The following is a 72,089-nucleotide window of genomic DNA, read 5'->3' as shown; positions in this document are numbered from 1 at the left end:
TCCACAATAATTACTTTATCAGCATCTTATTACTTTAGTAAGTACTAGGTTTTAACTATTGGTACAGAGGCGATGATGTTCAACTAAAGCTTTATTGAAGCAAGCAGTGAAAAGGTAGATCGACCAATTTCATCTACCCTTTCCATTTAATTGATTTTTGGGTTTTTACTTTTTAATAAAACCCTTACTTATAAATAGTCTGTTGACCGAAATATGGAACATCGATATTGACTATTAACGCGTTGAAATAGAATACTCATAATTTTTTAGTCGGCACACAATTTAGCAGAATAAGAAGTTAGATTTCTGGTGCGATAATTACCCAAATTAATCAGAAAAATAGTTTCTGTCTAAAGCCGGTATTTTTTTCTAGGTTCACAAGATAACTCATTTGCAGTCAATTTTAAGGGGTACGATACAATACAATAGATTTTTCGAGTTACCACGCTGGAAAATGGCAAATTCCTTTTTTAGTCCTTTTAAATGGTAAACATATGTAGGTCTATTTTGATGATTTTTACCATTAACTGCAATTAACAAAATCTAGGTCTCAAAAAATTTCTTTGGCCCAAGTAATCGCCGGCTACCGACGAGATTCGCCGAGGTACGAAGTTCCACGCAGATCGGGCTGCCACCCTTGAAAATGTCCAACCCTTTTGCATGGTCGACATGGGTGAAATGCGATCATTTTTACTTACCCTTAGCAATTAAAGTAAATTCTAGATCTTGATGTCTGAACGTCACGGTTCAGAATGGTTCACTGTTCTTTCAACTCTCTTATTTGATTGGTGCAGATTATACAAGCAAAGTTGGCACCAAACAAACGTAGTGCTCTTGCTGTTATCCAGTAACATTTCTCGGCAATTTTGCTAAAGGTAGACATGAATATTCTTGTTTGAAACACATTTTACCAGCATTACTTTTACAGGTACATCTAAAGAATAATCGAAGATTCAGTCCAGAGCGAAGAATAGTATCTTATTCAGGTACTCGGTTTACACTTTTAGACCCCATTTTGTTGGCATACAAGATTAAAAATTAATTTATATTTTATATTATATTAATTAATACCGAAATCCGTGGTTTATATTTTTCCTTCGCCCGAAGAATTAGTTCCGAATTGCAACTTTGACAAATGTTCACGACTAAAAAATTGTTGTTGCCAGGCAGCTGGATTAACATGACACATAATTACATATTCTTTCCTTTTAGTTTTACTTATCTGATTTTGTTATGTTATATACTGATAATTTGGACCACCCTGTATAATACATGATTGATGATGATTGATGATATTGTAAATTCTATTCCACAATGACAACACATACAAACTCATATTTTGAGTCAATAAAGAACATTTGTAGATATGCGAATATAATTTTATAGTTGATCACCTTGTATAAAAACATTTTTGGGCTTGATAACTACTAAATATGTACGTCTCAGAAAACATAATGCCACAACACTAACTCGTGGACCTCTCAAAAACTCAGAATGTTACCTAGCGTATGGACTAAACGCCAACTCGAGCAAATAGTTCAGGCAAATTGGATTTTTTGCAACAGAAAATTATTAATGGAGCTTTACCAATTGTATATGATATAATCTTATATGTAAGTACAACGAAGTGCGTCTGAAAAATGATTAAATACATTATATAGTAAGTGTAATAATGTATTTTAGACTGGTTCACTTTTCGAAGATTCTCTGTCCTAGGGGCATTTCAGACAACATTTGGCCAAATAGGCTTTTTTTACTAATTAGTACCTGCTGAACACGAATATCGATGTTGGCACCTCGAAATCTGAACCGGAAGTCCAGAATTCAAGATGGCGGCCAATTTCCGAACATGTTTATCTTTTCACTCATGCGACTGATTTTTTCGATCTAAAAACGGATTATAATGTTATTCCTGACGGAGGTACGGCATGATAATAATCGTGACCAAATGTTTAAAGAATGATTTCATAGTTTTTCTAACCTGAAAGTGCGTAAAAGTGGAAACCTTTTTTTCATAGTACTATGGCTACTGTTTAAATTTCTTCACATCGTGTAAGTATTAAATTATTTCTGTTTTGGCAGGCATTTTAGTTACTGTGCGTCGTGTGATTGCTGGAGGGCGGAGGCGAGGTACTTCACGATAATAATAGTTAACTATTGTTTTAACAATAATGGAATAGGAGGATGCAGGATGCGTATAAAATCATAGATTTAAGTATATTTAAATCTGTGGTAAAATTAAGAATTACGAAATTCCCAGTTCCCCTTGCTAAAAGGAGGACTTGCAAAACGATTGTTTCCAGTAATCCTGACACATATAAGTATTCCCGACATGCGTTTATATTGCATAATTCTCCTTATAAAGTTTTGATAACTACAATCTTTCGTTGTTGTGGGGGATGGACACGAGGCAAAGTGGGCTAGGAACCAAACTGGACAAAATAGGTGTAAATATGAAAGGAGCTCACAATCGTAGGCAAATGCGGCTGCAAGTCAACTTGTGAGACCATGAGGTGCTCATGCTTACGAAACAGCCTTCCCTGCACCCTGCAGAGTTCTAACTGCCTAGAACACTGCAAAAATCGCAGCCGAGTATATGTACGTACATGCTTATTATAAACATGACTGTCCGCGTTTTATTTTTAATGATTTTAACTAAATATTTTTTATAGCTCGACTGCAACAGGAGATCTGAGCGATGATGAGGCATTTCCCTTTGATGACTGATGACTTTTTACTTGTGAATACTTTTCAATAACCAACAATTTTTAGTTAAAAACAGGATTCAATGAATAAGTTTCAGTTTTGCACTTAGTTATAACCTCAATCGGTTTATTCAAAATATATAAAAATTCATAATAAAAGGCCTTTAATGGGTCTTTTGGTAATCTTCACCCAAAAGAATCTCAGAAACGCCACCTCAACTACGAAAATCGGTCAAAACCTTTGAATCTTGTCGGACGTTAAAGATATCATATACAATTGGCCTATATATGATAAATGAAATATGCTTCCCACACAGAAATTAGCTTTGGATATTATTTTTGTCATATTCACCGTCGGAAACCTCGTAAACGTCACCCCAAACGTAAAAATCGCTCTAAAATCATATATTTCCTGAAATTTTAAAAATTGGCGCCATTTTCAATCCTAAGGGACGGAACTTCCGGCTCTGCGACTCAAATCACTCCAATAGGTCTAGGGAACATGTGTTCCAAGTGGCACAATTTTAATACGAAATGCCGAATAATACCAATATTTATCACGAGCCGCTCCCACTATAGGTAGTACAAATCAATTGAGCTTTACGATATTTTTACAAAGTTTTGACGAGCAATTCTATTTACAACGACAAAGGACGATATCTAGAGCAGCCTTCGGAATTAATCTAACGTTGGGAGAATGGGAATGTAGCTATTTTCAATTCAGGATAGATAAGGTAGTCTGAGCGACATTTCATAGTTTATAAGATAAAAAAAGTACATCTTGAGATTTACTCCTGATATGCCATAATGATGGAAATGGATGAAATACTAGAGAAGATTAGATGGAATCGCAAGAGAATGGAGTTCAGAATTGTTAGATCTAAAGCTTCGCAGCTCCTGAAACCTCGAAGTGATGAAGAAGCAACAGGAATGCATCTGTATCTGTAGCGTTTTTCTAGTATCCGCTTCCTTGATGTGAAAAGCTTCTAAGGAGGAAATCTGTGTCGTCTGACGGTTACAGAAAACTTTTCTTTCATCATTGAAGCCTCTCGCAATCACCAGTACGCCGTCAAATGAGGCCTCTTCAAGGTGATGCGACAAGATTTCTTTTATTTTCCTCTAATAAAAGGAAATTCTTCCATATGAGGTCGTGGACCATCGCGGATATCTTTCGCACGACGCACAGGAACCAAAATTCTTGCCAAAACAGAAATAATTTAATAATTACACGATGTGAAGAAATTTAAACAGTAGCCGTACCTACTATGAAAAAAAGGAATCCACTTTTACGCACTTTGACGTTAAGCCTAATTTACATTTGGCAAGTTTACTGGCGGAAAGTACTGTCGGTCAGTAAACTTGTCACGTGTAAATGCGCGGAAAGTGCCAGTTAAATAGAAATAGGGTAGCAAGTTTACTATGAAATCATTGTTTAAACATTTGTTCACTATTATTATCGTGCCATACCTCCGTCAGGAATAACATTATAATCCGTTTTTAGATCGAAAAAATCGGTCGCATGAGTGAAAATATCAACATTTTCGGAAATTGGCCGCCATCTTGAATTCTGGACTTCCTATTCAGATTTCGAGGTGCCAACATCGATATTCGTGTTCAGCAGGTCCAAATTAGTAAAAAACGCCTATTTGACCAAATGTTGTCTGAAATGCCCCTAGAACCTGTTAAAACGCTGTTTTTTATAAAAGTGAACCAGTCTATTTAATCAAATTACAGACGCACTTCGTTGTACTTGTTATAACCCTGGTTATAACAATTAACAAATGTAAAAATATCCATCTTCTCATCCCAATTTTATTATATGACGGTAATTATAAATCAGTTGAAATTTACATTATACAATTAGAAATATTTTAGCTACGCCTGATGATGGCCATTTAGGCCGAAATCGATCGCGCATAACAGAAAAATAAATTTCATTGAATATCATCCAACCTACTGGTTCTTTTATCCTATATTTTATTATATTTTCGAAATCTACATGAAAATCTACGTGTCTGATACCACATTTCCCTATACCCAGCATCAAAGTTTTTCAAGTCATTCAAGATTTTTCAAAATTTTTGACTTTTGATTGCTTGTCTTTAATGCTCTGTATCTATGGCTCCGTTGATCTGAATTTCAAAAAGTCTTCCAAACAATATTAGACGGAGAGCTGGCTACGGAAAAAAATGACTTATCGCTACATGGCTGATTTTTTGTGTAAAGTATGCTGATACATAGTGAAGTAGAAAAAGTAATGTCTGCCAGCGAGATTCCGTGGCTTAAGGTTGGGAGGGGTGGTCAAATAAGTCAAATTTTAATAAAACTGCCTTTATTTTGAATCCGACGCAAAAAATGAATGAAACTTTTTTGTACAGCTTATCAAGGTACATCTTTTTTGTATTTAACATTTTTCGCAATGGTGCTTACTTTTCGAGAAAAGTGCAAATTAAAAAAAATTATAAAATAAAAAGTTTAACTTTTCAATTTAGAACTTTTCAAAAACCAAAAAACTCACAAAAAATTGTAATTGACTTTTTTGTAGAGTTTTGTATGCCACATTGGCTAGTGTGTGTAAAAATGATTACAACATTTTTTTTGTTACGGCCCTTTCTAACTGAATGCATGTGGTTCGTTTCTTGTGAACACGATAACTAAAAAACGCCTAAACGGATTTTGATGAAATTTGGAACGTTTATAGGATTGCATAGGGAATCGCAAACGACCTATTTTGGTTTCGGTCCGTTACCGTCTTCAGGGTTTTTGAGGGTGTTAAAAGTTTAAAAAGGCCATAACAGCTTAAAGAAAATGTTTGTAATTTTTTTTCGCATATACTGGCTAATATGGCACAAGAAACTCTACAAAAAAGTTCAAACAATTTTTTTGTGAGTTTCTTAGTTTTTGAGAAATTTTAAATTGAGCAGTCAAACTCGAGATCAAACTATTCATTTTATAATTTTTCTAAATTTGCACTTTTCTCAGAAAGTAAGCCTCATAGACAAAAATGTTAAATATAAAAAAATGTGCCTTGATGAGCCGTATAAAAAAGTCTCATCAACTTTTTGCGTCAGATTCGAAATAAAAGGCGCCAGAGATAAATATAGTCGGAAGATCGGCAGTTTTATCAAAATTTGACCTATTTGACCGCCCCTCTCAATCTTAAGTCACCGGGATCTCGCTGGCAGACATGACTTTTTCTGCTTCACTATGTATCAGGATGATTTACACAAAAAAAAACAGTCACGTGCTACATGAGAATGATTTAAATTTTGATCGCCCTTCTACAGGGTATTTTAAAACTAACAGTCAATTTTAATAACTTTAACAATTAGTATTGTTGTTATAATTTTGTTTGTTCTTACATTTGTAATATTTTTATTTTGCTCTTGTATTGACTTATGTATGTAGGCTGTTCTACAAAACATTAAATAAGCTTTATTATTATTATTAACTTCATACCTTAAAATAGTTATTTATATAACAAGAGCGCGAAGTTCAATTTCGCGCATTGAGACTGAAGGTATTTTTGACGAGGCGAAGCCGAGTTAAAATACCAGCCAAATGCGCGAAATAACTTCGCGCTAGCGTTATATACAATATTTTTTCTACAACTGAACCGATTGTTAATTAAAATTGCTGTTTAAGTTCAACTTTGTCACGTGCGCGAAATACTTTTTTTCACTGTTGACGATTTCGCGCACGTTGTCAAGAGCAACCTTACTTATTAATTAACCGTTTAAAAATCTAGTACTTCGCGTTTCGAAATTCGTCAGAAAATGGCAGGTTTTTTTGACAGTTGTAGAAAAAGTTGGTTTTAGTGCATTTTTGCAAATTTATCATAAAAAATAAAATAAATAAATTAGTATATTGTTTACCAAGGACGAGAATTGAGTTTTCGCTAACAAGTCGGAAGTTTTACACGAGGCGCATTTAGGCGCCGAGTACGAATATTCTGACATGTCATCAGCGGATCTCACTCGTCCGTGGTAAACACTAATTTTTTTTATTAGTATGCAAGAATTGCTTGTATATAAACGGCTAGTCAACACAGATATGGAAATCAAAAGAGGCAGAGAAGTGGAAAGGAGCTTCTCTGCTCCTACCAATAAAACGATACTTCCCTGTTTGAATATGATCAGTGAAATGTCTTTTGACGTACGTATAAAAAAAGGTACCTTTTAATCTCACTTTGGCTGGCTGGCTGGCAGTAAATGGGAGCCCGTAGAAGAACGCTTGTAAAAAGACGAGGAGTGTACATCTACCTATCGCGGCCATGTAATTAACAACTTTAAGGACGGGGCTACAAGATGTGAGGTCGGCGACATCTGGGCGCCATCCCCGAGTGTGTTATACTAACTAACCTGCAGATTTTTCAGTTTTTTCTATCTTCTTCCACAGTTTTTCTCCGATTGTTTTCAAATTGGTGTCGTCGCAAAGATCTTGTCAACGCGTGCGTGGTGGAATTTTGTTTTTTTCCTAGGGGTCGAAATGAACCACCTTTTGCACGGCGCGCTTCGAGTGATAGTCGACTTTGGGCGCCAAAAAGTTTTTTAGAGCGGATCGCGGTCTCTCTTTCTCGTGTCGTGTCTCGAGCTACGAGAAGTACCCAAAAATTAAGTACTATTTTGTGCCGGGTTTTTAACGAAATCCACTAAAATGCGAATTGCGAGTGAACATGACGTCGTTCGGAACTGTATACCGACAAAGAGAATGTGATAGCACCCGATAAGATCTTACTGATGTTGGAGTCAAACTCGAATTGCGGGTGAACGGGACGCAAATTTCCGTTCCCTATACAAGATGGTGATCGGTGGCACAAACTCGTATAGGATATGGAAGTAGTGAATGATTAACATATCCTATCCGATTTCGTGATCAATTATGTGTAATGTGAACATTGCACTATCCTCATTTGCATTTTCAAAACATTGGAACCAAGTAATAAAGGGCATTTTGGATACAGACAAAAAATTATGAAAAGTATGAAATATTTTAGGATTTTTTTGGATCTTGGTAATTCCGTTGGACAATCCAGTTTGATTTTGTAACTTTTGAATAATCTTTGTTCCAGTTAACTGCATCTGCTTCGCAAAATTCGGGTCTAAATTTTGTTCGTAGTTCTACATTTTTCTTTGCGTCTTTTTCACTTCACTTCTTTTATAACTTGACACTGTTTATCAAATATGCTATATTCCGCTAGCAAATCACGAAATCGGGTAGGATATGTAAAAACATTCACTGCTTCCATATCCTATACGAGTTCGTGCAACCGATCACCATCTTGCATAGGGAACGGAAATTTGCGAACGGGACATCGGAAGTGGGTACCGACAAAGGGAATATGATAGCCCCCGACAAGATTTTACTGATGGTGGCGTCAAAATTTCAAACGCGAATTGTGGGTACACGGGAAGTGGGAAGTGGGTACCGACAGAGTGAATGTGGTAGCCTTCGACAAGATCTTATTGATGGTGGAGTCAACACTGGCTAACAAAACACTGATCTGCGACACAAAAAGATGCGCTGAAGCGCTGAAGTCCCTTCGATCTCACACGAGGACTTTGGTAATTTTTTCAAATGAAACCTGCTTTATTTTTTTGCACTTTCAAATGTCGAAAAAAATTCTACGTCGATCATTTATTACATTTCTCTGTTATGCTTTTCGTTTTATTTAAGATTTTTTAAAATTGTGACCGTTATATGCATAATTTTTTTAGGAGGACTTGAAATAAACCCGATCACCGTAGGCCGTAGGTTTTATAGTCATTTCATAATTAAATACCCAAGTTAAAAAAACGATGTTGTATCTTTCAAACTGGGTGACTCTCAGGCGTTCTCAATTTTTATACAGATAGTGGAACCTTAAAACAATCTTTTCCAACAATTGTCCCGATGATTCTTGTAAATTTACGGACTGAGGGATGTTTTTAGTTAACTAACATACTTCCGAAATATAACAAGCACGGTAACTCTTTAAAAGGGCCTTGGCACTCGGATTAATAAAAATTACTCATTTTGGTCAAATCAAACCGTAAAATGAATTTTGGTTGTCTCGAAAACAAACTCCAAAGTCAAAACCTGATTCCTCGCGAACTATTAATCGAATTTGGACGTATTTGTTTAACTCGTTGTTTAATGTACGTTTTTCCAAGAACTTCCATTCGCCTATTATACAGTTATATTTCGGAAATTATTCCATTTGTTAACTAAGAAAATTCTTTGGATTTTACAAAAAAAATTCCATAGTCCATCGAATTGCAAGAATCATCCGGACACTTGTTGGAAAAGATTGTTTTAGGTTTAAGGTTTCACTATCTGTATAAAAATTGAAAACGCTCTGGGAGTCACCCAGACTGAAAGATAAAGCATCGTTTTTTACCACCCGCACGTCAGTAAGGGAGGTGTTGAATTGGGCTAAAAATGACCCCCCCCCCACTTTTTTTTGACGGAAATACACATTTTGAGGCACCAGGAATCCGAATCAACAAAATCTCGATGATGTCGGTCTATCGATCCGTCTGTACCTCGGTCTGTACTCTCATTTCCGGCTAAACGGCTAAACCGATTGGAACTAAATTTGGTACGCTTATTTTTAGACAAAAAAGAAAGGGCTGAAAAGCTTTTGGGTAGAACGTGCAGGTGTGCGGGTGGTGTGCTAGTCACAGCAAATTTTTCTTTATTTAATTAATCAATGTCTATGACACGTACGGTGATCGGGTGTGGCATATTGATTTGTTATTAAAAGAAGTCGCCAAATACGGATTTTCAAAAAGATCGGATGAATTTTACTTAGTAATAGCCAATTGATAATCTTCGGGATTGCTTTTTTATATTTTTCCATAAAAAAACAATAATATTTGAAAATGACCGTTCCGGGCCAACTGTATCTTATAGACAATTCGCTTGTAAACAAATTTTTTCCAATGCCGACACGTTTTTATTGAATTTAATCCCTAATTTTTGTGCATTAATAGGTAATTTTAATCCCTAGGGATTAAAAAAACTTTAATCCCTCATTTTTGATTTCTTGTAAAACATTCAGAAAGTACCTATTCATTTTCTTTATTTTCAGAACAGGTAATATGAAAAGCACAATTTATAAAGGTCCTTAGTACACATCCAGCTCTTCCTATATAATGCCAAATAACTGAGTTCTTCTCCCCCTCAACAATGGTAAAAACTCGTTGACTTTTAGTTGTTGTATCTGGAATTCTAACTACCAGCATCGATTCTCCATCTTCTATGACCTATGTTAATCCTAAAAAGCCTACCTTACTTTTTCATAGTTTCTATAGCATATTAATTTTCAAATGGATTCAGATCGGTCGGTATTGGAAACAGTAGTATACGTAACACTGGATTAAACCATTCTTTCAGGAACAAAAACTCTTTTTAATCCCCCTTGTTACTTAATATAGTATATTTCCGAGGGGTAAACCGCGATGGGAAATCAGTGTACACGTTTGAGGAAATCTATGGGAAATCATAGGAATTCCGGAGGAACTCCTAGGAAAGCTAAGAATTCCAAGGAATTCCATGTGTATTCAGGAGGAATTCCAAGGAAATCACAGGAACTCCGAGGAAATCAAGGGAACTCTAAAGAAATCAAATCAAAGGAACTCGTGCTGCATTTTATTATTTAATTTGATCTTAACTAATTTTTTAGCGCATTTCCACAAAAATAAAAATAAAAAGCGCTATTGTGGCCACTTTGTCCGTCCGTCCGTCCGTCCGCTCGTTTTGCGACGCTACTAGTTCTTTATCTTAAGAGCTATTGTTCTACTTTTTTTCGCTATTTGGTTCGTTATGGTGTCGAGTCTTGTACCAAGGAAGGAATTTTTTCTGTACCGCTTACAAAAAAAGTTATTGTAAAAAAAACAAAAAACCGTTTTTTACATGTTCCACAATTTTACACTTTTGCCGTTTATTAACGATCCTAGAGATCGTTTATAATTTTGCATTGCTATCTGTCGCCTGCCGGTTGGTCTTTCCGTCTGTTCCTTTGTCTGTCTGTCCATCTATCTGTCCGTGTGAACGATAACTTTGTTTAGAAATGTTCGATCGCTTTTACATCTCCGTTAGTTATGAACTGAATTGGATGAAATTCAATATGGGCATAGCTTTAGCCATATAATACGCAATGCCAAAAGTTGAATCGAATCGATTCAAAATTCACAGTGCCCTTTTCGCATCTTGACCATTTATAAACCGAATTGCAAACTTTTTTACTTATAAAAGTATTTGAATGAAATTTGATACATAGGCACTTGGAATAAAGGAAAATCAAACGCCATTTTCAAAATTTGGTTTTGCGCATGCGCAGTGCCAACTTTTTTATTTATGGAAGAATTTAAACGAAATTTGATACATAGGCACTTGGGATAAAGGAAAATCAAACGCCAATTTCAAAATTTCGTTTTGCGCATGCATGGAAGAATTTAAATGAAATGTGATACATAGGCACTTGGAATAAAGGAAAATCTAGCGCCAGTTTCAAAATTTTATTTTGCGCATGCGCAGTGCCAACTTTTTTATCTACGGAACTATGGAAAAAATCAGAGGAACTCCAAAAGAAAATCGAGGGAACTCCAAGGAAATCAGAGGTATTTCGTGGAAGTCGGAGGAACTCGGAGGAAATCAGGGAAACTCCGAAGAAATCAAATGAACTCTGAAGAACTCGAAGGAACTCAGAGGAAATCTAATATTTATAGGAAATCAGTGTACAAAATTTGGGTTGCGTTTTACCCCTCGTATATTTCTATTCATTTTTTCCCTAGCAATAGTTATAACGATATATTCAAAATTAAATGCGAAAAAAAGGCACTTTTGGACAGGGGGACTATGATTTTCGGATTCAGCCGATTTTTTTTACATAGAATACACTCGGTTTCGTTGAATGAAGTGACAACATCCAGTTTAGGCTACTTTTGCAGATAACTTAACTGGACTGCGGAGAAAGTTTGTCCTTACGTAGTATCTGAAAGTTGCTCTACAGTTTTTATTGCAAACCTTAAAAATTTCAAGTTGATTAATATCGTATAATATGATAAAATGATTTATAGGTAGAGTGACCATAATTTTTCAACAAGAAAAAAGTACATTTATAATTTATAAGCGAATGCACTGCTAATACTCTAGGAAATTTTTCTGGTCACAATATTACGAATCTAATCAAACAGTAAGAAAAAAAAGTTTTTTTTTGTCAAACATAGGTACATAAATTACTTGTCTTTATATGTATATATAAATTTTAAAAGTTAATTTTCCTCTGGCGTTCCTGCCTGAACATTTTGATCATCATTTTGGTACCAGTCGTACTTTTTGGAACCATGAATTTCCTTCAAAAGTTGTGGTTTACTCTTTAAGAATTGAAACATTTCATCGATAGGTTTCTGCACAACGGATCAAAATCCAACTAAGCAATACGCCAAAGCATTTATGACCAAAGACATGCAAGAATTATATTTCGTTTGGACAAAAGGTATGACTTTTATTTTGTGTAATTAAGAAAAAGAGTACATTTAGGTGTACTTGATAAATCGTAAAGGACAATAGGACAGCGTTTGAAAAGAAAGTACTGTCCTACTAAAAAAAGTACATATAGTCACCATATTTATAGGTCGTGGCCGTGGCGGTGCCACAAAAATAAACACGTTGCATGTATCCACTACTATATTTATTCTATACATATTCAAACTTTTACAAATTAAAAATATACGAGGAGAACAAGAAGTGAATGACCATTGCACTTTTTGTCTAGACTGTATAGGTATTACATTATATACATTCACCAAATTTCATGACTTTTGAACAATAAATGGCTTACAAGCAGGTATGAGCAGGTAAATCGATTAACTGTATACCTGTATAAGTAACACTAGTTGCAAAGTACCTACGTCTATACTACAACGCGCATTCACAGCAAAAACTCAAAGCTCTTTCTTCCCAAATCCACATCTCACGTAAATCGAGAGGTAAGCCTTCAAGACCAATACTCGTACCAACTTTGGCCACCATACACCTATCCGTTTTACGTCGAAGAACTTTTATGGCGAAGGACTTTCGTTTGCATTTATACCGACCAAACCAACACACTTTAGACTCACATTCGACAGATTTCAAATACCGAGGATAGTAGTCCATCCCCAAATCCAACCACCGGACTCTTGTTTCGCACTGCCACATTTGCGTTGATCTCTTTTTCCTTTTGAGCACATCCCACGGCCATCTAGGTTCTTCGTCGAGAGGTTTCGCAAAATTTTCATCAACGTAAAAAGATTCAGGACCAGATCCCTCCCTTTTGCCTTGCTCTGCGTCGGTCTGATTGGAACTTGGTACCGGTTTGTGCATGCTCATATACCTTGGATTGAATGCCGTCCCTAACACCGTCGACAGTACCATTTCGGGCACCGGACTACATATTGTTTGATCCGTTTTTTTAATGGAAGCGCTGGATACACACGTTATTACCACAAACAGTAAAAATCGACGATTGATAACACATTCCGCAACCATTACACCAGTCCATTCACATATGTAGGTAAAAAATTGATTAATTAAAAACAGAAGTACCGCGCCAGTTATTTTTAAAAATTACGCCAGGTCATGATTTTGATGTTAATGTTAGAAGTTCCAGAATTAACAAAAATGCTAAAACGGTTACCCGAACAATTTTCTTTATAGTCAAAACAACTGGGTGGGAGAATTTATTTACTACACTTCATGGTCAATGGTATTGCAAAACGCATTCAAGAGTATTATCAGTAGTTCTCTTGTTACTTGTGTGATACCTATGCGCAATAACTTCAAACGTTTTGTGGTACTTTGCACAGATTCGTGAAACAGTGCTAAAATTTCCGTTATCGCTGAAGTTAACTTAGCTAAGTGTACCTATACCTACGGTATATTCCTTATGGGATTCGTGAGTTGATAATCAGTAATCACATGAAAGTGGTGTAATCGAGGGTGTAATTATGGTGTCATTAGTAAGTTTTGGAATTTCTAGTTTTGTAATGTTAATTAATTTTTGTTATTGTAACGATGTAACTCCACATTCCATGTTTGGAATAGCAATCGCTAGATACGAACACTACAAATTTCTAAATTGGTACCTACAGAATGTGTGTACGGTACGGTACGGTATCTATAAAAATTGGGCTGCAGTAATTCCGTTTTATTAAGTGTACATTTTAGCACTGATCCTATTATGAGGTTTTAGTAAAGTCAGGTTTCACAACAAATTACGAGTATGGAGTGCATTTCACTGCAAATCTTGGTGTATAAAAGATGCCGATACGGATTGAACTAAAGGTCATAAAGGTATCCATAATTGCTAACCGGCATGTGTGTATGTGTATTAAGAGTCTTCTTTACCTAAGCGCAACTTTTTTACATTATGGTGCATAGATGATTATAGTTGCAAGAAACAAGATGATATTCTTGCTTAGTCAACTCCTATTTTGGTCCTTAGTTAGTTCCCGTCGACACTGTGCAGCGGTGCTACTTGTTACCCTCAAATTGTTGATTTACCGCCCGCCAAGATACAGACTTTATTTACAAAAAATATGATTTAATATTTTGGGGTAATTTTTAGAAGTAACTTATCTAGAAAACTGTCGGTTTACTTTTTCCATAAACAGTTTTGTTCCAGAGTAAAAAAATAAAACAGATTAGAGCAATAATCGATGCAAAACATCTAATCTTTAAACAATCGGTATTCAATTGCTATAAACTTTTTTAAAAAAATAGCCCAAACATTTTGTAGATAAAGGTCTAAATTTATAAAATAGTTCTTTAAAAAAATGTTTTTTTTTAAAAACAACTTGAGTTTTTATGGCGGGCGCTCTTATGGAAATTTACATTGGGTGCAGTGGGTACAGAAGACTCTTAAGGATTTACACGTCTCATAGATTCCCAGGTTATTTATAGTATTGTATACGGATTTGCGCCCGTCCGTCCGTCAAATCGGTTTTTAGAATTGGCCGATTTAAACATTTGATGTACTGGTTACTGTATGAAAAGTACTGTATTGAATTACGTTTTGAACCATAATGGGCATATAAAGAAACTTAGAAACCGAGAAAGAAACCAAAAAAATTTGTATCCCATTCACCCGATGTTGTTGCAAAGTTGGCAATCATTATAACTACCTCGTCCATAGACAAAAAAATTGCACAAATGACCTCAGGACCGTATCTACATATGTTGCGTCTCGTTTTGCGCCTATGGGCCCCTCAAAATCGTCGCTCCCCCCTCCACTAACCAATTAAGAGCATTTTATACTGAAAAAGTGTTAAGTAATAGGATTTTCTTTCTCTTAATTTGCTCAGATTGATTTTTATTATTTAGAAGTAAAAACATTTTTTATATTAAGTAATTATAATATTTATAAGGTGTTATTGAAACAAAGTATAATACTAGGTATAATATCTGTAGTTGGAAATACAAACAAATAACTCAACGGCCCGTGTGGTGTAGTTGAGTTGAAACTTGACTGGGGTACGTACTAAGGGTCCCTTGTTCGAATCCGGGTTCGGGCATGGTAAACGTACAGTGGGGTTGGCTTGGTCGAGCCTTGACTGAAACTCCGTCCACTCAAAAATAAAGGCTTCAAGAAACTGTTTAATTTTTCATTTTTTGAGAAATATACTCCTTTTTAGCGCATTTCCATAAAAGTAAAAAAAAATGCGCTATTGTCCGTCCGTCCGGTCGTTACTATATCTTGATCTTAACACCTATTGTTCTATTTTTGTCGCTATTCGGTTCGTTAGGTCATCCAGGCTTGCACCAAAGAAGGAATTTTTGCGTTTATTACTAAAAAAGTTATAGTTAAAAAATCAATTTATAATATATATATATATGTATATATATATATATATATATATATATATAATTTTACACCTTAACGATCATCGAGATAGTTTATAATTTTGTATTCTCTGTCTGTCTGTTGTCTGTCTGTCCGTCTGTCTGCTTGTTCGTCTGTCTGTCTATCTGTGTGCACGATACCTTTGTTTAGAAACGTCGGATCGCTTTGAAAATTGGTAGGCATGTTCAGTCCTCCTAACAACGGGTGGGCTCCGCGCGGACCCCAAGGCCCCTAATGCTGTTATTCTTATTACATGTGTTTAATTTTTTTCAAATTTTATGAGACTCAGTTACATTTGTTTTTGTAGTTTTATGCGAGGTTTTATGTATCAGGTATATAACTAAATACAAAAATGTTGAGTATATAGCCGAATATTTTAGAATGTCTGCCCAAAAACATGCTTGGGGTCCGATCGGACCCCACCCGGTATAGGTGTCTATAATATTTTAATATTGAATATTTTTGAAATTATTCAATACGTTTTCATTAAGGTTTCCTTCATATTATCTTCTGATAACCTCATGGTAACGACATATTAACAAAAAATTCAAATTATAAGCGATCTTTCCAATTGCACTTCTCTTTTGTAATTTCCTATGAGATAAAGGTTACTCAAAGACACATAAAGACACTCTAAATGACCAAAAGTAACATCTCCGCCGTACTGAAAACAGTTGGAAATAAAGTAGGTACCCGAAAACCAGGAGAACGAAACGCAGGAGAAGTCGGATCAACCGAAAACCGAAGATGTCATTTGTGCCCGCGGAGCAAAGATCAAATAGTTAAAGCACAATTTTCCCAGTGTAAGAATAATATAAGAATATGTGCCAATGACATAGAAAGACAGTTACTATGAATTACAATGACTCAGAATAGTATATTGAAAGACAAGTGTTGCAATGCGACCTATTGTAATACGACTATCTTGTGGCACGAGTGGCGACGCGAAGCGTAGCCACGAGTGTCCGCAAGATAGGAGTATTACAATAAAGCATTGTAACACGCGTTTTTCATACTATTTTTTCTATTTCGGTGCTTTAATTTAATTAAAAAAATCATTATCAGAAACTATAGGGAACATTAGAACTAACATGTTTTATGTTGGGAACACTTTTTATGCCGTTAAGTTTTAGGTTGGCAGCGTAGTAAGACTGACATTTTGAAGTTCAAACATGGAAGTACCCAACGAAGTACCTACTTGTACCAACTAGTAACTGCCAACTTAAGAGATGAGTTACCAAAAAAAACGACTATAATCACTGTCTTTGTACAACTGTTTTCGGCCGAGAACAGTTGTACAAAATCATCATTGTGACACCGAAATAGAAAAAATTATATGTAATATGTATGACCCTATTTCTTTACCTTTTCAAAGAAAAATATGGTTATCAAACACCTTTTTTTTCATTCAAAAACAAAATATCAATTCTTCTGAATAACAGAACACGCACTGAGATAAAATTTGCAAGATAATGTCAGTTTTCTATTGAAAAAGAGACTGGGGTCCGATCACCCGGTGTTAGGAAGGTTTAAGGATATAAGAAAGGTCGCTATTGTTGACTAATGAGCCAAAAAGGTACAGCCCAAAACTTACCAAACCTTCAAAAAATAGGGTTCGTCTCGGGGTTCTTTTATCACTCCTGTTACTGTCTGTAAAAGGAGTTCCCAAAACAAACTGGGTTTTTGTGTGTTTATAATATTTTGGATGCCATTTACTTCTGTGTCTTTTTTAAATCTTGTACAAGAAATTGTGTTAACGAAATTGCGAGAGGAATTTTGCTACACCATTAATTAGAGTGTTAAAAACATACGTAAAATTCTGTACTGGTGAATGTGAGTGCCAGCTTTTATTTGTGGACACAAACCGCAACAAGAAATAATTACCGACGGGGAGATATTCAAAAAGTCACAATACAACCCTTCCATAACGAATTGCCGGAATTGAGGCCACCTCCGAGTCAGAATTATCCCGGGAAACAGACATTGCAGTTCTAAAGTTATAGGTACCGCTGTTATATCAAGATCATCATCATTACCAATCGAAAATTGTATAATAAGTCAGTTAAGGAGATATTGCTATAGATTTAGGAACTACGCCTTTATAATCTTTGTAGTAAAGATTCAAATCATTTTAATATAAAGAGAGTCAAAAAACCAGATTATAAAGCGGTGGTGCACCAATTTCATTTTGTACTTGTATATATCAAATGTCAGTCTGCTGCTCACGCAGCTGTTATCTCAGTTACCTAGTATAAACGAATGGCCATTCCCCAGAAAAGTAGAAAAACTAAAATTTGTATAAATTAGATAGTCATTTTGTATTTTGCAGCAATTTCATTCATATTGTAATTTAGAATTAGAATTACAGATCTCTGTCCAAGTTGTGTCCCTGTATTTGAACTTTCAATATAGCAAACAAAAAGCCCTTCTGTGATTGTTATTGTGTTGGTTAGTTCCAATCAATCATCAGTCAATTTTGAAGAAAGATTACAGGTGTGGAAGGTAACTAGAGCAATTTGATAACACAGTTGCAATCAGCCGGAGCACCCACATTAAAATTTTTTGTTATACTCAGGTTTAGTTGGACCTCTCAATTACGTTTGTAGGAGTCAAAAGAAGTAGCCCGTTCCAAATGTACATATAAAAGTACCTACTTTATTTATAGTAATAATACCTTCCAAATTTTATGATTAAGTGTTGAAATTGCCCGCTGACGTGAAGAAAGTAACATCATTACATCAATATCACTTTGCATTTTCTGATCCTTATTCCTTCCACTTTTTGGAGAGGCGAGATGTTTAAATATTGCACATAAGTAATTTTGTTTGAGAAGTTTTATGAAGCAATTGTTTAATATTATTTTGTTCTCAAATGTATAGATTTATAAAGGGTGTTGTGAACATAATTTCACACACTTTTTCCACATCCTACACTGAATACAATACAATTCGAATCATTCTAAGTATTTTATTTACTAAATGGCTGAAAGAAGAATCTCCTGTCGTAATGAACATATACCGACTTGATACACAGCAGTCAGTATCCGCAGATGAAGGACTACACTCTCTAAATATCTGGCGAGATATCTGGCGAATCCACCAGATAGATGCACTATTACAAACATTATGTTAACGAAATCCTATTCCTAAGAAGAGAATCTGAAATAAAACTAGACAGAGATTTTAATTAAACACTTTATTTTACAAATATAGCATGGCGTACTTTACACAATAATTTTGTTATTTAACTGGTCGTATGAAAATAGAATTTTTATTATAACTTTTTTATTTACAATAATAGACAAATATGATAGAATGATTATTTTACTTCGCATAATAAATAATAGATTGGCAGTGAACGTGATGGCAGCATAAAAATAATAAAATGCATTTATAACAGACACCTTTAAATTAACAATAACAAGTTTCTATTAGATTTACAATTTGATTCTAATGTTTATAAATGTTTAGATGTATTAAACTTTAATATAAACAAATCAAAACATTACATTCTAAAATCACATATCAGCGAAAACTACGGCTGAAATTTAATTAAAATCGTCTTAATGTAAATATAAATACATTTTGTAGGCAGTACCATTAAGCATAACATATTGCAGTCCCATATATTAACATTTGCAGCTCACTTTGTAAGGCAGTAACAATGAGAAAATACAAAGATAAAAATTATTAAATTACTTAATTTAATTACAATTACTAACTAAATACTATTAACGCTATTCCAAGACGTTTAATTTTAATCGTAACGTTAGCGGTTTTTCGAATATCGAATTTTCGTACTCTTCTGTGCTTGTAGGTTTGCCGTGTATTGTAAGGTCAAAGTTTCCTGTATGTTTTAGTCTTCTCTTGAAATGCAATGCCCATACGCCGTATTTCTTGACTAATTGGAACTTGTTTCTGTCATTTCCCTTCGCTATGGAATATTCTACGTCGCTCTAGAATAGAAATATTCATTAAAAAACTTGAGAAAAAATTAAAGGGCACGCACCTTCACGGCAGGTTGAAGTTTTAAAATCCGCATCTTATGTTTAGTTTGCTGTAGGTGAATATTCAGCAACAGTTCTTCACCATGATGATGCCTCCTTGCTCTAACGTGGCCCGTAGATCTCTTCAAAATCCTACGCAGTACTTCCTCGCCACTAGTTGAATTGCTCCTCTGTGTCGAATGCCGGCGATGCCTACCGTTTATCTAACAAGGAAGAGTGTTCTAAAAACCCCAAGAGAATCTACCTATACAGCTACATACCTTGCATGAGAAACATCCTTCACCAGTTATAATTTTGTCGTCAGATGTCCTATCACCGCCTATAGCATAGGTTGGTACATTTCCGAAATCGGGAGCGTAATTGGAGGAAGATGGCGATATTGTTGATAAGCAATGGCCTTGTCCAATACGTTGATAGCCTTGTGGACAGTCGCACGAATACATACCTCCATACGATGTGCATCCGAAAGCACAAGGAGCTCCAACGCACCCAGAACTGACCTAAAAAAAATTAAATTACCCTAATTCCTTAAAGTGTGTGTAGAAATTACTTGAAGGCATATATTGAGTTTGGAATCAAATTGATACCCATCTGGACAACCACATCTGTAGCTTCCAGGAGTATTAAAGCAATTGCCTCCATCGCCGCACGGAGTATTCAGACATTCGTTGTCATCAACACATTGATTATAGTAATTATGCAAGGAATATCCATCAGGGCAACCACAGCGGTATCCTCCAATAAGATTTTGGCAGCCTAAAATTACGGTAGTGATAAATTATGATAGTAAGTACACTCTACGTACCCTCTGGGCATTTTGTATCATCCAAACATTCATCGGAGTCGACACAATAAGTTCCAGTAGGATCCAGTTGGAAACCTCTCGGACACACACATCTAAAGCTACCTAAAGTATTTACACAACGGCCCGGTTTTGGACAAACTCCTAACTCTTCGCATTCGTTTATATCTGGATATTGCGATTATTAGTGAAATTGGTTATATGGTTGGTTGGTTACCTTCGCAATCATCCCCAACTTGGTTGTATCCCTTTGGACACGAGCACGTGTAACTGCCATGCGTGTTAATACAGATATGCTGACACATATGCTGCCCAGTGCTACATTCATCAAGGTCGCGACAAGACACACCATCGGGATTTAGTAGGAATCCTGGCGGACAAGCGCAGACGTAACTACCCTCGGTATTGTGACAAATATGTTTACAAGGAGAAGGAATCAATTGACATTCGTTGACGTCTGAAATTTATAGTTTCGTGTAAGTTATATAATGGATACTAGGCCACTATTGCCAATAACGAACCTCTACAATAAATTCCACTGGGATCAACCTTGAAGCCCTTGTGACACATGCATCTATACGATCCAAGCGTATTAATACAGCGACCATTTCTGCATAGGTCCGGAATTGTTGTACACTCATCCACATCTGCAGAAGAGAATAGTACATTGTTTCTCGTGGGTAATAATTACCTGAGCCATCAACAGTAAATCCACTATCTAAGCAAAGCTCTTGATACTGAGGTGAATATTTCGGCGGGCACATTTCACATCGCGGACCCCACGCTTCTCCCATTGAACAACAGCAATCAGCTTTCGTTACGCGATTCATTTCCAAATTCTGCGCGGTGCAGCGACCTTGAATTAATTGTCTAAAGCAGAAACCTTGCCTTTTGTCTGTAATGGTAGCGTAAGTATAAGGATAACATTTAATAACCGATACAAACCGATGCAGGATTTTCGATCTTGTGATGCCTCGTATCCTTCGAAGCAATCGCACCTGTACGATCCCAACAGGTTGAAGCAGTGTCCGTTCTGGCATATTCCCGGATTTACTGCGCACTCGTTGATGTCTTGGCAATCATCTGTTAAACCTACTTGCGTGTATCCTTCCGGACAGATGCACATGAAAGATCCAATTAAGTTCTTGCATTCGAATTTGCAGTTATTGGCCGGTGTCAAACATTCGTTAACATCTATAAAAAAATTAATAAAAATGTTTTTTTTCGGATTGATGACATCAGGGGATGCAATTATCGCTATGATGCATAATTAAGTATGAAGGGTATATAACAGAAATCTTCACCAAAGGCGTTCAACAGTACCACAATCCCAAATGCGATAGCTTATAATTTGGAAGTACCGACAACCATAGCTTCAACAGTGCGTTTTGTACATTCTGACTCCCATGCAGAAAGGCGATCGGGCCGCAATGCCTGCGGTTAGAAACGGGTGTTTCTCGACTTCTGTATCTCAACCTTACTCTCGAGTCCCTCGTCACATAATTAAGTTCGTTTCATAACTTGTTCGCTTATTGTAGTTATCTATAGTACCTAATGATAATACTAACCTTGACAATGACGACCATCTGGAGCTAAAGCATAACCGTATGGACAAATGCACCTGAACGATCCAAGAACGTTATGACATCTAAACGCACACTGGTTGCCCAGTTCGAGGCACTCATTAACATCTTCACATACCTGTAAATCAATAACGGTTATCAAGTGAGGTGACGAAATTAAACGCAGAAATAGACCTGCATAGGACCCGGTGCAAATCCGTCATCGCAGGAACACTCAAAACCTCCAATTACGTTGTTACATGTACCATTGCCACAAACATTTTGTGTCGTGACACACTCGTTATCATCGACACACTTTCTACCGGTCGAATCTAAGGCATACCCCATTGGGCATTCGCATCGGAATGAACCGTCTGTATTTATACAGTCTCCTCCTTCGCAAACATTCGCCATTAATTCACATTCGTTGAGATCGTTTCCGGAATCCATTCGCCCTGGTCCTTCAGGACATAATTTCGAGAAATCATCTAAAAATTTTATGCAGTCTTAGGTACAATTTTCTATATAGATTATATTACCTGTGCCTTCTTTAGGACACTGTTGGCAGTACCGACCCCATGCAGCTCCACGTGAACAACAGCATTCCTTCATGGTAATCTGAAAACCGCGAGGGGCGGCACATTGGTTTCTCGAGAAATCGTCGTAGCATTGTTCCTGTCGAATATCCACGCACGACATTATCTTAGGGTCCAAAATGAAACCACTGGGACATGTACAAAAGGCGCCACCATCCGTATTCGTACATACACCATTCTCGCAAATACCCGGATTTGTTTGGCATTCGTCAATATCTTCGCATCTATTGGTAACCTGGCTGAGTTCATAACCTTCTGGGCAAGTGCATACAAATGAACCCATAATATTTAGGCATTGTCCAGGTGATGGGCATGTACCGGGCACCTGAATTTGTTTAGGTTTAATGCATTACTAAACACATATTGCGACTTACTTCGTGACACTCGTCCACATCGCGACAATTATGATGATCCGCCGTTAATGTATATCCGGAAGCACATTCACAAGCAAATGATCCGATAGTGTTTCGGCATCGTCCATTTCGACATAAAAATGGCATCATATGACATTCGTCTATGTCGACGCAATCGTTGGTGTGACTTAGCTTGAAACCGGGGTTGCAATGACACTTGTAAGTACCGACCACATTCAAACAAGTGCCATTGTTACAAATGTTGGGATGTCTAACGCACTCGTCAATATCTAGACAGTTATCTCTTGAAGGTGTGAGTAAATAACCAACGTGGCATATGCACTGGAAGCTGCCCTGTAGATTCTTACAATCTCCATTGTTGCAAATATTCGGATGCTCGATACATTCATCTATATCAACACAATCCATAAAGCTGGAACCATGTTTATATCCTTCTGGACATCTGCATTCGAAGCTGCCTTGTAGGTTTACACATTGAGCATTTCCTTCACACGGATTTGGTTGGCGCAGGCATTCATTTTCGTCTATACATTGGTGCGAATTGATGTCGTATATAAAACCGCGATTGCACTGGCATTCGAAACTTCCGGGCGTGTTCACACAGACGCCATGTGTGCACATTGTAGGCATGAGTTGACACTCATCAATTCCTTCACTTTGGTTTGTCATTGGGTTGATAATCTGGCCAGGTCGCACACCGCATAATGTAATGTATTCACCTAGATAAATATTAAGTTTACATTAGCATTTCGTAACAATTTAAGTAATAAAAGTAAATCGCGAATGTTTCCCATATACCTACTGGTGCCTTGAATCGGACATGGTTCACACGGCTGACCCCATGCTTGACCCATTGAACAACAGCACAGCTTTTTCGTTTGATTTTGAGTCATTGGCAGCGAACATGTCCACCTGCTGTAGTTGAGGAAGCATACATCTCTTCTCATATCAACGCACTCCCCTACATATTTACAGTTAATTTAACTACTAATAGGGTTGGCATACTAACTTCCTCCAGGTAACGGCATATATCCTTCAGGACACTCGCAGAAATAGCGTCCATGTTCGTTTATGCAACGTCCAACATTGCAAATTCCTGGATTTTCAACGCACTCATCCACGTCAATGCATTCTACTCCTGATTGATCTAAATGAAAACCTTCGTTGCAAGAACACATAAAGCTGCCAAAAGTGTTTGTACAATGACCATTTCTACAAATATTTTCGTGTTCTTCACACTCGTTAATGTCCTCTAGAACCACCTACAATGGCGCATCAAATTAAATTTGGGAAATCTACGAAATTATCGCTTACAGTGATTTCGTTTGGTTTATAACCTAAACCTCCCGGACATATTTCATCGTACTCTGGACTTCCAGGAATAGGGCACAGTTCACAATGGGGACCCCATGCTTTACCAACCGAGCAGCAACAAGAAGCTTTCGTTACGTAATCCGCCGTAGGCAACTGGCATATACCTTGATTATCAATTTCAAGAAAACATCTTGAAGTTCTTCGATCTGAATGGTACAGCTTTTCTAACAGGTACGAATGGTTTTAGTTTGCTTACCAATGCACGCATTTCCTTCCGAAATCATATCATAATTGGGTGGACAAATGCATCTATAAGTGCCCTCTTCGTTCTGGCATGAGCCGTATACGCATGATTGCGGGCTATCGCATTCGTCTACGTCAGTACAGTTACCACCGGAGCTATCCAGTTTAAATCCATCACGGCACTCGCATCTGAACATTCCGAAAACGTTCTCGCAAGTTCCGTGAACACATAAATTGTTAAACATTTGACATTCGTCGATGTCTGTAAATTGAGAAAATTTTTAAAGGGCAAAGTTTCCTATCTGACTAATTAATTAAATATCATTCATCATTTTGCCTCAATCCTTTACAAGAGACCCTAGTAATAAATTTGGTCGATGATTTTTGATGAGAAGGTGCTCAGTCTCGATGAAATTTACAGTCAGTCAATCACCCAACCCTCAATTCCGTTAGAAGGTAGGGTGTCATTGTTATGAATGACCGAGTTATTCAAACTCATTTACAAATCTTATACAACTATAGAACACCATTAATAGTGTAATATGTTACGAGGGTAAAAAGTGCATCAATCATGTCCGCAGCCGATCGAACGCAACATTTGCGAACAAAAGGTTCACTTTTTATCCAAATTACACTACTATTTTTTCTCCAACCAAGATCTTGATGTTAAATCATATGTAAACGCATACATAAGACATTGTTGTTAAGTATATCTTTTTACATACAATAGACGTATAATTAGTGTATAGGGGGAAAAATATGCTAAGAGAAAGTGTTGTGTGTAGTAACATCACATTACTTTAGTATAATAATTGTCAACTATCGAAGCTAATTGTGCTGACAAATAACAAATTTTTACACGGCTGGAGAAAAACCTTTGTTTGTAGTAATGGAAACTAGATTAAAAAATTGTCAATAATAGAAATCTTTTATAAAATTCTGATATGTTTCAATATTTCTATAGCTTCACAAATCGTATAAATTTAGGAATGGTTTCTCTATTAACATTTAATTAATTTTATATCATTGATGTTCCATGAAGTAAGGTTGAACAATAAAGTGTTCTCTTGCTTATAGTGTAAGTAAATTGTTAAAGATTAAAATTACAATAATACTATATAACTATTGGCATATACAAAAGACTAATTCCTAAATGGTACAATTCGGAAATTTCAATTGTCTCTATAAAGGGATATCACTTTCACAGTCTCCTATTTCGATTGTTCACGTCTCCATCCGTTCATACACTTTCGTTCATTAACTCAGGGACGTCTTAAAAGCTTCCTAGGCCCCCCGCGTGTTGTTATTAAAGTAGCTCCTACAAAACCGGATAATTTGGAATATAACATTAATTTACTTAGGCAGAAATAATAGAACACGAAAGAATACGTGCGATTTTAGAGAGAATTTGGAAATGTAAGTAAATTCGAGAGGGGGCCTTTTTATATCGTGCATAGCTCTGATAAACTTGTAGAAGTGCAACAATTTTAAATATTTGCTTAAAAGAAGGAGACCTCATGTCACGTGCGTACTCCTTATCTAAGACGTCCCTGAGAGACACATTCCCAAGCAATCTGTAAATTACTTACCGACACATGCTTGGTCCTTATGCTCATCTGGATGCATAAATCCCATGTCACACTCGCACCTAAACGCGCCAGGATAATTTAAACATTGTCCATTTTCACAAAGCGTTGGATCATTTGAACATTCATCGATATCAGAACATTCATAACCATCTCCTTTGAAACCAGTGTCACAGACGCACTTGAAGGAACCATCAGTGTTGATGCACTGCGCGTTTTGATTACAACCGCCATTATTTGTAAGACATTCATTAATATCTCTACAGCTAACACCATTCCCTGTGAAACCATCTTGACATCGGCATTGGTACGATCCCTAGAACGCAAACGCTTGAGATAGTGCTAATGAAATAGAAAAAAGACTTACTGGATTATTAATGCAATCGGCGTTTACATCGCAAGTGTATATGCCCAGATAGCATTCATCTTCGTCTGAGCAAACATGTTCTTCCCCAGGTTTGACGGAATACCCTTCCTCACACCTACACTGGAAGGATCCCAAGGTGTTAATACATTCCCCATTACCACAAATATTCGGGTTCTGTCTACATTCGTCAATGTCTATAACAAAAATGTTGAGTACTCACCGTCGTGAGAGATTACGTATTTACCCAAGCACGAGTTGTTGCCAGGTCCAGCAATTAAACCTTTCGTACATAGACACGTGAATCCTCCATGGGTATTTGTACAGTTTCCTCCGCTACAAATTCGCGGATTGTCTGCACATTCGTTGATATCGTTGCAGGTGCGGCCGTCCAACATTAGCGTGTATCCAGATCTAAAATGGTTTGAGATTACGTTACGAAAACAGTTGTGTATGAATCAGAGTTTGCCCAAAGCTTGAAGGAAGTTGCTTTTTCTATTTCTTTAATATCAGCTCTTGATGCTACTTCCCTACCAACTTAAGTATCATGTGCTGGCAGATAATTTATTATTGTATCGTATGTTCATCACTGTATAAGGTTTCTTTAGTGTTTTTCTTTTTACACATCGATGTCCTGATATTTGGTATAATCGTATAAGGGACATTCTAATAGATGTTTGTGAATTTTGTAATCGTTAAGGTTTCGTGATGGTCTCGTCTATTAATTTGATTTTGTGGCTAGTGTCTTTTTCGCCATGCCTGTCACGTAGGTACTTGGGTATCTACTGTTCTGTCCGGCTGAGACATAGTGGATATGCCCATATTGTTGGCGTAACTGTTATTTTTGTCAAAAACGTGTAACTGCACGTATTCTTGCTGCGTCCTCTTTCTCATTACTACCTTATTAAATGATTCGACTTCATCTGCTCCTAGGAATAGTCAGCCCACATTTTCCTGCTGCGCAGCAATTAATGTCGAATATTCAGTATTTTTTTTGTTTTGAGTCCAGTTGATAGGATGATAGCGAACTATTATGTTCCAATTACCACATCAAGGTTTGGGTTGATATCTTTTCATAATTTTCCTTAAACAGCACGTCCGAGAAAAGGGTTCGGTCCGCAGCTTTACTTTTGTTACAAAAATGGAATTATAACCACTGTTATAATTCCATGGTTTAGAATGCAACCCTGCATCTCATTTTTTAATAATTAATATACAGGCTGATTCAAATTCGAGGGCCGCCATGAGGATATCGGGAACTGTAACACATAGATAGGTAGTTTAAATTTGGCAAAGTTGCGTATTTTGATGCTTACAAAATGCAGTTTTGAAACTTTAAAAATTCCGACTACTTTCGGAGATATCCGGAAAACACCGAAATTTTCCAAAAACGTTTTTATTTTTTACTGAAGTTATTTAAAAAGATATTTAGAAATAAATAACACATTATTATGGCCACTTTTTTTCTCTACAAGATGCTAGCTTCAAATTTTAAATCCGACGTTTCGTCTCCGGGTGACCATCATAAACTTTGTTTTTTCTTATGGAAGTAATTTTTACTTTTTGAGTCATGTGATAGAGAATTCAAAAGAGAGTTCAAAAATATAATATGTAAATAGATATCACAATTTTTTTTAATTATTAAAATATTTTCTTTTTTACCTAGAAAATTTTCTTAGATAGTGTACCTAAGTAATTTCTTGCGTTTTTACGAATTAATAGCGCTATTTATGATTAAAAGATAGCGATGTTTACATTTTTGAAATCGGAAAAAAATTCTACATCAAATGACACAAAAAGTAAAAATTACTTCTATAAGAAAAAACAAAGTTGATGATGATTGACTGGAGACGAAACGTCAAACTTAAAATTTAAAAGTAGCATCTTGTAGAGGGACAAAAGCGGCCATAATAATGTATCATTTATTTCGAAATATCTTTTTAAATAACTTCAGTAAAAAATAAAAACGATTTTGCAAAGCGGCTTTTTCCGGATATCTCCGAAAGTAGTCGAATTTTTTAAGTTTCGAAACTGCATTTTGTTAAGCATTAAAATACGCAACTTTGGCAAATTTAAACTACCTCTACCTATCTCTTACAGTTCCCGAAATCCCCATGGTGGCCCTCGAATTTGAATCACCCTGTATAGGCTTAGCTTCTTGGACAATGGCGTATTATCACGAAAGTGATTCCATTTAGACAGCTGACGGTGACTGTCTTTCCGCTTCCATTAATTGCCATTCATCTTTATTCATTTTCAAGGACACCTTAAATGGTCTTTCGTTTTTTACGTTTCAAATGTATGACTTTTATTAAGTTATGCGTGGTATAACATAATTTCGTCATGTCAGTTAGGTACGGGAAAACGCCATAACCTTTTTCAAATCTGTTTTCCTATCTTGTAGTGTATCTGTACATCTCCATCTAGCACTCCTAGTTTGAACGCGATCACATGATTATCACGTGAATTATGGATGTCGTAGGATAGGTCTTTTGGCGGAGAGTTCTTATTTCAAAGGGTAACCTATTCCCCAAAAGGTCATAAGGTGTCAAAATCGTCACTTATTTGCAAATGGGAAAACGAAGGAAAGCTACGCAGGATTGCATAATTAATGCTTATTAAGTTTTATTGTTTATCACTTAATTCTACTCACATTTATAGCACGAGCGCGGATTTCACTATTTATCACTTCAGCATCGATGTTAAGACTGAAACTAAACCCATTTTAATTTACTGAGGAAGCAAACAAAAAGCTTCTAGATAAGTCTCGTATCAGCATATCATATTCCATGGGAAGAATGAGAAACATTCCTTATCGCCAACGACTGATCCTTTATCCACTTGATGTCGCTCTAGCACTCTATGATTAAACATTGTTACCTACAACAATCGTTTCCTTGATCTTATTCATATTTGCGTCATTTGTAAACATTTATTTCTCGATTTTTAATCTTATATTTTATTAGCGCATTTTCCAACGAAGTTGGGTGCGCTATTGCAGCCACTTTCTCTGTCCGTCCGTCTGTCCCAGGCCTTAACCACTCCTACAGTTTTCAAGATATTTAGCTCGTTCTTTTTGCATTCGGTAGCGTATCGCTCTGGTACCTGAGTCAAGAAAAATCTTGACGATTGAACTGCGCATGCGCAGGCTGCGCAATGTTAACTTTTTTATTTATTAATATATTTTGTTGAAATTTTAATCACAGATACGTGTAGTAAAGACAAATATATTGCATATAGTATAGAAAAAATCAGATGTGCGCATGCGCAGACTGCGGAATGCCAACTTTCATATTTATGGAGATATTTCTTTGAAATTTTAATTAAAGATGCTTATAGTAAAAGCAAACGTATTGCACATTGTAAATATCAGATTAATAAGCGCATGCGGAGGACGCGCAATATCAACTGCGCAGTAAGTGTCAACTTCCTTATTTATGAAGATATTTCTTTAAAATTTTAACCATATATGCCACTAGTAATGAAAAACATAGCGCACATAGGTATGGCCTTTGGGGAAGTATTGATCAATTTATGGAAAATGCGCTGAAGTTACTCGCCTTAGGGCGAAAACCTTTTTACTTATTTAACTATTGTTGCATTAGCGCACTTCTACTTTGTCCTTTAATATACTTTAGCTTTCTGAAATATTTTCTATTAGTCCAGATTTACTTGACTCATCATTGTGTACTACAGTGACATAGCTCTTTTTGACAGGACTATGTCAGACCTTCCACGATAGGTCCTTCTTTGTGCTGCTTTTATTTCTTTATCCAATTTCAACTAAAGTACGATCACGTGTTTTAACTAATCTGATGTTTGGACCATCTTCACTAATTAACAACGCTGATATATACACAAAATTGCTTCCCAGTAACTGTTCTACCAACAGGAACTGGGAGTAACACGTTGCGTTGTTGGTTTCTCCACCACTTCTCCAAATAGGAGAATTATCCATATTCTTCTGTGTTCGAAAGGCATTACTAGTCCTCTGGTGAGTTACATCAATGGCGAGCAGTTTGTATTTTTTTCATTATTATGCCCTAGTCAATTTGTAATTTGGTTTTGTGAGGTACGCTCCTTATATTACGCATATAATGCATATTATACGTGGTTTAACCAAAGAGTATATTTGGTTTTAATATACTCTTTGGTTTAACAAAAAATAGTATTGTTTTGAATGAGAAAAGAGATGTGTATTAATTTAAGTACCTAACATAAGTTCACGCCATCTAAGTCAAGGTACTTACCCACAAGAACAAGAATAGCTGCCAGGACTGTTTACGCAGTAATCGTCACAGGGTTCATCCTCACATTCGTCAATATCTACGGAATGAATTAATCTTTCAAATTGTACAGAAAATCCAAATATGTACCTACCTTCGCAATGTGACTTTAAGCCCGTTTGCTGATACCCATCGTTACAGACACATTGATACGTTCCCATCATATTTTCACAAACACCATTAGAGCAAATACCGCTAGTTCTAGAACACTCGTCGATATCTTTACAAGATTTCTGGTCGGATGCCAGCTCATGACCAGGTGGGCATTCACATTTATAGGATCCCTCGGTATTAATGCAATGACCGCCCCTACACAGACCGGGAATTTCTTCGCACTCATTTATGTCTGGTGAATAATCATTATATTAATTAATACGCAGATAGGCACCAATAGTTACCCATGCACACTTGCATCGGTGCCATCGTGCGGAATCCTTCATTACAATCGCAAACAAAGTCACCAGGTGTGTTGCGGCATACGCCATTTCCACATACATTATTAGTAGTAATGGTACATTCATCAATATCTGAAATTTCGCAGTAGTATATTGCATCACCACGCATTCAATTTGAACACTCACCAACGCATTGAATTTTATTTTCATCAAAATCGTATCCTTTATTGCATCTACAACTGTATCCCCCGATAGTATTCTGGCACCTACCGTTCAAGCATATGCCAGGGAATTCGGTACATTCATTAATATCTTTCCGATCTAAAAATCCTGGCCCTCTCGGACAGAGTTCTGTATGAGCTGCAGATCCCTGTTTTGGGCAAGCCTCACATCGAGTACCCCACGCTTTGGCAAGACCTGAGCAGCAACATAAATCCTTATGAAACAGTCCATCAATGGGATGCACGCATTTGCCATGTTTGTACTTGGTAAAACATTGCTCGATTCTTACATCCAGACATTGTGTTCCTAAAATGTCAGGTTATTGGTTAGTTTAAGGGCGACTTTCTTACGTGTTTCGTCAAGAGTTAATCCAGGAGGACAGTTGCACGTGAAACTACCTTCGGTATTAACACATATACCACCGCCTCGGCAAATATCAGGATTTAATTCACATTCGTTTATGTCAGCACAAGCCTTTCCATCTACCTTGGCGTATCCCTTAGGACAGTCACATTCGTTGGTATTGCACCGTTCACAAGGGGAACCCCAAGCGACACCAACTGAACAGCAACATTCAGAACGGCGACTTAAATGAGGCAGGTTGTTCTCGCAACGACCGTTGACCAATCGTGTCCAACAAGATCCCTTCCGGTTGTCTACACAAAACATAGGGTTCATACCATCTCTTGCCGCTCTACTATTTTTTACCTATGCAGATCCGCCCCGTATTGTCCAAAACTGATCCTGGATCACATTCACACTTGTATGAACCGAATGTGTTAATGCATTCGCCATTGAAACATGCTTCAGGACCGAGCTCGCGACATTCGTCAATATCTTCGCAAACGTAGTTGGTTGGATTTAGTTGTGTCCCTGTAGGGCAAATACATTGGAAACTTCCTGGAACATTTCGACACTGTCCTCCGCTGCATGCCTGACAAATGAAAATGGAATAGAATTATGCTAAATCTACATTTACGTATGTCGTGGTGAAGTGGCTGCTCGACTACGGCACTGGGGGACATCGGTTCGAACTCATATTAGGGCATGATTTTTTGTAAATGTAGGTATAGTAAGTTGTTAGTGATTAAAAAAGTAACACCGCCTATTTGAAAATAAATGTAAAATAAGATGTATCAATCAGGGAATAAATTATGTGTGAATGTGTGTGAATAGGATTGTTATCCGTCATGTACCAATTAACAAGTGCATTCTAATACCTCGGCAAAATGTTTGGTAGAGCCATAAAGAATAGTGTACACTTTAAATGTAGATTATTATCAGGGACCCGGACCGGACCGTAAAAGAACCAAAAACCGGACCGAAACCGGTATTTTTTTCTGGACCGAAAACCGAACCGAAACCGTTATTCCTTCAAAAATGGAAACGTATGGAGAACCGGAACCCATATTCTTTTTTCGGCTCTTTTCGGTTTTTTTACAGTTCTTAACAGGTTATTGGAAGTTGAAGGATGCGCCGGCAACCACGTCCTGAAAAGTGATAAAATATTACTCTATAATTGCCGTCGGTGGATTTTTAATAAGTTGTCGAAATTGAAGGCATTACGGGTGGCTATGGCGCTAATTTAGCCACTACTTTAAAAAAATAAAAAAGGAGGGGCGAGATTTTAGAAAATAAAATTTTCTGTTTTTTAGTAATAAATTAAGTGTAAATACATATTTCCCTCTTCCTCCTTTATTCCCCTGGTCGTTATAAATTACCTACACGATACGTCACGTTTTGGTATTCATGACTTTTTTTTCACACCTAATAATTAACAAATCACATTGTTATAATGAATTTTTTGAATGCCATACTTTCTAAAAAACTATAACCGAAAATAACTGTTATGGACCGAAAAAAATGCGCAGAACCGAACCGTTATTTCTTTTTAGAACCGAAACCGGACCGGAACCGTTATAAATATTTTCGCTTAAATATAAACAAAACCGGAACCGATATTTCATTTGGGTCGGGGTCCCTGATTATTATATTAGATTTGTGACAATATAAACTCTTACCAAGTCCTCTACATCGCACTCGTTGATATCAATGCATAGTTTCCCACTGGCATCTACCTCAAAGCCGGGATTACAAATGCATCTATAGGTTCCGATTAAGTTCTCGCACGCTCCGTCCTGGCAGATATTTGGATTAAGAGCGCATTCGTTTATATCGTTTCCGTCAAATGTAGAACCTGGACCATGGGGACACAAAGTGTCAAAGTCTGTTGTTCCGGGCATGGGGCATGGTTGACAGGTGGTTCCCCAACCCATTGGCTGTCCAGTAACTATGGTACAACAGCAACAACTTGATTTGGTTACAGCTGCCGTGGAAGGGTTGAAGCACAATCCATCACGATACATTTGGTAGCACAAATCTCGCCTTGTATCTAGGCACGACCGACCGTCTGGTCCCAAGTTAAAACCGGGATGACATTCACATCTGAAACTCCCTTGCGTGTTGTAGCAATTTCCATGTTGGCAAGGGTTGTGAATGCATTCATCTATGTCCATGCAGTGTCTACCATCAGAACCCAATCTAAACCCGGAATCGCAAACACATCTAAATGAGCCTTCTATATTAACACATTTTCCATGGCTACACATTCCTAAAAATAACTATTAGGTAGTGAAAGTCTTAATACCTTCCCTTAGCATTACCGGTGTTAGAGCATTCATCCAAGTCAATGCAAAACGTTCTATCACCAGATTCCACAAATCCTGGTAGACAATCGCAAGTGTAAGAACCGGGAGTGTTACTACACCTTCCATTCAGGCAAATGCGTGGATTTTCGTAACATTCATCAATGTCTGCAGTCAAAGAGTATTTCTAAATATAGTGCGCAATTAATCACTTACCAGACTAATAAAAACACCACGAATGTTTTTTGATTACTTACCCACACAAGCGTAACCCGTCGGAGACAATTTAAAACCAGGTTTGCAATGACATTTAAAACTGCCATCCATATTAATACAGAGACCATTAGTGCACATTCCTATCTCACGACATTCATCGTGATCTGTGCAGGTTGTTCCATCAGGGGAGACATCAAATCCGGGAGGACAAAGGCATATAAAACTTCCGGGGGTGTTTGTACAATGACCATTTTGACACTTTCCCTCATTACATTCATTTATGTCTGCAACAAAGGAAAGCGTGCGCACCTAACTTTCAAGTTACCATTTCAGTGTACCTTCACAAGCACGCGATCTCCCTTTTTTGAACCCAGGTTTGCAAATACATTCATATCCGTCAACAGTATCTATACACTGCCCTTCTCCGCAAATATCGGGTCTTAGTACGCATTCATTTACTAATGTGAGACCGGCAGAAGGATGGGAACCATCACCTTTACCATCTTGGGGAGGTTCCTGGATTGTCGGGGGGCCCGGCGATTTTCCGCTACAAAGTAATCTGTGCTCCTCTAAAACAATATTGTTGAAACCTTGTGTATGATAGACGGATAGCTACCTTCTCCGTGTAAAGGACACCTAGTACAATTATCACCCCATCCTTGTCCCATGTTAACTCCACAACAGCAGTCTTTTTTGGAAAGGCGCATTGGGAGTGAGTTTTTACACAATCCCGAAGGGCTCCTACTGGTGAAACAATTTCCTTGCCTTCCATCTGAAGTTGAGATAATTGGGTCACTCGAAAAAGTTACTTGATTATTTTGAAATGATTACCAATGCAGTAGGTTCTGTCTTGACTTTGAATAAATCCAGGATTACATAGACAATAGTATCCTCCCATCGTGTTAACACAGCGCCCGTCCTTGCAAATCCCCTCGTCTAGACATTCGTCTCGGTCATCACATTTATTCGTGCCAGGATTACGCGCTTGTCCCGGTGGGCAATCACACGTGAAGGAACCCACAGTATTTACACATAATCCCCCAGAACAGAGGTACGGAATTGCCTCACACTCATTTATGTCTGAAAGGGGGACCATATTTGTCTGTCTTGATCACACGATTTAGCCACTCACCAACGCATTCCTTGCTTTTTTGATTTTTAATAAAGCCGACTTCGCAATCTAATTTACTGGGGCAATGTTCACAAGGATGACCCCACGCTTTTCCAATACTAGCACAGCATAGGGTCTTCGTACATACAACGCCGTCGAGTTGGTTAACACAGAGACTACCCCTCACTCCGCCATAACAAGGCCCAGTCCTGTAATCTAATCATGAATGTAAGGCATAGTACTTGAGCGAGTGGATTCACCTATTTCACAATGGTTGCCTGTAAATCCATAAACGCAGGCGCAACGATCGGGACCAATACAGCGCCCGCCATTTTTGCACGGTTCAAGACATATCGCTGTAGAAAAGTCAGTGAGCCAATTGATAAAATGACCAGTACGAACTTACGTTCATTACAGTATTCCCCTGTGTAGCCTGGTGCGCAAACACATTTTCCCTCAGTACAAGTTCCCCCATTCATACACATAAATCGACACGATGTACCATTTCCGTTTTCACCTGTACATAATGCCAACGTGTATTCACAATAGGACAGTTAAGGTATTGGTTACCCACCGTTCTTTATACCTGGACCGCAAGCTGGTGACCTGATACCTCCCCCGCAAAGACACATATTAGGCTGTATGCATCGTCCGGAAGGTCCGCAAGATCGACTACATATTGCTAATTAAAAAAAAACACAAGTGACTAAACTACAAAAAATCATTCGCAATAAAGAATCTACGAGCAAATACAATCAAAATACATTACAAACTTACGTGTAATACATAATCCCGAGACAGGATGTCGTGACCATCCGGCACAGCAATATGATCTGTATTTCGAGCGACATACGTTTGGGCTGTAACAATAGCGTGAATTAGCTCAATCTATCAAACCAAATAAAATAAATAAATAAACTAATTGTATGTGTATGGGTGATCATTTTTTATAGATCGCTCTAGGTCACAACATATTTTTTCTTAAGATATGACGTTGTGCCTAGGTCAGTTAGCAGTTCTGATTACGTCATTTATGTCGGAACAAATAAACTATGACCGATTTCATTAGATATAGGTTAAGATAGTATAAGCAACTGTAACCTATATGACCCATCTACAACTTCTACTTCAAAATAAGATTAGGGATATCTTGTCTTACATTTTTAAGTTTTCATAAGTGATCGAGCTTCCTAGGTTTCTTCTGCCAACACAACTCACTATACACTTCCATGCATGAACCAGGATTCAGAAAAGGAACTTTCTCGGACACAATCATTAATTCACAAATGTTCTGTCCGCAGCTCGGTGGTCTGTGAAATTTCCAACAAATTCTAAGCAAAATACTGATGATTGCAATCACGGGGGTTGTGACAGTCGTGTCATTAATTTATGATAAACATGTTGTAACTTTTGATGATATTTTGCTAATTTGCCAAAAGTAAAGTTTGCTGTTTTCGCAAAACTATATTTTTCCATCTTCCAAGCATTTCATCAATCAATTTATCTATTCACTGTTTAACTATTATACCTAAACGTGCTTCTTTAAAGAGATACTTTAAGTTCTTTGTTGAGCATAGATAATAAAATTGTTAACAGAAACAAGGTTAGTGTAATTTTAATTTATTTTAGTGGTTGTTTCGTCATGCTTGCATTTCATGTACACTTTACTAATTTTAAAACAAATTATAATGGCACTTCAATTCGCTTTATTATATAAGTTCTAAACCATTGAAAATTTTCAAAAGATTGTCCTTAGTCAATATTACAATAACCTTAAATCTAGGTTAATGTCTATCAATTGAAGGTCAAACATGTAATGTTATCGCTTGTCCCATGAATTTCTTCACTTGAATATCTGATATGTAAGTGTTCCCTAAAAGATCTACGTAACGTAATTTTGTATAATTTATTAACTGTCGAGAGCCTAGATAAATTGAATTAGGTACATATTACTCCTAATACGATTTGTCTCAAACCGCATTACTATTCTAGTACATATTATTATTACATAAAGATATAGTATGTTGGTCGCACTGCATATTTATTTATTATTTATTTATTATAAGAGGTACTAATGCCCATAACTCAGAACATATAAAAATATGTCACTTTTAGTTTACTGATGGTATTATTGCATTACCTACAATTAAAAATTTCTGGATCAGAATAGATATACTTTTAAAATTTCGACGTAGTTACTATGTAACAAGTCTATGCGTACATGTTGATCTCTCACGACAATATTTACCAAAAGTTTGAATGTGGCCTTTCCACGGACTTCCTCGAAAGGTAGTTTGTGCAGACGCAAAAATCCTGGTTTTTGAAATAGATTCTGTACTTTATCAAGATGTGCAACTATCAATGACCTTTCGGGTCGGAAGACATGGAAATTCGAGTCCAATTTAAACAAGGAGAACGCATTGTAACCATTTGCACGGATGAGGAGACTTTTATATTTGTTTATTTTGCGATCACCCCAGTAGGTGCCCTAGTTATTAGTTATTAGAATTATTTGTTTATTAGGTACGTCAATTTCTATTCGGTGACTCTATTGTGTTGGGGGAGTTTCCATAGTCACGGTGTGTTGTCTCCAAACGTGATTTTTATCCCGAACAAATGAGAACGCTAGATTCGGGGAAATCTTTAATGAACCACTAAATTACAATTATTCGTAGGTCAAAACCCCAAGTCCTTGCAGAACAAGTTAGTTACCTACCAAATAGTGGGATCATTTTCATTTTGGCTGGAAAACAACCGAGACCGACCTGCCAGTCCGTGGACCTCGAGCAGGCGCGAGATTTTCGCTTGGTGGCGCCCGAGTCGGTCACTCCGTTCCTTCCGTTTCTTGCGGTCGATCCGCCGTCTTCGACCGACAAGTCAGGTTGCCACCGACTACCGTTGCTATGTATTAATCACTATAATTTTTATATTTATTTATGTAAATTAAATTACTTATTCTGCCAATAGTCATTGATTCACACCGATTGTACGCGAGATGCCCCAGTTCGTCGCAATTTTGGCGTTAGTTTAAAATACAGAGATAAATAGTCGTTTGTGACGTTCGATCACATAAGGGTATAAAAATGTAACCACAAAATATTTGGGAACCTAAGCGCAGTTAGTTTTTTTTAAGTTTTAGTAATAAATAATGTTCCTTTCTATTTTAATCAGACTCTGTTATGGCAAGTCTCTGATTTTAATAGATGTCTGTGCGTTATTAATTTAGCAGAGTTAGTAGTAGCATTGAGTAATCCTTCACTCAACGGTAGTAGTAAATACAATCATTCTTAAAAAAATGGTGTTAACAGCGAAACAGAATGGAAAGTAGAATGGCCGACTTGAGAAGTTTTCAATAAAAGTATTGTTGAGGATCCTACAACTAAAATTCCTGCTTTGATATTTTCAGATACATCTGGTGTAAGGTAAATCGACTAAAAACTGACCATGGTCTTTCTAACGCGATGATATTTAAATGAAATGTCATCCAAATCCTAACTGTCCCCAATGCGGCGATGTACAACATACGTACCTGAATCTTTTTTGATATGATCATGATGATGTTTAGGGTGTTGTATGTCGTTTAAAGTCGAAATCGGAGAAAAATAAATAAAACAGCTGAATTTTTCTGTGGGCGAAATCCCGGGGGTTGAAATTGGGACGCTAACGTATATAGTGAATTAGACGAAAAATATAGTTTTAAGTAAGGATTAACAACGATTTAGTACAGCGTTTCTCAACCTGTTCTTGCTTTGTGGTCTCAATTTTTGACGTAAAAATATTCGTGGTCCCCAACAGTGCTGTAAAGCTTGTAAAAGTGTAAACTGTAAAAGAAATGGTGCCAAAAAAATTATATTTTTCTTTTATGGGTTATTTGTTTTCAATTAGTAATACAAGGTCACTAAGCTTAAAAAATCAAGAAAATAAAAAAAATTAAAAAAGGCAACTAGTGGCTGTCCTGATCCTGCTGGATAGATCCCAATTTATCAATTCGGGGTTGGATTTCTCTTTTTATTGCCATTCATAATGACGATGAAACGTGCAATCTGTTTTGATAGTTAGTTTTTATATTTGTCATCGTGGAAAATCCAGCTTCACATAAATATGTGGTTGAAAGATGTGTAATGCTCTTACAGACACTGACTTATATTCCTCTGAAACAGAAACCCCAACATGCTCACAGTGGTCCTAAAACTTCTCTCTAGGTTGAGAAACGCCGACTTAGTACCTTCGCCATAAATTGCAGATGACATCATTATGAAACCTCGGCGCCGCGTAAACTAATCCCTAAACAATCAAACCATCATGGCGTAAAAGTAAAACATTGCATATCAATTGCGCAAATTCGTGCTGCCTTTAATCCAAAATTGAATACCTATGTCCCTAATATATGATACCTGTGTATATCTTTGAATACATAAAGAGAAACATTGATATTGCCCGAACCGTAGGTGTGGCTCGGTTCCAGTATGAAGCACAAATGAATACTAGCGACGCACTAAAGATTCTGCCAGATCACGATATTTGCGCTTCATTAATAAAAAAGGTGTGGCTAACTTCCGGTCTCTAAGTTTGAGGCTTTCTATCTCCTGATCTGAACCGTAGGTGTGGCCGTTTTCTGATGTGAAGCACCAACGAAGCACTAAGGACTTTGCATAGTGACGTCATTTGTGCTTCATATCAGTGGCTAACTTCCTGGTTTTTTTTTAAAAAGCATATTCCCTGTATATTAGAATAGAGAATTAGATAAACGATCGTACATGTCTGCTAACGAAGTTTTGCCAGGAGAAGTTTGTCGCGAAGTAGTTAACCGTAGGAAGATAGGTATTAGAAAATACCGATAGATCTTTCTTACCAAGAGAGTTCCACTTGCAGAGTTATTATTTGGTAAGTCTAAGTAGGTAGCCAGTTATTTAGCTAATTAATTAATGTTCAAAGATCTGCTTCGCAAATGGGACCATATTTAATCAAGATTACAACATTTTCTTGCGGCTCTTTCTAAAATATTCAATCTTGTTACCTATATGAAAAGGGTAAGTTCCATCGGTAAAGTGGTGTGGTCGCAGTAAAACATGAAACACACATTTTGCAACTTCTAGGGGTAATTCTATTTATCCTATAATAAATTATTCAAGTACCAAATATGTATACGTGTACATTTTCGGTCCTAAGAATATAAATTCGATTAGACAATGCAATTAATGCTTGGAATTAAATTACATTTCTTGAATGTCATTTATTAGTGGTTACTTCGGTTTACCTCAATACTAATACAGGATCAATATGCCATGTGGGAATTGTTCAAAGCCGCCTGTGTTATGTTTAGTTACTCAGTTTTGTAATCAGCAAGAACGACAGCAAAACGTTAATCTCTCAACTTGGTATTTAAATCCAGGAAATAACATTTTGTTTAGGTTCGCAAATCGCTGTGAAATGATATCAAATTGAAAATTTATCGTTGATAGTAAATTGAAGGTCACTATTAAATCGGTCGAATCAAACATCAATACATCGATATGGAATAGTGCATAACCGCAATGAGGTCAATATGAAATTGTCACGAAAAATTATAACGTATTCTGTAGGATTGTATACCTGCATTATCGATTTGCCTACTAGTACAGTCAAATTAGACAAAAAAAATAGGGATTCCGTGTATCAGATATGTCATCTCTATTTTTTCTTTTAAATTGTTAGGATGAATATGGATGTGAAAAATCCAAGTTTTCGACATTGAAAGACCTGTGCGAGCGACACAGTACCTACTTGAAAATATGTCATTTTTCTTAACATTTTTTGGTTTTTGTAACTTTTACTCCTGAAGGACCGATTTTAATGCAATTATTGTCATATACTTTTTTGAACTAGACAATTTCGGACAATTTAAGCCCTTAACGATCTCCGCAAGTCTAATAGTTTTCGAGATACGACGCTTCAAATATTGGTAAATTTAACTTACCAAATAATATGCACGATGAAAGTCGTGCGTCGTACTCGTAATAAACTTGTTGTTGTTGAAGAAGTGTTAAAAATTGTGGATAAATATTGATTTTTGTCTTTTAGTGGAAAAATATCCATGTTTATATGATGTCTTATTCAAACCAACCATAGTGATGTGAGTAAGCTTTCTGCTACTGTCACATGATCTTCTATAATCGGTGTCCCTTGTCGAGCAAGATCAGGCAAAAGGAAAAAATTCACAGAATTTTGTCTAGTTTAAAAAAGTATACGACACTAATTGCTTTAAAATCTGTCCCTCAGAACTAAAACTACTCAAAACCTAAATATAATAGAAAAAATGGCGTATTTTCGAGTGCTGCGTTGCTCGCACAAGTCATTGGATGTCGAAAACTTGGATTGTTCACATCCATACTCATCCTAACAATTTAAAAAAAAATAGAGATGACACATCTGATGCAAGGTATTATGATAATTTGACTGGACTATACGGTGTGTTTTGAAACCTAAACTGAAGAGTGGAGTTGCCAAATCCAAACGTTTTTAGTTATAACTTTTGGTTTAAATCTCTTATGAAAGTTACCAGTGAGGTATTAACCTCATTACAGCTGTTCAAAACAGAACCATTTCCCCGAGATTAGCTTGGACCAAGGTAAATTTATTTTCTCAAACCGTCAGGAGAGGGGTAGTCGATGTTTCCCGGGAAAAACTCGTGGAATTGCTCAATTCAAACAGTTCAGGAGAAGAATGCGAATTAATTACCTTGTAAAGCTGAGCTGTGCAATGAGAAGGTCTACACCATTTTTTTAGAAGTTCCAGGTTGCACCAAAGGGTATTATACTACTCGATTAATTTAGTATGTGGAATGTTCGAACCTTATGTTTCTGTGTACAACCTACAAAAATTGTGCAAGGTTTTATTGCGCGCGGCCAGTACGTGGATGGGTGACCGCTTGGGACACCGTGTGTCGTTTTATTTAATTTTTTTGCTCCCTTTTGCCATTTCTATTTCAGAGATTATTTTTGAAGTTAAGTGAAATTGAAAATTGGTTTGTTTAGAGAATTCCTTCTTTTCGATCCTTCATGTTCAATATAATTACAATAATAGATCGGGAAAAATTTAAAGGAAATTTTGATGGTAGGTCCATCCAGTAAATAAAATGCATGCGCAAAAAATCGTGTTGCGCAAGCGCAAAACGCAGTTTTCTTACTTATGGAGCAATTTGAACGAAATTTTGATGGTAGGTCCCTCTAATAAAAGCAAATAAAATGCATGAGCAAAAAATCGCATTGCCCATTCAAATACTAACCGGGGCCAACGTTGCTTGACTTTAGACAATAAATGAATGAATTATTAGTAATAGTAAGCATTAAACACAAACAAAAGTTGGGTTCGAGCTAGGAAGCTGTTCTGTCACGAATTTGGCACCTGGTTTTGATCTCGGTTTTGATTAATAGGTAGTGGTGTTATGACTTATGCCATGCCATTACTTTCGTGTGATACCATATAGTACTAGTAGCTACTACAATTGTAAATAAATAGGTATATTAAATTAGCGGCACCCACTGTTTACACTAATAGATAGATAATTGGATAATGCGACTTAAGACTGACCTCGGCTATTGGATACCATAAAAGCCAATGATTAAATGCCCAAATAAAGGGAATCAATGATATCTGTGTGTAAACATAATAATAAAGAAGGAAATAGTAATAATAAGTGTGCTCTGTAATTTTCTAATTATTTTTATTATTTGACGTTTAAGCATCTCAAAATTAATGGTTGTAAAATAGCACATCCACGACCTTTAACTATAATAAGCACTTACTTACTTACTTAACTTTATAGGTCGCAAACACCCATACGATTGCATAACTGGGAAATGACACCCAATTAATTTGCAGCGTGCACTCTTGTACTATTAACAGATTAAAGACGGACATGACTGTAGCTACAAAAATTTCAAGGACAATTTAAGAGTTATAATATGGTTATACAATTTCGCAATTAGGTGTATCAATTGCACGCATTTGTTTTCATCTAGGATTTTAATAAGTTGCATGCCAGATGCAGGATGTGCATGGTTTATGCAGAATTATTAAATATGGCCAGCAAGGAATAAGGATCTACCTTTTTGGAAATTGCTAACTACAGTTAGGTTAAATTTAGAAAGAAGATAGGTGAGAGTAATTGAGCTTAATGCATTTTTCCGGTCCCCTTCACCACCCAACTGTAAGCGACTAAGAAACTAGCAAATTCCAATTAGTCCCATTCTTTTAAAAATAATATGTACTAGTTTCATACGGCAATCTACGTGTTCCTCGCATTTTCCTCACCGTATTGGCATGGTCGGCAAAGGATTTTCAAAATACCAGTTTTCCATTCTATTCGAGTGTATATTAAAGAGCTTACACTGTGATACCTATAGTGTCTTAGCGTGGTCTTAGCCATTCCTGCTAAAACTTGATGAACTGTGATGTTACGTTAGTATTGCTTATTTTTAACTTGATCAATGTTTTCTACCCACCAGACAGCAGAGATGGTTTAGTTTTCTGAGTAAAATTCGGGAACTTCTGGCTCTCCAAAGACAGGTTTAATTTAGACATTCTTTCTACCAAGATCACATCCGCGTAAATATTTATATTCCACAGACACCTAGCCAGTAATATTGGAGTATAGTGTGACCTAACTGTCAAAGAAGGGAAGTAAATGTAGAGTGTCGATGAATTCCAACTATTGGTCAGTCAGTTAATTTGCCCACTCTCCTAATGCTCGATCAGTGTAACAAAAATATCCTGGCTACTTTAGAGATTGACCTGTCGCCAGATCAAAGTTTGATAGTTCGATTAGGTCATTTTATGAAACCAAATTTGTGCGGCGACTGAGTCGACTATAATTCAGCTTCAGGTATGATTCACTTGAAATCAATTTTCTTCATTAATTATGAACTGACTCTTGGTAGATGTTTTCCTCTACAAAATAACTTCATAGTGCTGGATCAATTCTCTTATTTGCGATTTATAATTAAATAGTCTTTTTTTCAGATTGTTTCTCAAGTGCTGATCCATATACAACAACAATAGATCAAGGTGTAGAAGCAATTTTCAACACCAATCGCCCAGTTGGGAAAAATATTTACGTTAACCTACTTCCACTTCATGTACGAAGAGGACGGCCATTACATAGTAAGCTTTAGTTAAAACAGCGGTATTTATTAAACAATTTCCGTTCAAATAGATTGCTGTGAAAACGATATGTACGCTGGGAAGGAGGCTTTCGTTGTCATAATTCTGCCTTTGTCAGCAGCCTGATCAAGATCATTTTAGTTTGTTTACATTTTACCGGACTTAACCTAGATGGCGTTTGCGTTTCTCTGAACAATTGTTTAGATCGTTGCACGTAAGACTTTAGGGAAAAATTATAGTTGAAATTTATCATTAGGATCTTCATTCAAATTGTGTATTGATCTAAGATAGCTTTTGAGATTAAGAAACTTACATTGAATTATTTATTTTCTTTAAAGTGTAACATATAACGTTTGCATCATAAATAAAGCAGATAATGTATTTTGACAGTATTTAGTGATTTGAAGATATAGTTCAGGTAATGTATGTATGTATGTGGCCTTGATGGGATATGATCGTTCCCAAATTTTATTGTTATACATGTACCCAAATTAGGTTTTGCATAGGTATACCAATACCACACTATTTCTTTACTACAAATACATAACAGGTATTTAGACAGGGTTTATTCTTTCGATAGGTAAAGATCTTCACTATGTGATTGCGTATTATTTTCTGAGCAAAAAGTTTAATAAAAATTTTCCTCTAAATGACTCCTTCGGGTACATAGTAACACTTTTGGATTTTTAAATCTGGAAACATGACAGTTTGTGACTCATGCAAATTGCAAGATCAAGGCATTCTACATAGATCTTTTACGTGAAAAACTCAAGTCATCTTCCCAAACTCCGATATAATTGCAGATTTTGACTTTCTGGTGTACTAAATCAGTTTGTTCTGTGAACTAGGATGGCTTATACCTCCTGAAAGAATAATCTATCAGAAAATTTTTAATAGACTTACACTCAGAAAATAATACGTAGTCACCTGGTGAAGAGTTTTACCCATCGAAAGGATGCACCCTGTATAGGTAAGCAAAAAAGGCAAGTGTATGCAACGAGTTAATAACCTAAGGAACAGCTACAAGTGAACAAGTCAGTAAGTGAAATCAACAAGCAGTGGCGTATTGTCGTGGAGGTAACATTGTCAAAGCTGTACATCGTGAAACATCACAATGCACCGTTGATAACCATCAGGGGAGAATGTCACTGAACTGACCATAATATCGGGCGATCAAAAATGAGTGACTGTCGAGTCGCCTTTGAAAGTTGAAGTTAAGTACGATTTCCCATGTAAACAAAAATTCCAAAGGTGACTCGACGGTCACTCATTTTTGATCGCAATGTATAATAGTACAGTTGTTTTAGATTATATGTAGAGGCTGAAATTAAATTCCTGTCGATGCAAAATACAGGGTGTTTACGGTCTTCTCTGTATCCTTTTAAGGGACGGCAGTACAGCTCAAACCCCAAAATACCTTAGTAAAAAATAATTTAAGTGGACAATGCTGATTAAGTAGTAGATTCCTAGATGTACAGCCGTCCTTTAAAGGGATACAGAAAAGACCGTAAACACCCTGTATATCAAAATTGTATAAAAAAATGCATTTTCGAGAATGACCTCGAATGTTAAATTTATTAAAAACGATTGATTACGCCCAATCATTAACTGATCGAAATGTATCTGGACGCTCATTGGTTCATTTAAATTTATTCCGTTGCACATCCTAGAGCGGTTTGAAGTAATAGTGTTTCCGGCTCGATTTTCGGTCTCTAAGCACGAAGTTGTCAGAGGGAAAATCATGTTCATTTTTAATTCGCGAGGAGCCTTGTAACCAGTAATTTAATTGCAAAAGCCGTTTATCAGTCAAAATTGTGGAATGTAAATTATCGAATTCGGAAAAAAACGCGCAAATATTTTGTACAGAAGTGTTGTACTTACGTGACGCATTTTGAAATAACTCTACGAGAAAAAACCGCATTAGTGCCAATGAGTACAGTATGGTTGGTCAGTAAATAATCCGGACATTTCCTGAACTCATTCAGAAAGCGTTATGGTGGAAATTCAGTAAAAAATGAACTCTCTCGGTATAAGCAGCGTTGGGTTGATTTCGTATCTAGGGCTATCGAAACATTATCACGGTACGATCGGCCTTTTCCGGCGAATAAATCAAAGTATCGAATGACAGTTTCAAGCAGTAACAAAGTTTCTATTTTGAAAGCGATAGTTTAAAGAAACAAATTTAATCACTCTCGGTTTAGACTTGGAGGGAGCTATTAATAGATTATACCAGTAAAATGGCAAAAGTAGACAGTTCCATGCCCGATCAATTGTATAAGAAGAGGTAATGGTATAAAAATCCAAGAAGTATTCCTTCAAGAGATTTAGATTTCACTCTATCCAGACCCTATTCCCTTGTACCGATCGAAGGAAGTGTGGCTACGATATAGGGATTATACTTTCAGTACTCGTCGTAACCGTAAAAGTGGAATCTGGATCGTTTTTTGGTTTTGGAAAAAAAAGAACATTACCTTAAAAAATAACAAGAAACGATCAGGGATTTTCCCACCCTGAAATGTGACCCATGTTACGAGGTCCCTTTAGGACCGAGCGCTTTAGTTTCTGAGTATTTAAGCAAGCCTTCTTATAAGGGAAGTTCCTTTATGCTTAAATAAATGTCTTCTGCTTCTTTTACAAATACAATATGTTTAAAAATAAAAGTAATTGTGATTACAATGCCAAAGTAATCGATTACATTTGTAATCAGTAATCGAATTCAGTAATCAGTAATCAATTATTACTGTAATTAAATACTTTTCTGGCAAAGTAACTTGTAATCAGTATTCGAATACCTTTTTTGAGTAATCATCCCGGATCTGCTTAGGAAAAATACCTCGTCTCTAATCATTTATTTAAAAAACTAGATTCTTTGTTTATATCCTAAAAATATGTTGGATTTTTTATGTATAGGAAATGCCATTGGTTGTTGTATTGTAAGTATTATAAATAAAATGTAGATTTTAGATTACATCTTACGTTGACATCCCAGGATATGAGCAAAAAAAGTATAGATGCGCATAGTGAGATATGTCATATCATTCTGAAAAATGGGTTTGTTTTAAACTTTTACCGCTTCTGCATTACATAATGCGAAAAGCGGATTTATTTTTATATTTTTCTTATTCAACGTCAAATTATCTATGAAGGTATAATTCTCAATCAGTATCATTTATGTTATATAACCAGTCATTTGTATGAAAGATTAAAGATAATTACCTCCAACTTTGTTTTATTCCTTTTTCTGTCATAGAATTGACGGCGGAATTACGCTTTAAAATGTTTTTATTTTTAGCACTTGATTCTCTCTTTCCAATATCTTAAAGTTACAATCCTAATTTTATAAGCATTTATTAGAGGATTATGCGATTATATAATTAAGAGTATGTAGATATTAATTAGTGACGATGTGCTTATATCCCGCCACAAAATATAAACAAGTATGACTGTGTGCAAGTTTCAGTTTAGGTTTAGTCAATTATTGAAACAAGAGTGACATTAATATACATAAAGGGACCGCCTTTTAAACGAATCGAATGCACTTCGGTCAACAAAAGGAGTTAATTATGCTAATTTTACAATTCTTGTAAGTTGCCCCATATCCAACTCCCGTATGGTTGATGACTGATAACTTCCTACTCCACTTTAATATGAAAGCAAAATATTCCTTCCCTGGTTAGTACTTATAACTTAGGGTACGTAACATCCCTTAAAAGCAATTTAACAATTATACCTGATTAATGTCTTCCAGACAGAAGGTGCATGGTTTTCAACGGGAATATCGCACATTGGTGTAAAATGTATACCATTTTACATTTATTAATGTTCGAAATTATTTCGTTAGAGGGTCAAATTTTAAATTGTATGACTGGTGAAATTGTAAAAGTCCGAAAGTAATTTGTGGAATTAGCGATCATATTTTGTTCTGCGTATTTAAATTCTCCTTTTAATGGTTTTCGAAAACAGTGCCGACAACGACGGTAAGTCGGAGATAACAGATACTATTTTAATTAGGGCTCTTGTAACCAAAGGTGCTGACAAATCACGCCACCGTGAGAAGATAGATTCGCCTACATGGTAATATAGTAACGGGAAGTTCAAGTTAACTATCATTTTCCATGTAAACAAAAATGCCAAATGTGACTCGACAGTGATCCTTTTTTGATCGCACAATACAATTCAGCATAATTCCCGTGTGTGTGTGTTTTAAGGACAGCCTAAAGCTCTGGCCCTCCGAAGGTACTGCCAATAACATTTCCTTTTAACAAAAATGATTCGTTTTAATTACTGGATTATTAGTTACAAAGGATAGTACGGATCATTCCGGGATTTTTGGAGAGGCATTCGTTCCTGCTCTATGAGATTGTTTAGTAAGTTTATTTCGAGCACAAAACGGGAGATTAATTGGGATCTGCATTACAAGAGCAAACAGTCTTGAATAAAAAAGTAAATTTGTTCTCTGAGAGATTTTCCGCGAGGTCGGGAACTATCAAGAAGCAATCACGTAGTTTCGTCGCGAAATAATTTCGTTCGAGCTTTGCTGGAGTGAAAGCTGCCGTTTGTTTTCGGACACAAGAAACCAAGTTGGGATGCGGTTATTTTTTGAAACGGCAATTAGAACGCTTACAGTGAACTAACATGGAGAGGTGAATTAATTCGAACATGTAAGTTTTTTGTTCATACTACAGACAACTTGCGCAGTTGCGTACTGTCGTATAAAAAATTATTACTGTATCCAGTGACGATTCCGCTACAAAGGGGCTATTGAATACGTTTGGTGGCAAGTTATTCCCGTGCGTATGCAATAATAATAAAAAGGAGATTGAACTTTGGCTAGATAGTTTATATACTCTTTGCATTTGATACAGCCGTTTTCGAGTCGAAATGAAGGTCCTTTCTGTTGTAGCCTCTTCCCGAAAAAGACTGCATCAAATTTGTTTGCGCCCAAACTCGAAGTGCGTCCAGCACCTCGTTCGCCCTCGCCTTCAGCGTCTTGTGGATATATTTTGTCATATAGAAACTATTACGGATTTATTTCAGATAAGTAGCGCTCTCCACCCTCCAGTGAGTAAGGAAACGGATGGATGGACGGGCAAAGCTTACTTTTCATTTGGGTAAAATGCTCCCTCTCATACTGAAGCGACCGCACCTTGGAGTTACACATTTTTGCATGAATATATACTAACCTCCCCATCGTATAATCCGCTTCTAAGTGAAGTAGTGTCGGTTGGTAGTCAAGCACTAGCTTGCCAATAAAGCTACTGAGTTGAAGAATTTAAAACATGGAAGTAAAGAAGTAAGTAAGAATAAAAATTTCCTGCTTCTCGTATCAATATAATGTTGCACAAGGTTGCTGGTTGTTCATAGATAATTTTAGACACATGTTGTAGAAGCAAGATAGAAAGATAGAAGGATCGAGGTTTTAATGTGCATAATGTGCATACAAAGAATTGTGACAGAAAGCTAATGCTTCAAACCCGAGCATTCTACGATGATTCCTTCGAGAGTTATACCATATACAATTCCTTTATGGTTATACTTCTTAACAAATCTTTGCAGCCGACCGACCAACTGACTGCCACAGCCAGAAGCGCTACTTTTTAAAAAAACGCGCTAAAAACGTCAGCGACCCCAACCAGTCACCCAAAAAGAACAAAGGAAAAGTCTGCCTAAAAGAGTATCTAACGTGACCAAACGATAAAATAGTGCTAGGACGTAAATATAACATTTACTTACCAATTCAAAGTAGGAATGATAATGGTAGCATGGACCAATGTATTTATAAAAACTTCCAATGCCCGTGAAATCAATTTAAGAAGGTGTTGTTTCACACTACTAAAGCAATAGAAAAACAAATTACAGGTAAATGTATGATTGGGTGCAGCAATACCGGAAGTTGTGAATAGCAAAGCGCTGCATGCAATTTGCATAAAGTAGGGAGAGAGGAAATTCAGGTAAGAAAGAAACCAATTTAATTCTCCTTAAAAACGAGATGACATGCTTTTTCTATTCCTTACTAGAATCACAGTCAAAACGAATTTCGAAAGTCTAAAGTATACGAAACTACAAATCATAATAGAGGAATACAGCTTGGTGAAATTGAAACTATAAAATTCTAACCGCTTATCCGTACGAATTAAATGAATTAAATCAATGGGTACTGTATAACGAATAGCGATGAAAATCGTATAAGTACATTTCAAAAATCAAATATTGCACAAACCTGCGACCCTTATGAAATTAACATATTGGTGTAGGTCCCTCGCACAATTTTGGTATTTGAACTTTTCAATCAATTTCAAACTGACCACGCTTTTATGCCCTGACCAGGTGAACTAATTAGCACTAAAGGAAGAGTTTATAAATAATGTGTATACAAAATTTAACGTGTTGCAACTTTACATTATCAATGCACTCAGAAGGTTCTATTAATAAACTGTACTTTATAATTAGGTTATCTAAAAATATCTACGTATTTCGGAAATAACGTGGTTTTAATTACGATTCTATAAACATTAGGATGTAATCATTATACATTTATTGTTTATCAAAGAATTGGAGTAAAACATTGCGAATGGGTTGGGTGAATATACAAACATTTTGCTGCTTTACCATATGCATAAAAAGATTTTAACTTTTTCCAAGATTTCATGCAAATTCGTAAATCGGAGATCAGATTCTGTACTGTTGTGTTGTAAAGGAATTGGTTTTCTGCTCTCGTACCGAAAAAAATTATAATTATCGCTTGCGAGGAAAACGTTCTTTTAGAGAAAAAAATTAAAATATGTCAAAAACGGATAAATTTAGGTGTAGGACATTATGCACGAAATTTATACACAGTGCGCCATTAAGTCCCACAACGGTCGATGGGCCGTTTTTTTTCAAATTAGAGTAAAACCATTGAGTAACGGACGGTAAAACTCTAGAAGTGTAGAGTAAAAATTCATTGGTCATAAGTCATAATTACATTTTTTAATGTTAATGGATAGGGTTTCTTGACTGGGGGTAATTTACCCGGGGGTTTTTGTCCTAGTATATAGATAAGGTATTCCATTTAAAATAAAAAAGTTGGCGTCCACTTCCGGTATAAACGGAAGGGCCAGCAACATGAAAATGTTTTTAATGGATTCCTCATAGCCGGCATACGTGGTAAGACGCACTGTGCTGTGGAGGGGATTATGTAAAAGCAAAGAGTAGGGGTAGGTAACCCTTGAATTTGTTTGTTATTCAAGTGTTTCACTTTAAATGTTCTTCTTATTTTGATTTGTTTAATATTGGCCATTCAATGTTTAAACTCGTTTAGTTTGATTAGCGACTTCAATTCTTTGTGCATGAATCTGCCTTTTTTAATGTCTTTAACTGTTTCGTCCGTGCAGAGGTAAATGCTGGAGTGTTAAAGTTACTTAGCAGCATTCATCTCGAAATACAACTTCAGCCTAAGGTTAACGTATCCAGAACCTCAAAAGTAGCCAATTCAATGATAGATTTAAAAGTAACTTCACTCCTTTTCCATTTGTGACAAATAACATTTCGAAGTCTCTTACATAAAGTAAATGCAATACTTTGTTAATTAGCGAGACCTTCTCCATTCCAGAAGATATCCAGAACCTCATCCCCATCTTCTGGAATGGAGAAGGTCTCGCTAATTAACAAAGTATTGCATTTACTTTATGTAAGAGACTTCGAAATGTTATTTGTCACAAATGGAAAAGGAGTGGAGTTGCTTTTAAATCTATCATTGAATTGGCTACTTTTGAGCATTTCAAATTTTGTATTAGATTAAAGTCAGATTTAAATTACTCAAATTCAAGAGTTACTTTCTCGGATTGTTAATTTTTGTATATTGCAGATATTGCTCCAAATTTTTCACCTATATTTACCCTCCGTGAACAATGATTCAGAATTTTCTTCGGACTGTAATTGTAAACTGTCAAAAAAAGCAGGTGCATGGCCCTCCGTAAATAATACATTAGCCAGCTTTTGCATTACGCTTTTTTACGTTTTATCTTTTCCTTTACTAACGGAAAATATGTAAATAATTAACAGAAGCATACCATTGAAGGAGTTCGGCAAATTTTCAGTTTTTTTCTGAATTTTGTGTCGGGGCCCCTTTTAAGTCGGGACCCGTCCTCATTGCGTACCTTTGAGGCATTGTAGTTACGCCCACTGCCTAGGGGCAGTAAAGACCAATTCGGATTTATTACGTCGATTAATCCGATTAACAGAGAGTTTCGCAGTAGATACAGGATGTATAAACATATTTTTGAATTTTGTAGATATACTTACTCAATGAACGCGTTTCATCTGTATGATTTCCCCTTTGTACCTTGATGGTTAGTAGGTATAAGGAAAATACGAAACGAAACATTAACTCCGACCAAATCAAATCGGCTTAAGTTACAATTTTTCGTTGAAGACTTAGTCCTGATTGCCGCTGTAATTTGTTGCTCACTGGTAATGTTTTGAGGTTTGCGGTTTAACATGAGCGCTCGGGAAAAGTCTCGTGAGGGGAAAACCCGCATTTATAGACCTAAGAAGATTTTTTATTTCAGCCCCAGATGACAGTCTCTTAAAAGTCATATTTGAAATCACATGACTTAGCAAGTTTTAAAGCACTTGTGTTTTCTTTTAATGGCACGATTTTGAGTGTTCGAAACGGAGATTGTGATTCAGGTGTAATAAAAAATACAATGAGATCATTAATCATTCCCTGTACCGCTCATATGAAACATGATTTTAGTAACCATTTTGTCGCAAAGCATGTGATGCTGAACCAATATTAAACACAACCTCTAAATTTAATCCTCCTGTCACTTCCCGGTTGATTCATTTATTTCCACAACCGTTTGTCTACATTTTATTTCGTTTTACAAAAAAGTCTTTGCCAAGGCTACCAATGTGCAACGAATAATTACAAAGTGGGTAAATTACATTTTAAATTAGAAATTCATGTTTTATCGTTTTAGATTGTAATATGCGGCAACTGCGACTTTGGAAGAAAATAAGCTGCTTTTGCAGTCCTATTTTTGTAATGGAAATAAAGACGGAAACGGAGTTTGGACGTCTTCAACTCGCCTGTGCATGGAGGAATTTCGAGAGGAATGTCCTGAATATGTCGTTGATTACGAGAACTTACGCCGCCGCCACATTCTTCGTGTAGCTAAGCGATTTGACGATGCAGGAAGTGTTCGGTGTGGAAAATCCCCTAGTCGCCCAACAGTTGCTAACGAGGTGGTAGTAGAATGGTATGCGTGAGAACTTCATCCGTCATCGTCCCGACTTTGAAAAACGTGTAAATTATTGCAATGGGTTTAATAAATCTCTACGAGACGACAACTTATTAGATTTAAATATTAGGTAGATTAGTTTATTTGTCGGATGAAGCTTGGTTTCACCTTAGTGGATACGTTAATTCCCAAAACTACCGACTGCTGAAAACCCACGTGTTTATCAGAAAGCTTCGCTTCATCCTCTGAAGGTAGGTGTGCGGTTACCGATATCGAGAAGGCGAATTGTGATGCCGATATTCTTTGACAATACTGTTAATGACGAACGTTACCGAGTAATGTTACAAGTGTTTATTGATCAACTTCACGACGACGAATTGCAAGAAGGTGTCTTTCAACATGATAATGCAATGGCACGTACAGCTTGTGACATTCTTACAACAGTATTTTGATGACCAAATTGTTGGTAGAAATCGTTGGTCGCCAAAATCACCCTTGCATTCCTTTTTTTTGGTCATCTAAAAAATGTTATTTATAGAAAGTGTTTACACGCCATTGAAGAATTACGTGCAGCTATAGAAACGACTGTTCATAAAATAACACAACAACAACATGCAGTTTTCGAAAACATGAAGAAGAGAGTGGATTTGTGTCTCCTTAACTGTTGCTCATTATTCAAGAAAGTAAATCACGTTTCAGTTATAAAATAATGTTTGCTATGCAATTTCAACTAATTTGGAAACAAACAAAAACTCGAAATATTAACCGTTGCGCCACGTCGCCATTTACATGATTACTTTTAATAAACATTTTAAGGTTATGTTTAGTATAGTTCTGGTTTACATTAAACACCCGGAAAGCGGTTTTTCGATCATTGGCAATATGTTGGTGGCCAGAACGCGGTTTCCACCATGTTACATAATTTTCCTGTTTGAATTCGATAAGAAAATTATACTTACTATCTTAATCTCATTGTTTATTGCCGATTTCATAAATAACAAGAATTCGAAATTCCGGGATTCATGTCCTTCAGCATTTTTGGTGTGTGCATCGTTTGTTGATCGATGCGATCTCCGCCAGCTACATCAGCAAGTGGATTAATTTTGCCGTGTGGCGGATCCATGTCATGCCTAGAAACTTTGACCGGAACGTCGTTCTGGCTGCAAAAAGTACCGGAACGTCGTTCCGCCTCGTTCTGGCCCCAATAGGTACACAACTGCGTATATAGCCGGACAGTAAAAATACTTGAGCAAAAATGTTTGCAGTAGAATATAAGCGTTTTAACACGTGTGACCTTTTGCCAAAACTCATATACCTATTTAATGAACAAATAAAGCATTTAACAAAATTATGCATTTTTATATTCCACCTACTTTTAATAAATAGCGTTACAGTTTTATTGTGGCAACTAGTTTTAACATGCTCCATGGCTAAATCCGAAATTCCCAATTTCAGTTTATGTACCTATAGTAGTCATCGTGCAGGTATTATTCGGCAAAGTATGATAATCGGCAGCTTTTGTCTGGTCAGATTTTACAAATACACCACAAAAGGCATATGAAGTTCAGTGCACCACTTAATCAAGGCAGACTGCAATGCATCGTATTATTGCTTTTTTTTCAAATATTCTTCTAAAATAGTGGAATGCAGCATGTGTCTCTTATACATAACAAATACCAACTCAGCCACATGCAATAATTTCATTACAAATCTCACGCCGAATAACAAAACTAATATTGAATTTAGTTCTTGTTCTATAATAAAGTTGGAGTGTTTGCGTTACATTTCTTGTTCAAGTAACCGCGACCAATTCAAACAAGTAGGTACACATGCAGATTTCTAGTATTTAATTTATGAAATATTCTTTTATTAATCCGATCGTTGACTCTTCTGAACACATCGTGTCATACTTGGATTACCACTTGTAAACTTAATTAGCTCTCAACATCAATTAGTTTTTAACTTCTTGTCTAATGGCTTACTGTGTAAGTTGTTTCATTTTCAATTGGTTCTCAAAACGTTTACGTATTGTTCTGAAAGGTGTATGCACAAAGAACTAAAAATACCATAAAATCTTCGTTATGTATTTAAAGAACAGTTATCACCCACCATATAGCATTGCGTAATTTTTCGTATATATGGGACAAGGTTAAAAATTAGTATTCTTCTACTATCGCTATACAAAAACTAGACTAATTCGCGAATTACTTTGTAAATTATCATCCACCTACCAGATGGGAAGAGATTCGTTAAGTAGACAACTGTAAAATAGCGCAAACTAAACTATAACTTAAATCATATCCACTCATCTCAATTTATTAATTAATCTTTTTTCAGTAACCTACATGAGAAAAGAGCATGTAGGTTAAATTAAAATAAATATCCTTCTTTTGCAGTAACCCCCATAACTATGTTAATATTTTCGGAATTTATAAATTGAAATTTTGCTAAGCTTTTGTTTTATTTTTCTTGGTCGTAGTGGGAAAATACTACATGTTGCTATTGGGGACATTTTCCCTGTGAGTTACAAGATAGATTAATTTCCTTAAAAGAAGCTACCTTTTAGCTGTGCCTTGCCGTATCCGTATTTTATTATGATACATTCTTGTAACGTATACGGCGGATGCTGCACTTTTTTAGGTTTTTTGTAATCTAAATTAAACATCCGGAATTTCTAACTACATAGATATCACAAGTTGTAATTTGTAGAACAGTAATTCTATTGTTATACGAGGTAAGTTTCTAAGGGTCGGTCAATAGTATTTGTTACTTGTTGAGAGACAAATTAATCATCTCATCTCTACATGTTTTTGGTTAGCTATGCATGCACGCCCTTTTGAGTAGCTTACGTCTGGTCTTCTAATATGCAATTAAATTGTGGTTTTCGATATGTAGGATTCGTAAATATGGCTTGACTCCTTTACAGGATGTTTATTTTGCCAGATGTACAAAAAACTACTTACCGAGTTTTTTATTTTTAATTGGCAAAGCACATTAGTCTTGGCGATGGGAAGAAATACAATGCGAACTTGGCAATGAATTTTTTCAATTTTTTGCTTGTTCAAAACTGAATGAGTTGGATATGGAAGAAATAGGGAGCATGGCGTTTGCGTAAGTGATAATAATAATCTAATGAATTGCTTAAATTTAACAAAAAGTGGATAACGGGCCTAGAAACATTTCGTACAATACATCTCATTACTAATTCGTATTTACGGATATTGCAGAAGGCGTTAGACACAGATAACCCCAGTTGTGATGCCCTCTCATTGAAAGAATGTGTTACACAGACGGGAATGTAATCGCTTTATTATATTAATGTAATGCATTATATACTTATTTGTGTGCAGCGCGATTTTTACTAAGAGAATTATGTCAGTTATCTTATCACTATGTTCTGATAGTCGGATTGGTTTGAGTACTGCAATACAACCGTAATTCAATTCATGACATGCATGTTTATACCTAATCACTGCTCTGAAATTCGACGGCAAAGCCGAATGTGGTGAGTGAGACTGCCCTATTGCATTCACTTTGTTCTTTCGTCCTATATCAGAGGATGGGTTTTCAACGTATTGAATTTATTCTTTTTGCACTCGTGTTATAATCGCATAAATCAACTTATGTGGAAAAATGTATAAATGAATTACCTAAGTTTACGAGTTTTCCCATACCATGTGCATTTTGACCAACACATGTCAAAGTCGATACCTATTTGCGCACCAATTTCGCAGGGAAAAAGTTTTGGTTGTGAAGTTGTATGACAAAAAAATTTCCATAAGCCACAGTTGGTCAAGTTAGTTTTTTTATTTATTATATTTTTTATTATACCTGCATCATAATCGCTGTTTAAAACACGCCTGAGCGTGCGTAAAAAGGTGATTAAAACACGCCGAGCTTTAAAGGTTGCTAAGTAACGTTACTTCAAATATGACATATGAAACTATATTTGTAATGTGGGACTGAAATAAAATATTCCCTCGGATCGCTTTTTGCAAATGAAAAAGGTGTCTTTAGCTCGTATCCTTTGTGGGAAGCTTCAACGCAAGTTTTGAATGAATGCACCGAAGGGTAGAAGATTTAAATACCTACTTTTGATATTTCCTTCATATATGACAGCATGAACGATGCATTTAAGACCTTGTTTGGTAGATGCTTCCTATTATTCCACGCCATTTTCATATATTCTTTATAATAGGCTTTTGCATTTGAATGTTACAGGTTCTTCTGCTGCAGAAATAAGCCACTGAATAGACGGTGCATTGTCTTCTTCAACCGAAGTCATTTTATTTACAAAGACAGTGATTTTTAATACGCGAACGTCAAGTGACATTTCCATGGCAATCATGGAATGACAAATAATCAGCCCACTTAATTAGAAATGTATTCGAGCAGCAGCGATTGAGAACTTCATCTACGACATGATCCAATAAAGTTAAAACATAGGTACGTTACTGGTTGAATGTAGATAGGCGTTTATCTGTCAACTGTGCAAAGATTATAATTATTATATTACATTAATATTTGTGTAGATATTATGTGCGTTTGTATTTTAGAACTGTATCTTACGCTTCAATTCCTTTTACAGGTTCTAAAAGAGAAAGACGTATTTAATGGGTCCAATAGTTCCTTACCAATGGTTGTTGAGAATACTGGTTTCCGCTATCAAAAAGATAATCCAAGAAACGGTTATGTAGTTACTCCATATTGCACTATCAAGGGTCCATGTTTAGATGCGTATGTAAAAAATAGGCAATCTGAGATTGTGTCTTTTTGAATGAACCGTGCGTAGTTAAAAATGGCACAATATCTAAGTCACGGCAAGACGACAGTGCAATAAGGATAAGAAAAATTAAACCCGAGAGACGCAGGTACTGATGAGAACAATATCATCTTATAACTATGAACATGAATGGTTTAATTCTGTACTGGAATTATTGCTTCAAAAACAATCCCGATCCCGAGTACCGTGGGGAAATGAACAAGAACAGTTTTCTTAAGGGGTTGGAAGATCTTCAAAACGATATGCTGCTGATGAGATGAGATTAGAAAATGAACATGCGATTATACCATTGCGTTTTCAAGCCCATAGAAAGGGAACATTATAACCGACATATTGGGAATTTAGTTTTTGTATTTGTGTGGGCTATGCCAGGGTTTTTGCCCCGAAGAAGGTTTCCCTGACATCGCATGGTTATGTGTATAATACAGGGTGGCACAACGAAAACGAAACATACTGAATAACTCATAAATAAATAGGTTTTGGAAAAAAACACAAAAACATCAATTTTGGTTGGACGGGGGGCATCTATTACTTAAAAATTTACACCCCTTCCGTTAACCCCCTAAGCCCCCACTTCAACAATTTTAAATTGAACGTTGGGTCGAGTGACACATCATTGGAAAGGAAAATCTTACTTTCCTACACGCGTATGGCATATTTTACAAATTTGAGCGAGTCGTTTGAAGGATACAGGGTGTCAAATGATAAATAATTAAAATGGATATTCAAGCTTTTACGTGAACGTGAGTGGCCACGTTCATAAAAAATATTAGCTGCACAAAACATTGCTGAAGAATATAAACTTTGAGAAAAGAGTCCAAAAGCTGCCAAAGCTATTATCAGCAATTAATGAATTGTCTCACATGCCAGATGCCAATTTTTTGACTTGGTTTTTAGGTATTGATGGTAAAATACTCATACGATTTTATTGCAGTGAACGAGACAAACCAGACATACATATGTTACATAAATAATTTGTTATATTTAGCCCTACAATCAAGTGTATTTTCCAAAATAATCGCTCGAATTTGAAAACTAAACCACAGGCGTGTAGGAATTTAAGAGCCCTTTCCATTGATGTGTCACCCGACCCAACGTTCAATTTAAAATTGTTGATCCGTAACCGTAAGAGACAGCTTGTCCTCTTAGATTTCCCTTCTCCCTCACCTGTAGTATCCGTGCTTAGCATTGGCACGTGCAGTTCATTTATTATATGACGGTGGGTAAGTAATAATAATAATAATAATAATAAATGCCTTTATTCACTAGGAATGGGCGAGGTTCAGCAATGACATGTATGCCATGTGCTGCTCTTCCACCTAACCCGATATAACATGTAGAAATTAATATTGATATGGCCACAGATAAAACATAAACATGTAAAAAATTAAAGAAAGAATATCTCCAGTGAACACTAAGGTACATAATTATTTATATACATATAGGTACACGTTTCATACACGCATAATCATATATAGGTAGGTATATTATTGGAAGTCAAGATTACAGTCGCTTCTCGACTGTGGGCGAGCGTTGTTATTACGAAAGATACAATTAAAATGATTTTGTTAATTTTTCCTTTACGTCCAAATAATAATGCCACCTAGTTAGTCAAAAATCGCAACATAGACAACCTGTTACAAATAATTACCGAAACATTTTTTAAGGAATTGGTCAATAGTAGTCGTTGATGCAATGGGCATATTTGTAAACGACAGACACATCCGCATACATGCGAAAATTGCGAGGAAAATTGACCCTTCCCCACAACTATTTCGGAATGTCAACTTACTCCAGTCTAATTAGCTCCAAAAGTAGTTTAAAATGGATGTTACCACTTCACTGAACGCGACCAAAAAAATCCGCTAAATCGGAAAATCATAGTTCCCCTGGCCGGAACATTTTGTAATAAACAAAAAACCAAGAAAAACGGGAAAATCTCGTTTTTTTCGCATTTGACTTCAATTATCTCGTTAATTATTGCTCTAAGCGAAAAAATGAAGAGAAATGAATTTTAGAATAGAATATTCCATAAGCTACAGTTGGTCCGGAACGTTCATTTTCAAATGTTATTGTGTTTTACGGAAAAATATAAAAAAAGAATCCCGAAAGTTAACAATCTGTTTTTACAAGTAAAATTCATCCGATCTTTTTGAATTAAATAAACACATTAAAAAAACTATGCTTTGTCTTTCACACTGAGCGACTCCCCAGAGCGTTCTCAATTTGTTTACAGGTAGTAAACCCTAAAACAACCTTTATCAACAATTGTGCCGATGATTCTTGCAAATCGACGGACTGTGAAATTTTTTTCAAAATTCGAAGAATTTTCTTAGTTAACAAATGGAATAATTTCTAAAATACAACAAGAACTGTAAATCTATAATAGGCGAATGGAAAGCTCTCGGAAAAACCTACATTTAAAAGAAAAATACGTTCACGGGAGAAATCAGTTTGTAACTTTGGGCCTGTGGTCGAGACAACCAAAAATGAGTTTCCACATCGGGTCGCGTCGAACAATTTTTTAAAGCTTGAACTTTTCTTAAGCTTCTATTTGACCAAAATGTATTAATTTTATTAATCAGTGTGTATTATAGTTGCCTTTCTTGTTATATTTCGGGAGTTATACCATTTGTTAGTTAACTACAAAAATTCCACAGTCGCTTGAATCATCAGGACAAGAGGGTTCCGCTATCTGTAAAGAAATTGAGAATGCTCTGGGAGTAATCCAGTTTGAAAGACCAAGCATCGTTTTGTAAATTTGTTTATATAATTATGCAATAACTATAGAACCTACCGTGATCGGGTTTGTCATATTGTTTTGTTATCAAAAGAGGTGACCAAATACGGATATTCAAAAAGATCGGAAGAAGGTTTCTTAGTAATAACAAATTGTTAATTTTCGGAATTATTTTCCCATAAAAAATAATAACATTTGAAAATGAAGGTTCCATACCAACTGTCATAGAATATTCCATTCTAAATAAATTCATTAGCAATAGTTAGCGAGATAATTGAAGTCAAATGCGAAAAGAAACTACATTTTGCCACTTTTTCTTCGTTATTTGTTTATAACAATATGTTCCGTCAGCTTGCGGCCAGGTAGGCTATGATTTTCGGATTCAGCGGATTTACATAGTATACAGTTGGTTTCGTTGAGTAGAATTATAACATCCAGCCGAAACCGTAATTTGACTGGACTAACTCAGTTTAATAGCGATTGAATGTGCGCCATAATGGTCGAGTGGCAAGGATACCTGGCTTTCAACTGGGCGGCTCGGGTGTAATTCTTTGCACACAAAGGTGTTATTTATTTTTTCACAAAAATGCGTATCCCAATCCAGCGGAGTTGGACATTAGGTTATTATTTTGTTGAAAGCAAGTGGAACTGGTTTCCAATGATATGGATGGGATTTGGATCTATCCGACTTCCGACTTGCTTTTAAGACTTTTTAGAGGACTCACAAGTCACATGCCCAAGAGCCCTTTAAAATGTTAGACCATTACCAACATTGTACAAAAAAACCACCGTAAAGTAGTTTAAATTCAAATGCAGTTCTAATACAATCGCAACCTAGCTGTGGAACCATTCTTTACTTACTTTTGGGAAGCTCAAAATCTTAGTGAATTATACCGCCAAGAGATTTTACTGTTAGAATTTTTATTAAACTAATACTACAATCGATAGGAACTAGTTTTTATAACGCAAGTACCTACCTATTAATGCACTGCATTGTTCTAATACATGACTCATTTACATTATCAAGTCAGTTTTCCGGTACAGTGTTTAAAAAAATACTTAAAACGGCCATCCAATTATAGTTTAAGCACGTAATCATAAATCTATTATTTAATTACTATAGGTACTTGTGGTTGACGTTAAAGTGCACCAGCTGAAGGCGAAACTATAAAATAAGGATAAATCACGAATTACGGTGCATCTAATTTGCATCAACATAGTTCACGTTTCCCACAAATTAATAATCTGGGCTAATCCGATAAGATTTGCATTAAGTATCTGAAGCACGACTTACCCTCCAGGAGTCACAGGTTGTAATGCATTGTCGTGGTCACCGTTGGTGAAGTGCCTTGGTGGTGGAGGTGCAATCTCTCCGGTTACTAATACTGATACGTAGATTAACACGATACATTTTACTAACGAGCGCGGATGTTCAATGTAAAAATTGAACATTTTTACTTATTTCTGAAACAAAGAAACAATATTAACGGATATTGTAAAGCTGCACGTATTATACTAAGAAATATTTTGACTCACACTTTTTCGCCACTTTTACAGAGGTTATCATGGACATTATATGTTGTAAAAATGTTATCTCCATAGAAATATGTAGCTAATAATTAATAGGAGTAGGGCAGTAGTTATTTATGCAGATAAGGTCAAAAAATAATCATTCACTGAAAGAATGTTTAACTTTGAATCTGATGATTGGTATTTTTCACGCATTGCCCCCAAGTAGCTACCATCCCCATTAAAGATTGATTACACCAAGAATTAGGCAACTTGTGGTAGGCCACCTTTCAGTTCATGGCAATAAATCAATAACACCTTTGACATTGAATTTAAAAAAAACTACACGCACAACATTATCTGCTCATAGCCTTGCAAGTAACTATAATTAACTTGCTTTTAAGGGAAATCAGATAAGAACAAACGAACTTGTAGCTTTAACTTTCGTTAATGTTTTTTTTAAATATCCACGGTACCTATGGAACGGTAGAGGAGAATAACCCCCGATCAAAATCCTCCCGGACAAAAAATCCTTTCCAGGAACCCCCGGCAGGCAATAATCCCCTACGAAATCCCTCGGGAGATAATAACCCCCCTATGGCATTTTCACCAGTTTCATTTTACATTCGTTTGTGGATTCTTTTCTAACGCAAACTCACATTAGTAATGAGCTCCTAGCGAGTGTGTAATATCATGATCTCGAAAACGAACGGACCGGTTACGCTGAAATTTTGCAGGTGGATTCTTGATCAAATGTGTAGTTCGGACTCCATCGGAGCCCGTGAATTGGCAATGTAGGCAAAAAAAGTAGCATAAAATTCAAAATGAGCATAGATTTAATTTAGCTATAGGCATACCAAGGAGCTCATTTGCTATATGTATGTTGTTGTTCACACATTTATTAAACAGTAAACTTGTATTGTTTTCCTTTAAATAATTTTATAACTAAAGTGATAACTTGGATCGCAACGAGATGGATCCCAAAATTAATTTTGAATAATTGCACACCTACAACACATAAGCTATTATACCTATAGCGAAAACCTGAAGCCAATACGGGCTAAACCTTAGCGCGGAACGACGGACAGACGGACGGAAAATGTGTGAATAGGAGGAATAATAAACTTCTGGAAAGACGAATCCAACGATAGTTAAATCGGTTAATTTTATGTAGGTATGATATTACTTTAAAAATTTACACCCGTGTGAATAAGCAGCCAAAATATAGAGTCTAAAATGTCGAAAACGAACGAACGATCATAAAAAACAAATTTGCGCACTCACTTTCGCATAGCAGCCATTTTCCAGCAGCCAAACTAAATTCATTTTAGATCCCCCCGAGATTCCACCCTTAGGGCCAATATAAAGCTAATCAAAACGAACAACACAGAATAGCTATTTATGTAAGTTGCAAATTGTCTTTGGCGCACTAGACGTGTATTTGTCCAATGAGCGCAGGGAACTCCACTTTCTTCTCTAGTTGTACAAATAACTATTACACTAAGTATAGCAGAAAGGGTGGAAATGGTTTCGATTTTTTCTTAATGGTGAATCTGCGTTCACAACAGCTGCTCGGTTCAATGAAGAACTCGCAGATAAGCATGCTGTGAATGCAAATTCACCCTCGGATTCCATTAAAAAATAAATTATTGTTTTTCTGCAATTAGATACCTACAAAAGCTTAGTGTTGTAATTTGGTAACTGGAGGTGTTTAAACATGGAAAGAACATAGTTTTTTCCAGATTTGCGAGCGGTTTTTAACGGAGGACAATGAACAGCTGAGTTTAAAAAAACGACTCTTACTTAAAAAATTATAACGCTATTATAGGATTGTCATTTTATGACGTGGCAGGTTGTTATCTTTTGCCTTCTCTTTTCCCACTATCAACAAACATTATACAAATCTAAATGATATCCATAAAAATTTGTAAGTGATTTTGCAGACCTCACTCAAAAATCCGAGCAAAAATGACATCAAATTTTCAAATTTCTAAACCGACAGACCTTACTTGGCAATCGGCCATGGGCGCTCTCACTTTTGCTAATATACGCAATAATTATACCAAATAGGTGTATGGATCATGTCTTTATCATCGAGCAATTGCGTATTGTCTTTTCCCAACAAAAGCCGTGCCTAAAAACCGATTTTCGGCACTTCTATGGGAACAAGAAAATTTTGCGTCATGCTTTGGCCATCGAGCAATTGAATTTTCCCGGCAACATTGGAGAATCTTTGAGTATCAACTTACTAAACAAGAAAATCAATTTACTAGAAGACGCGGTAGGTTACTGGTATCACAGATTAGCTACAATAATCTGTGCTGGTATGGACTCTAGTTTATAAACACGAAAGTACTGGATTCGATCCCCGGACCCACCAAGAAACAATCTTTGGCGTTTTTCTTCATGAAAATGAGTACCCGGGGTGCACCCTGTAGTAACAATGGACGGCTGTGGAGCGTACTGCTGGTCACGCCATCATTCTGGAATTCGTTTCAGTTATGGCGGGGCTAAATTAAGTGCTCCATACCAACTTATCCCGTAAAAGGTCGTCAGATATTCTAACGCGGGGATATTATTATTGGTGGAACTGAACTTAAAACGCATCCTATCAAATACCATCGTTAATCCACTAAAAGAAATTTCACAGTGAGTACATACACCAGTCACTTGAAATGTAGTCTTTTTCTATCGCTATATGTGCTTGCTTCTTCGGTTCGTGCGTCACTTTACAAAACGGGCGCAATTGAAGAATAAACGAAAATTGCGAGGTGAAGCTTTGGTTCATAACATTAAGTTGTTGCCCCAAATCAAAAATGTTGGTTTTTTGTGATATGTATAGCACTTATATTAATAAATACCGAAAAATACAAGACAGAAAAGTTGCTCGTACTGCAATTTTACAATAGATTATGCATTACACTTTTTCTTATGTTGCACAATTTTCGAATCATAATTACTTATTCCGCTGAAGTGAAAATATCCTGCATAAAAAATCCCGTGTGGAAATTGTGGTAATTAAAAAATAGTGCAATATTAAAAAGATATAGACATAATCTAATAAAAAATTTGATTATAAATATCTTCTATTTCTTGTGTTTTTTATTTTTGAAAATAAGTGAGATCATGAAAAAATAAATTTAATAATATATATATTTAATAACACAATACTTATAAGTTATATATATTTGCTTGGTATTATACAAGGTGTACTTACAATTGTCAAAATATACAAAGTATATAGGTATATATAAAAGTTGTATAAAGTAAAAAACATGGACAGTTATGATATGACAATTTGACATAATTTAATTGTATTTTTGTAATTTAATTGTATTTAATTTTTTGTATAATTTATCAGCAAGGTTTGATTGAGTTTTTGACATTCTCTTAAAAGGAATATATAAGTTCTCTCTCGTTCTTGTATAGTGACTATGAGTTGTAGAAGAAGTGGTACTGTTTAAAATACCATGTTTGTGGACGTGTACAACGAATGCAAAATAAAAACACATGGCACAGTTAAAATTCTTAATTTTACAAAAGACAGTTTGCAGTCCTCTCTGTATTGTCAAGCACCTTGATAACACGTCGTTATTAGATAGAAAAAATCCTGTGTGCTGCAGGTGCATGGCTCCATAATAAAATCCATATGAAAATAAACTTTCAAATTGTCCAAAGTAAGCTAACTTTGGGGCTTGCAAAGGTACCCTCGTCTTCAAACTCTTTATCAAAAATATTTTATTTAGTTTGGACGCTAATTTTTCAGTGTGAACATGCCACTGCAATTTTGAATCAATATAAACTCCTAAAAAATGGCCCAATTTTTACATAATTAAAAACAAAAACTTTCGCAGAATTTCATAACGATATATAGTAATTAAAATTCTAACAGTTGCTCCTGTATCTATTATATGAAAGTCTTCAAATTGTTCGTTGTTTAAAAACGAATGTGAATCTTTCCTACGCTGAAACTAACTACCTCAGTAAAAAGTAAAATTGATTTCTAATAATTCTATGGATCGGTTAGGAAATATACTGTGATATTTGGAAATATTACCAATTTTGCGTTGAAGTTACATGGAAATAACGTTAGAAAAATTCTAAAATAAAATTCTGTGATGGTCTTATTATATGATTTCATGTTTTGAAATTGTTGTTATATCAGAGAGGTATTCTTATATATAAGTAGGGCATTTAAAATTTAAATGACATCTCTGAGATACTTATTTCATGTTAAATTATTTTTACAAATGTTCATATTCCGTTGCTAAAACGGCGTTCAATAAAGTGCTTTTAGTTGTCATTTTAGATTTGCAAAATCAAGAAGTGAGTAAACACTGAAGAGGAACTTTTAGTTTGATAAATAATAATTCGCACAAATTTCATGAAATGAATTTCGGTAGGGTCTTTGTTTAATTTTACTTAAATTTAAAGGATTAAATAAATGATTTCGTGAAGTAAAATATCTTAATGAAAACCATAGCAAATGTTACAAAAGTAAATGCGACTAGGTTTTAAATTAAAATAATTAAAAGAGTTGGGGGTTGGTAAATTAAAAAAAAACATAAAAGTGCATTGAAATAAAATTTTAATCAAAAGGTAGAATTTCTTCTCTTTGTCTTATAAATGTCAATTTGGTGTTTCCCCCGCGATGTGTATTTAATTTTCGGCTGGCCTTACAATAATATCCCTTTTCCGTTTTCAATAAAAATGTTTTAACAAAAATTTGGAAGTCGAAAATTATGTACTTAATCTTAACACGCTCGATCCATAATTCGCAATATCCTCCCATATTAAATTTCAATTTTTCGTTAATTTGTTCAAGTTAACATGTGGGGGAGTAACTCATCATTAAAGTGTGTAACGATGATAACAAACTGCAAAATATCCGGAAGTTCTGATAGTTGTTGTACGATTACCCACATTTTCATCTATAAATATATAAATTTCAAGGCAGTTTTGATTGAATGAATATTAAATATCCGCGGATTTTACATAAAATATACTTAGCAATATAAAAAAAGTTTTGGAAATCGTGAAAATTTACTTACAATTTACTTTGCAGTCTTCTAGTAGGTTATACACGCAGCTTAATGAATAACATCAAAACACATGTCCACATGTCCTAAAATGTTTTATAATCATAAGTTCGTAACACGACGACATACAAGAGAAGATATTAATAAGACGCTGCTTTCAGATACAACTCCGAGATGCGACTGTCGTTGTAGTATTATCGTTACTGGAGGCTGCCGTCTCCACAATCTTAATTTATCGATATAATGTATTCAAATGGAGCTATGGTGGTTGTTAGGCTGATGTCACTTTTAACCAGTAGAAGGGCACCAGTAGTTGGCGATGAAGAAGATGATGATAGTGGTGATGAGCTGAGAGGATATCCTAGTCACCGATAAAATAAGGTGATACGCGGGCGTCGATTTAAAATGATTAGCTTAAAATCGTTTGTGTGCATTTTAATCTAGGTTAATTAAACCGCAATTTTCTATGCGATAATTTTTATAGCCATGGCTTCGTAATCAGGTAACTTACAAGTTCAACAATCGCAGTTGTCATTGATATCAATTTCACACCTACACCTACCTGATATAATGTGGGGTATAAAAATCTCGCCCTAATTAACTGAAGTTGATTAGAAATTCCGTTATCACCACGATTTCGGATCAGCTTTGTTCAACATTTAGCGTGATTGGAACTGGTCAATCTGAGAAGTTTGGTATACCATTTTGCTAAGATCGTTGACATTATGTTTGTGGGAACCTAATTCTCTAACCATCGCTTTCGCTGGAAGATTACGAAGAAAAGTAACTGTTTTCGATGCTATACGTTATCTCCCTACAGAATACGTGGATTTTCTTATATGCGTTTGATGGCACGCAAAGCCGAAAGCAGTACATTAAGCTCAATAAGATGATCTATAGATTAATAGAGTAGACTGAGTAGAGAATTAGTAATAAGATTTATAGCATGGAAAATCATCGTTTTCTATTCCATAAAAAAGATCGCATTGAGCTTTTTCACATATGTTGGGAAATACGGTTGTATAAATGACGTCTCCTTTCTAATATTTCCTAAAAGACTTGTAGCGTTGAGTGAAGGGATTCCTTCACTCAACGCTTGTAGCTTAGGTAGGTACTTTTTCTTCTCAGGTTCGTCTCATACGTTCGCAGATTCAAATCCCAAAAAAATTTAGAACCGAATAAATTACATCTGACTTTGACCTAATTTCCACCAATTACTCTAAAGCTGGATCACAAAGCGGCGACTACCTTTAATTATGCTTTAACTGTAAGCGCTCTCCCAACTCCGCAGGTTGAGGCGCTCAGCAGTCACTCACGTAGGGCGAGTCAACCTTCTGGAAGCAGCCGATAGTGCTTAAATGGTTGAGATTAAATAAAAATGTATCAAATAAAAGTTGGGGGGTACGATAAGCCTTTTAACCTAAAAACATTTTAAGCATGCAGGGCATGTAATTTTAAATAGAGCCCTATATATATTTTGTGTGTTTGTTTATTGTCCTTCTCTTGTTCTGGGCCCTCAACAGGCTTTCGCTCAATTACAGAGTGACCCCCGCATAATGCTTTTTTTAGAGGTGCCCTTGTAGAAGGTCTTAAGTTATTCTATAGTACTCCGGTATTTACCTTGCGAATTAGGCAAACTGCATGAAAACCTAATTCGGAGTAGCCGGAAGAATGCTCGAAACTGATCTAAGCAAATTCCCTGCCACATAAAAAAAATTCACCTCAACTCAGGTTCGAACACCCGACCTCTCGGCTGTGTAGCCCAACTTTTTACCACTGAACCACACAGACGGTGTGTTTTTGATGCCTGAAATCAGCCTGAAATAATATAATATAATATTTTTTCGTAATGCAATGCGCTTGTTTTTGCATTTAAAAGAAGTATGTGCTAAGCACGGTCGTATATACAGGTCTGGAAACTCGGGCCTATTTCCTATATGAGAAGTAACGCTCTTACGTGTCGTCAATCGCGTAGTACCATAAAGTCGTCAGGGCGGAGCATGGGTCGAGGGATGTTAAACAAAAACTACTTATACATATTGTATTTATAACGAAGTCAGTGTCGTCTAAATTGAGATTAGAGAGTCATTACAGAAGTCGAGAAGAGAGGTTTCGAAGCAATCTCATCTGGTGTTTTGTGTTTGTGCGTTTACAATAAGTAAATCGCAGTTACGACCGGATATTTTGGACTATTGACACTTTAAGCGTTGAGTGAAACTTTAAGGTAATTAAGATTAAGAATTAAATTGTTTAATCGATCGCTGGTTGCGTGGTGTGTGAAATCTGGCCCTGAGTGCAATTCTTGTTTTTTATTGATTTGTGTTGATTCAATTTGTTTCATCTGTAAATGGTTAGTTTTGTGTTTAATCGGACCCAAATTACAACCCAGATAACATTTTTCATGTCAAATTTTTCTACTTCGTACCCAGAATTACATCAGGCGTTAATTGAAAATTTGTTAATTAATTCGTTGAAATTTTGGAGAGGGATAAAGCAGCTGAATTTCTCAAATTAATAATAAATGTACGTCAATATGGTGATTTTCGTCGTGAAGGAGGATGGACGTGCCCTAGAAAGTTTTCCTAAAACCACTGAGTCAAAATAAATATCTTCATAAATAATGCCGTTGACATTTAGCAGTGTTGCGCATGCGCACAGTTAATTTATGCTATATGCGATGTGTCTGTTTTACTAGAAGCGTATATGGTTAAAATGTTACAGAAATATTTCCATAAATAAAAAAGTTTTACTATATGGGATGTTAGCTCTACTAGAAGCATCTGTGGTTAAAATTTCAATAAAATATATAAATAAATAAGAAGTTGATATTGTACAACCCGCGCATGCGCACATTAATGGTCAAGTTTTTTTTTGGCTTAGGTGCCAGAGCTATAAGCTACAGAGTTTAAAAAGAACTAACTAAATATATTAAAAACTGTAGTAGTTAAGGCCTCGGACGGACAGACGGGTGGCAAGCCAGTTTTGATTGTCATTTAATTCTGTGCTATGAAGCAAAGTTGAAGTGCAAAAGCTGTCAGCGTTTGTGACACTTAAGTGCGCTTTATATCGCAAATCTTGTATGACCAGACGATTTGGATTTTTAAGAAAAAAAACTAAGTAATTTCAAGATTTTTTATTTCATTTGTCGACCTTGTGCGTGCGGAGTAATATGTCCAAACAAGCCTTGTAAGCGTTTCTGTCCTTCAGGGATTTTGTTGTAATTTTTTGATGTGTTTCGGAATAAAATTGTGTCATTGTTAATGAATTAATTGTGTGTTTATTCGAATCCATTGTGCGACTCGGATAGAGTTTTGCATGTGAGATTCTTACTTTCGTGTCCAATGATGTCAGATATTTGGTGTAGTTAATTACTATTTGGAATTTTCGGAAGCTAATCGAAGCCACATAATCTCTTGAGTGGAGAAATTTCGTCAATATTAGGGTTTTTCTCCGGATGTGTACGAGGATTTTTTAATTGGCGCTGGACAGGTGTTTTCTGAGTGGTGTAGACGGTGCAGTGACCGCATCCATTTTCACAGAGCAGTATATTATACAACAATTAATAAATAGGTATCTCATAAAAATTTTGTGGTAGAGTGTATTAAAATACTTAAGTATTTTTTTCTCACTAAACCGAAGGTCTAAAATGGATCGCTCGCAAAGTTGCCAAAATTTCCATTGATACTATGACTTTTTCTCAGCATCATAACACATAAGAAGATAGGTATGCCTGTTTAGACTGCCTTTAAACCGAGGATCTCGATAAAATTTGGCATTTAAGGGATTTTCTATATGAAAATAACGAATAAAAATTAGCTTTTGAAGATTCCACAAAAAATTCATGATTCGTGATTGGACGGCAAAAATGCCCAAAATTTCATTTTTAATGAGATACACTATGTATGTCGAACAGCTATTTTTCACAAAAGTTATACGTTGTTTATCATTAATATCACCTAAGAATATTGCATATGCTCGTCTCGCTCAAAAAGTCGTTGCTGATGCGCAAATCAAATGTTTTTTTACTACATATTTGAGTAGTAGAGTATCGTTGCTATGACCTGTGTTGCTGCGCATCAGAATAGTACGAAATCGATTTTTAGCGCATTTTTGAAAAAAAAAAATACGCTATTATATTCGTTAGTGCTGGCGGTCTGTCTGGCTGGCTGGCTGTCCAGCTGTATCTCGGCAATTACAATAGCTATGAGACTTCAAATTTTTACTAAAAGCTTCTCCTATAGTGCAGATGTCCAGCTTTCATCATGCATATACTGATTTACAAATTTTTTGATTAGTTTTATTGCAGTAGAATTTCAAAAATTAGGTTTGGTTTCTTTATTTGTATGTTTAAAGATATT

General features: G+C 36.0%; 2 protein-coding genes and 2 long non-coding RNA genes across 5 annotated transcripts; 2 read left to right on the top strand and 2 right to left on the bottom strand.

Annotated features, from left to right (window-relative positions):
• Nucleotides 1–12,428: 12,428 nt before the first annotated feature.
• LOC116167202 (protein trunk) lies at nucleotides 12,429–13,442 on the bottom strand. The gene has a single exon (XM_031482470.1). The coding sequence runs from the start codon at nucleotides 13,218–13,220 to the stop codon at nucleotides 12,609–12,611; it is 612 nt and encodes a 203-aa protein (XP_031338330.1). The 5' UTR covers nucleotides 13,221–13,442; the 3' UTR covers nucleotides 12,429–12,608.
• Nucleotides 13,443–13,485: 43 nt separating this feature from the next.
• Nucleotides 13,486–44,690, top strand: LOC116167208. Its single transcript, XR_004144477.1, has 3 exons — nucleotides 13,486–13,690; nucleotides 44,296–44,436; nucleotides 44,489–44,690. It is a non-coding gene; the product is annotated as an uncharacterized LOC116167208 (long non-coding RNA).
• LOC116167183 (fibrillin-2-like) lies at nucleotides 18,784–67,942 on the bottom strand. Of its 2 annotated transcripts, XM_031482440.1 has the most exons (39): nucleotides 67,744–67,942; nucleotides 62,478–62,647; nucleotides 36,073–36,155; nucleotides 35,870–35,977; nucleotides 35,702–35,812; nucleotides 35,556–35,651; nucleotides 35,317–35,511; nucleotides 35,016–35,264; nucleotides 34,801–34,956; nucleotides 34,523–34,753; nucleotides 34,226–34,468; nucleotides 33,987–34,136; nucleotides 33,345–33,934; nucleotides 32,032–32,257; nucleotides 31,674–31,979; nucleotides 31,288–31,629; nucleotides 31,105–31,233; nucleotides 30,801–31,052; nucleotides 30,671–30,746; nucleotides 26,668–26,834; nucleotides 26,424–26,617; nucleotides 26,060–26,372; nucleotides 24,484–24,732; nucleotides 24,228–24,433; nucleotides 23,923–24,175; nucleotides 23,716–23,874; nucleotides 22,914–23,632; nucleotides 22,483–22,864; nucleotides 22,139–22,431; nucleotides 21,950–22,082; nucleotides 21,327–21,575; nucleotides 21,073–21,276; nucleotides 20,903–21,028; nucleotides 20,599–20,838; nucleotides 20,385–20,549; nucleotides 20,130–20,335; nucleotides 19,840–20,079; nucleotides 19,582–19,782; nucleotides 18,784–19,528 (listed from the first exon to the last, which is right to left on the bottom strand). In XM_031482440.1, exons 2-39 carry the CDS (start codon nucleotides 62,633–62,635, stop codon nucleotides 19,310–19,312), a joined length of 8,619 nt encoding a protein of 2,872 aa, XP_031338300.1. In that variant the 5' UTR covers nucleotides 62,636–62,647; nucleotides 67,744–67,942; the 3' UTR covers nucleotides 18,784–19,309. The 2 variants fall into 2 exon arrangements, with proteins under 2 accessions (XP_031338300.1, XP_031338301.1); XM_031482441.1 differs by lacking the exons at nucleotides 34,523–34,753; nucleotides 34,801–34,956; nucleotides 35,016–35,264; ... (5 more) ...; nucleotides 62,478–62,647; nucleotides 67,744–67,942 and having other exon boundaries at nucleotides 18,785–19,528; nucleotides 33,987–34,155; nucleotides 34,226–34,324.
• On the top strand, nucleotides 57,082–58,800 carry LOC116167210. The gene is made up of 3 exons (XR_004144480.1): nucleotides 57,082–57,165; nucleotides 57,882–58,106; nucleotides 58,249–58,800. It is a non-coding gene; the product is annotated as an uncharacterized LOC116167210 (long non-coding RNA).
• Nucleotides 67,943–72,089: the final 4,147 nt, after the last annotated feature.

Source organism: Photinus pyralis, unplaced genomic scaffold (assembly GCF_008802855.1).
Source record: "Photinus pyralis isolate 1611_PpyrPB1 unplaced genomic scaffold, Ppyr1.3 Ppyr1.4_LG3b, whole genome shotgun sequence".
NCBI classification, from domain to species: Eukaryota; Metazoa; Arthropoda; class Insecta; order Coleoptera; family Lampyridae; genus Photinus; species Photinus pyralis.
Note: the sequence above shows the minus strand (reverse complement) of the source record. Positions and strands in the feature narration are given on the sequence as shown.

What these genes read in the sequence shown, in the direction of transcription:
- LOC116167202 (XM_031482470.1), bottom strand. Translation starts at nt 13,220, where the DNA reads ATGGTTGCGGAATGTGTTATCAATCGTCGATTTTTACTGTTTGTGGTA.
- LOC116167183 (XM_031482440.1), bottom strand. Translation starts at nt 62,635, where the DNA reads ATGTTCAATTTTTACATTGAACATCCGCGCTCGTTAGTAAAATGTATC. An exon ending in CGGTCCAGGTATAAAGAACG is followed by an intron (nt 35,813 to 35,869) that starts GTGGGTAACCAA and finishes CATTATGTACAG; the next exon opens with GTGAAAACGGAAATGGTACA. An exon ending in AACTCAATATATGCCTTCAA is followed by an intron (nt 20,080 to 20,129) that starts GTAATTTCTACA and finishes AATTTTTTTTAG; the next exon opens with GTCAGTTCTGGGTGCGTTGG.